General features: G+C 50.2%; 1 protein-coding gene and 1 long non-coding RNA gene across 2 annotated transcripts; one reads left to right on the top strand and one right to left on the bottom strand.

The window, feature by feature from the left end:
- Window positions 1-290: 290 nt before the first annotated feature.
- GRHL3 (grainyhead like transcription factor 3) lies at window positions 291-33,997 on the bottom strand. Its single transcript, XM_032863753.1, has 16 exons — window positions 33,940-33,997; window positions 21,819-22,005; window positions 18,746-18,807; window positions 16,959-17,304; window positions 16,628-16,701; window positions 16,006-16,159; window positions 15,690-15,801; window positions 14,154-14,248; window positions 11,856-12,014; window positions 11,211-11,289; window positions 10,962-11,095; window positions 9,488-9,522; window positions 8,261-8,349; window positions 7,029-7,114; window positions 4,504-4,568; window positions 291-522 (listed from the first exon to the last, which is right to left on the bottom strand). The coding sequence occupies exons 1-16, from the start codon at window positions 33,954-33,956 to the stop codon at window positions 408-410; spliced, it is 1,809 nt and encodes a 602-aa protein (XP_032719644.1). The 5' UTR covers window positions 33,957-33,997; the 3' UTR covers window positions 291-407.
- LOC116871201 lies at window positions 31,263-45,969 on the top strand. Its single transcript, XR_004383357.1, has 3 exons — window positions 31,263-31,564; window positions 33,979-34,136; window positions 45,730-45,969. It is a non-coding gene; the product is annotated as an uncharacterized LOC116871201 (long non-coding RNA).
- Window positions 45,970-60,948: the final 14,979 nt, after the last annotated feature.

Here is a 60,948-nt window from a genome sequence, read left to right as displayed (position 1 = left end):
CAAGAATGAAAGCTGGATAAGAGTCAAGGAAGCTCTGGGAAAGAGGGTCTGCTTCCACCATCTGAACAGCCAACCAGGAGATGGACTGAAAGGACAAGCTCTTCTGAGGAGGAGGCAGGCTGTGGGGATGTTAGCCAAGATGGCGCTGACTCTGGCTGGGCAGGAGCCGGCAGGAAATCCGGCGTAGATTCAAGCATGAGTTGGGGTTCAGGTCAGGACACTCCCCAGGTCCCTTTCTGACTTGGCATCCGTGGGTTTGCAATGTGAGGGCCTCTTCCCTCAGGGAGGGCATTCAAGTAACAGCACTGAGGCACGAAGACAGGTTGTGTGCGGTGTGGGGCCACTTCCCAGACGGCTCCTTGCCTGGGGCCCACCTCAGGGGTTCAGAGGGGGTGGGGGCTTGGACCTCACAGCTCCTTAAGGATGATCTGAATCTTGCCATCAAGCTCCCCCATGTCCAGCAGGAAGGCGACGTGGTTGCTATAGTGCTGAATGATGTTGTTGTCCATGTTGACCAAGATTCTGGAAGAGAAGAGGAGATGCATCTAGAATGTAGCAGGCCTCTTGTTTTCAGGGCCTCTGGAGGGTAAGGATGACAGTACTGGTTCCTACCTATTGGGTGCCCCCCAACATTTCAGGCACGTCATGAATGGTCTCCTGACCATCGTGACAACAAAGGTGGAGGGCATGATCCCCAAGCGGCCGGGCCACACCTCCAGTCATGGCCCCTATGGCACCAGACTGACTGGGGAAGACGCAGTGCTCCTTCGTCCCCGGGCCAGACAGGACTCAGACAGAGTGAGAGTTCAAGTGCAAGAGGCTTGGTGGGGCGACCAGCGTGGTTTGGCTGTGCTAAGAGGCTGCGATGTGTCACACAGGTAGTCCTGCCTGAGCCAGCGGCAGGTGCCACACGAGGCCCCTCTCGGTTCCACCCCCACAAAGCTGAAACCTCACTGGCAGAGCAAGAGACTCAAAGGGCTCAGCCCTCTCTCCCCACACTCTCTAGGCAGGGACTTGGGCCAACCTAAGAGGGATGGCCCTCTGCAGGGCGTCAAAGCCACTGTGTATGCTGAAGGGCACCCCACTGGCAGCCGCCTCCCTGACAAAGGGTCTCTCAGGCCCGACCCCATCAGCGTCCCCTTTGTCATGGAGGTGGGTGTCTTCATCCATCATCCCCCCCCCCACTAGCATTGACTGAGGCCTCTCCACCAGCAGGGCCCTGCTCCAAACAAAAACAAGGGCCACTCAGAGATCCTAGACCCTGCCCTCCAGGAGTTTAGAATCTAGTAGGTCCTGAGAAAAGGAATCCTTAGAACCTTATTACTCTGAGTGATAGATGGGGAAGCTGAGATTCAGAGAAGTCATTTGCCTGAGGTCACACCATTAACAGACGGCAGAGCTGGGACTTGCGTCTGGACTTTGTCTCTTTCCACCGTACCATTTTTTAGAAAGAAAAACAAAAAACCCTATACATAGAAGTTAGGAAGCGGCGTATATGAGAAAGGCAAAATCCAGGCCTGGGGAAGAGTTCAGATGAGAGTTCAGAGTTAAGTTTCAAGTGGGCCAGGAGTCGGGGGCTACGGGTCTCAGACTACTGCTCCTGACAGGTAGCTGTCTGTTTTCCAGGGGACTCCCCCATCCTACCCCCACAGGAGGCGGTACCCCTGTCCCTGACATCCCCCAGGTCCGGAGGAAGGAGACCTTGCTGAAGCAGTGAGCCTAAACTTCTGGCCTACATCCCGGCCTCTAAGCCGCTGCAGCCAGACACGGCTACTTTCTGGAAGCAGGGCTGGTCTCAGGCTCCCAGGCTGGGGTGCTGACTGCCGGGGTCTAATTACAGGTTCCCACTTCCTCAGATCCCATCAGCCATTCCTTCATCTCACAGAGGGATCTCTGTCTGGGGGCTGCAGGCTGGGCCAGAGGGGTGTGTGCTGGGTCAGCGGCCCAGGTGTGTGTGGGTTTCTGATAGTGATATTTCCAGGGTGCTTCTGGGTGCTGAGCACCGAGTGCCTTGCCTGCATGAACTTGAAGGCGCCTCCACCCACGCTCCAGCAGAACTCCCAGCGGGCCCAGAGGGCACACCTCCACACAAGGCACCCCAGACAAGACCCCAGACCCTTCCCCCTCGAGGGCAGTGACAACTGGGCCCTAGCTGTGGGCTTGCTGGGAACCGCTGCCCTAGAACAGGGGCCTCTTGTCCCTTGCCAACTTCTAGCTGTCTTCTGTCCTGGTTTGCCGGAAACCCTTGGCCGGCTACCAGCCAAACAATGTATTTGTTCATCTTTCAAGCATTCAGTGGTGCTTGTAAAGCTGATTATATCTACCTTTGTCCACAGGACTTTCAAGAGGGTTCTGTGAAAATAAACGAGGCCACTGATTGGAATAGAGTCTGATGCTGAGGGAGGCGGCAGATGACCTTGGCCTCTCCTTTCCCAAAAGGTTTTTTTTTTGCAGACTCTTCTCATTTAAGCATCTCAGATGACCCTAGGCCTGAGGTCTTCGTGGTTGGGGGTATATATGGGGTGTAGGGTGCCTCTGAAGGGTGGTTGAGCGACACCCTGGGCCATGGGGCCAAGCAAATGAAAGGCCTGACCACGGCCTTTATTTGCACATTGCTTAGCGGTTAGAGGAAAAAGCAGGAGGCAAGATAAAACAGTGGGTGCCTGCACAGGCTTTAGACAGGTTGCTAGCTACTCACTGGGACCCCGGGACTCCCTGAACGTCAGTTTCCTCATCTCTAGAAATACAGAACTTCATACTAAACTCAAAAGGTCAATGAGATGATGCTGGGGAGTTATTCAGCCCAGCGCCTAGCACACAGAAGGTGCTCCCCACAGGGGAGCTATTAAAATTTGGAATTAAGTAGCTGGCTGGGGCTTAAGGGAAAGATTCTGCCAGTGGGGCCCAGGCATCCTTGTAGGATTTCCCTGCCCCCAAATAACACACACACACACACACACACACACACATTTCCTAGCCCCTCGGCCCAGACTGCGGTGGGACCCGAGGGAGGCCGACTACAGGTGGGGCTGCAGCCAGGGGCGCGAGCACGGGCATCGAAGGGGAAGTGGGGCTGGGCTTGTCCGGGCAAAGCAGAGCCTGCCCTCTGCGAGGAGGATTCCGCTCCAGAGAGCGTGTGAGCCCCAGTTTGAAACCGAAACTTGGAAGGAAAAAACACACAAAACCTTAGATACTCATACAACCAAAACCTAACAGGTCCTTTCCCAGGGGCTGCAAGACAGCCCCCCTCCCCCCTGCCCTTCTGTGGGAGGCTGGGTAGGAACCAAGGAGGAGGGAGGGTGGGAGGCCAGCCCCTGGGCCTGCCTGGATGGGGCCGCCACCTGGGTACAAAGCCTGCCTGCCTGCTTCTGCAAAGCCTTCTGAGAAGGAAAGCCCACAGACAGCAGCCACGGGGCGGTGCCCAAGCACCTTCCTGGGGACACAGTAAGTGTAGCCAGAGTTACACTGTCGTGAGCAGGAGGACGGGGTCTGAGCTGCTGGCAGGGGCCTGGGAGTGCATCCTCTGGGCAGGGAATGGTGCAAACAATTCCTCACTGGCCTAGAGGCCCCATGCTGGGCTGGTGCAGAGACTCAGTTAGCAAGGGCTGTGAGGGTCCAGTTCACTGGCTCTGACCAGGGGACAAAAATCTGGGGGAGGAGAAGCAGTCACCACGTGACCCTCCATCTCCCCCTCCCCCACCAAGGGCTCTCCTGGACAGGTAGCCAAGGGTGTTGTGGTGGTGTTGAGCACTAATCCCCAGCGACCCACAGTAGGTGCTACATTGCCCCGCCCTCTGGAAGGTAAAGCTTTGCTCCTTCCTGCCTCATCCAGACCTGAAGGTGGAGGCCTGTGGAACATCCCCGGCGGGGAGGGGGGGTTCCCCTCAAAACCACACCTGGTCACCACACCGGTCACCTCTCCCTTTCCAGACTCATCCCCAGCCACTCCCTCCTTGGGCCCCTAACTCAAGCAGCGGCGGTGCTACTGGGCCCTTTGGTCTCCTTGCCTTTCCTCCGCTGTTCCTGCTCCCGAATATTGCTTAGCACCTCTGAGCCTCAGTTTCCCTATCTGTGAGGTGTGAGTCATGGTGTCTACCTCATAGCGCGGCTGTGAGAGTTAAGTGGGATATGCGTAGTCCCACATCTGCCACACGGTAGGCGGACGAGGGAATGGTAGTCACTATCGCCAGCATTATGATCAAATGACTTGGCTATCCCATGGCCTTGGACTTGGGTCTGGCTCTTCTGATGTCTGGGCCTGCACTGGCCTCCACCTGTGGTCTCTACAAAGACCCTTCCCTCTGTCTGCCTCTTCTTTCCTTCCCGGTGCTGGTCAGTGTCTGGTCTCTACAAGTGGCCTTGCCTGACTGGGGGCTTTCGGCCCAACTCCACAGCCCTTGAACTCTCCACAAAGCCAACGCATTGGGAGCTCCCTGAGCCAACATTTCAGAGGGAAAGGGTCCGCGAGGGGTCATGGGAGGGAGAGCTGTTCTGAGCACTTACCCCCGCTTACATTTCTTGTAGACTTTGTAAATGTTCTCTTCAGGAAAGCCATACTTCTCAGAGATCTGGAAGAGAGCAGTAGGGGATTTGTTATCTGCTGCCCAAACTGGATCCTTTCCAGCCTTTTATACTCTGACATCTATTTCCTGGTTATAAAAGTAATATACATCCCTACTGTGGAAAATTCGAAGAAGAAGGTTACAATTGTCCATAATCCTGTTTCTCAGAGATGAACATGTGGGTGCACCCTTTCCCATCTTTTGGCCACGGTGTAGATTTTTTATCTTCCACATGGATAGCTTTATAGAACCTTTTTACTTCCTGTCGTATGTTATAAGCCTTCCCGCATCACAGCAAACCCTTGACAGACTACACGTTTTGTGACTATACTATATCCCAAAGAGTGTCCCTTGGGTCCCCCAGCCCCTGCCCAAAGCCAGTGCCCAGGGCCCCCCACTCAGCAGCTGCTGACTCTGGGTGAGCTAGTGGCAAAGACGGTCATGCTAGAGGAAGGGACCAAACTGGCCCATTTGAAACCCTCAGGGCGGTTCCCAGAGTGAGGAAGACCTCCATAAATGGTCACTGTTGTTTTCGAAGGGGAGCCCTGGGGAGGCTCCTGTCCCGTCGTGAGGGGCATCGCCCAGGTAGTGTCCCCCTTGAGGCAGGCATGACGAACCCCATCGGATGGGTGAGGATGCCGGGCTCCACGAGGATAAACCACGCACCCTAGGCCCAGCCAGGTCCCAGGTTTCCTGCCCCATCACATCCCAGGACATTAGTGCTCATCCTGCGGATGGGGAGCCCGAGGCTCAGAGGCCTGTGAGTGGCCTGCCTGAGGTCACGCCGCCAGAGCCAGCTCACTTCTCCCCAGACAGCCGGAAGTTACCTCTCGGGCTGACAGGCTTGGTCTGGTCCCAGCTCTACCACCTGGAGCGCACACTCTGAGAGAGTCCCCTTACGTCGCTGAGCCCCAGCTTCCTCGATTATAAAACGGGAGCGAGCATGGGAGGTCCACACAGTGTGGTTCTGCTTGGCAACTGAGAAGATGATGCGAAGAGCCCAGCCCAAGGTCTCACCCTGGTGAGAGGCTTAGTCAGAGGTTGCTGTCTGCTGTTACTGCCTTGAAGTGGCAGCGAGCCCCAGACCAAGGGCTTCAGGCTGAGCTCCTCTCTGGGCCTTTTAGGAAGAGGATCAGATTCAGCTTCTCAGTTATTCTCTGTCCTGACAGAGATCCCTCTGAGCCAGAAAAATTCTTAGACTATTTACGTGGATGGCGATATGGCTGGAAGATACCAGGAGAAAGATCTCAATTCAGTCTAAAGAAGAACTCAGGAACTTCCTAACCATAAGCCTCACAAAGACAGCACAGGCTGCCCTATATGGTAGTGAGCTCTCCATCTCTGGGAGTATACAAGTCAAGAGTGAGTATCCACTTGGAAGAGCTACTGGGAACAGAGCTCAAATATGAAATGGGGACCCTTTTAGGTACGGTCCAACTCAGAGACTCTGAGTTAATGTTCAGGTAACATTAATGGACTTTCGTGAGGCCAGCTTCTGGGGCTACTGCCAACCAAGCAGGGAGGATGATCTGTAAAGGGACCAGAAGGGTAATGCAGAGTGGAGAGAGCCTGGGCTGGACTGCAGCTCTGTCACTTCTAGCCACTTGGGTAAGTCGCCTGACTGCTGAGAGGCTGTTTCCTCATGAAAATGAACAGATAATAACAGTACCCACTTTTGGGGGGTGTTAGGAGAATTTGGTGAGCTAGCAAACGCTTCATGCCTGACAAAATGCCTGGCACATAGTGATCTTCAGTAAAAGGTAGCTGGTGTTACTATCGGTTCACTCTCCCTTCCCTGGCCCGCCATCTTGGAACCCTCTGGCTGTCCTGTGTGGTTCAGCCTTCGAGCCCAGCTCAGCCTTCGAGCCCAGCTGGCCCTGGTGGAGTCTCATGTTTGCTCAGTTCTTCGCTGAGCCACAGAGCTGCTGTGGGTCTCATTCAAAGCTGTTTCACCCGCTCTCTGGTAGTTTGGGGGAGGGCTGGGGAAGGTCTCCTTGCCGAGATACCACCTTTAGCTGCCACCTCCCCACTCAGGGCCCCCCAGCCAACCACAAGCTGCAGGAATGAGGCCCCCCTGGAAGAGAAAGAAGAGTGTCTCTGGGGCCTGGCCTTTTTGGGTTTCATTCCCATTAAAACAGAAACAGGTTTGCAAAGCCAACAAAAAGCTCTGGCCTGTCAGACAGCAGCCATCAGATTAAGGAGGATTTATGGTGTGTGTGACTCCCAGGGTGGAGCCAGGGTTATGGCTGGGAGATAACATCACAGAGGCACGCCCCCACCAGCCAGGCCTGGAGGCCCCCCCTAAATGGGGTGGGACAGGTGGACCATCAGAAAGCCAGGGTTCCAGCTATTCCTCCTCAGAGCCTTCCTGTGCAAAATCAGAACTGTGGCATGAGGGGTGGGGGACAGGAACACAGATTGGGGGTCTTGCCAGAGCTGGGGGCAAGGAGTCCCAGAGCCTCTTACCGCATTCCTCAGTCCTTTCAGATCTGGGGTCTTCAACATGAGAGCATCAAATACTTCCTCAGTCTCCCTCCGCACATACAACAGAACTGAGAGGCAAAGAGGTGGGTTTTAGTGGTAAAGGGAGGACAAACAAACCTGGGAATATACCTCAGGGGATGGGAGAATCTTCAAAAATATTATTTTTTTAAGTTTTTTTTTTTTAATTTATTAGAGAAAGAGAGCACAGAGGGAGAGGGAGAAGCAGACTCCCCACTAAGCAGACAGCTCAATGTGGGACTCGATCCCAGGACCTTGAGATCGTGACCTGAGCAGAAGGCAGACGCTTAACAGACTGAGCCACCCAGGCACCCCCCAAAATATTATTTTTACCATAAGGCTGATGTCTGCAGAAAGGGTGAATTCCTGCTGAGGGTCTGTACCCTGATGGGAAATACCACCCAGCTCTGCAGGTCCCACTCTCAGACTGGGCTGATTTGGGCAGGCTGGAATCCCTCCCCCTGCTCTACCGCCTGCCAGCTAGGTGACCTTGAAGACATTTTCCCATCACTGAACCTACTTTATCCAAATGGGAAATGGAAGTGGCTCTGCCCTCTATTTCACAGAGTTGTTGGGCAATTAATGGCATGACATTTTAAATACCAAGTGCAAAAAAAAACCCCCAAAAAACACCAAAAACCAAAACAAAACAAAAAAGTGTAGTACAAGGCTCAATTCAAGGTTGCCAGAAGCTTTTGATCTTAGCTGCTGGTTGGTTTCTTCTTGATAATCAGCTTCAGCCTCCCAGAGGTTTGGGCATGTCCCCCTCTCCCATGAAGTCACAGATTTAGGCTGTCGAAGCCAGAAAGCCAGGCATGGAAACCCAACTCTTCTCCCCCCACCCTCGGCCCCAGCAGAGAAGGCGGGCACTTGCCCAACACAATGAGCTTGTTGCCTTTGCCAGCTGCCGCAGGATACCCATGTCCAACAAAGCCAGAGGAGGCAGAAGCCCTCCAGCTCCATGGACCTCTCTCCAAGCACTGTGGGCTTCCCCCTAACCTCCACCCCCCCCCCTCAAGCCTTGGCCCAACTCCAGCTATGAGGAGTAAGGCAGCCCCTTGCGCCTTCTCTGCTGGGATGGATGCTGCCTGGCTACCTGGGCCCCAGTAGGTGTTTGAGGCTTTGGGGTCTGTTTCATGGGGAGCTGGGGACTCTGTGGTGGGCTCCGACAACAGATGGGCCGGGAGTGAAGGTACCTCTCTGAAGATCGTCTTCCTTGGCCTTTTTGGAGGGCAGAGGCTCAAAGTCCTCAGCGAAGGGTGAGCAGGTTCGTTTCAGAGGCAACCTGAGGGGAAGGGGGGACAGAGGAGAAAGGGAGGGGCTTGTGAGAAACCCAGGGGGATCCCAGAGTCTGAAGGGACCCCAGAGGTGCGGAAGATCCCATGAGGGCAGACCCAAAGCAGTGGGATGGCGGTGAAAGCAGCAGGTTCTAGAATTGGGACAACCTGGGTTCAAATCCCACTCACTAGCTGGGTGACTCGGGGGCGTCCCTTAGTCCCTCAGAGTCCCCATCTATCCAATGGGGTGACAAAACAATGACAACAAGACTTCATAAAGTCGTGAGGCTGCAGGAGATCACGCAGACAGCTTCCAGAGCCACATGTGGGGTGCAGCGGGGCCTTGGGGAATGACGACTGTTTCACCATCAGTAGGATGGTTTTTTGAAAGAATCCACTGGGATGGGCAGTGGGGAGAGGGGGCAGGGCTACGGGATTTGGAGTAAGGCACACTGAGGTGCCAGCCTGACAGCGCTGTGTGAGCTTGGCCAAGTCACTTCACTTCTCTGAGACTTGGCTTCCTCATCCGTCAAGGAGAGCAAAAACCCCTGCTTGCCTGCCCCGTGGGGGTTGTGGTGGGGGGGCAGGTGACCTAATTTGGTATGGAAGCCCCTCCTGAAAGGTACCCCTTGTTTATGGGGGCAGGACACGGAGACCAACAACAAACGAGCTTTCCCTTTCACCCACCACCTTCTCATCCCTGCCTTGGGCCCGCGAGGCCATGCTCCCCCTCAGACAGACATCTAGGCTAGAGAGAAGGACGTCAGGAGGGGACAAGTCACCAGGCCCCTCCCTCGCCTCCTGGAGTCTTGGTGGGGTGTGGACCCCCCGGTCAGTCCTGAGGCACAGCGTCCCCTCCTTGCTCCCCGCATCTGCTCTACCATCTCGGAGGCTTCTTCTTTCGCTTTTTACAAGCATGTGTCTCGCCAGAGATTCGCCAACTTTTCACATAAAACAAACCCATAAAAACGTGGGCAGTTTCAGTGAGAAAGGAGTGTGAATCTAGCTTGGGGGCTGGGGGAAGAGTCTCTCAGCTGCTTCCTCGGTGCCCTGGCCCTGGCTTGGGTGGGGGGGCAGCGCAAGCAGTGGAAGGCCAGGCGGGGGCGGGGAGGGGGTGAGGAGGCCCCTCGCTATTTCTCTCCGTACCTGTTGGAGCTGCTCTGACCCGCCGAGGGCACTGCCTGCAATGAAGACGAAAGACATTTTCCATCACATGCAAGAAGATGAGAGGGGCCCTCCGCTGCTGGAGGCTTTCTGGGAGGAGGGGGCCCAATCTTTGATGGGGAGGAGGTGGGGGGAGGGGAGTTGCAGTTGGAATGCCTTTCCAGATCATTCTGCTCAGACTAAGTCCTCTTAAGTGAGCTGCGATCGTGAAACGAAAGGCAGCATCCACCCCAGGGAGAACCAGCCGGGGACTCGGTGGACACAGGAAGTGTTGAAGAAATATGGCAGACCCCGTGTGTCCCACCTGAGCCCCAGCTCGCCCAGAAGGACCAGGACTGCACACCACCCTGCAGCTGGGAACAGGGCCCCTCTCTTCCCCATGGAGCAGCCGTCAACCTGGCCACAGGGCCCTTAATCCCAAGAGAGTGGCCATCTCCTGACTTGGGGCCTCTGGCTAGGGAGAGGAACTGGGGTCAGGCAGCCATCAGACTATGGGGTCACAGAACTGCTTCCGGGGCGGGTGGGGGGGCAGTGATGGGAGGATGGTGGACACAGGAAGGGTTTTAAAGTATGTGCCACCGACCACATCAGTACTGGCTGCCCTTTCGGTTTCATAAACTCTTATAGTTTGAAGTCAGTGCACTGAACGCATCTTGGACAGCAAGAGCTATTTCTGCAAACGTTCTCACCTACATGGCGGTGGAGGAGGGATCCTTGATGGAAGGAAAATCAAATTGTTTAATATGGAAGCAAACCACTAGCCAGGCTCACCCATCCTGATTCCCCCACTGACATGCTGTGTGGCCTTCTCTGGAAAATGGAGGGGACAACAGTATCCACCTCAAAGGATGGCTCCCCGGCCTGAGAGGTGCTGTAGCTAGAGTTTGCAGGCTCGGCTTCTGAAGCCCAGGTGCCTGGGTCCAAACCCTGGCTCTGCCCGTGCTGTGGTGTTTGGTCTCTGGGCCTCAATGTCCACCCCACGAATCCAGGGAGAACGACAGCGTCTGGCCAATAGGGAGGCAGGGAGGGGGCGAGAAGGTGGTGCGTGGGGGGCCTTGAGAGCAGTGCCTGGCATATAGTGAGCGCTCACAAGCCTTGCCATGACCACCGTGGTCCGCTCCATGGGGAGCCGGCCACCATCTAATTTGGGGCTCAGAATCCAGAAACTTCCATGAGTGCTCCAAGCACGAACATTTCGACAGTTATGAAGTCCATTTCTTCAATTGACTTTCTCTTCAGTAGAAAAGGTCACTAACGTTGTACGAACAAGTGTCCATTCTTTAATCCCATGGGATTCAGTAAAAGCATCTCCATTTTGATGTAAAAAATATCCAGACCTACGCTCGTCTAAACTGGCCTGTTGAGCCACGTGGCAGGGGGCTCCACACCAATCTGAGACGATTGCCCCCCTCACCCCCGCCAGGGGCTGAAACCCTCTCTGGCCAGAGACCCTCACCCCTCCAGGACGCTGCAGGCCGGAGAAGTGCACGTTGGGGATGAACAGCACGGGCGGGGTCTCCAGGTCAGCCTCGGGCCGCAGGTATGTGGTCTCATTGCCCCTGAAGCCAGACAGCAGGCAGCCCTTGATGCCTGATGGGAAAAGGAAAGCACTGTGTCTGGGACCCCTCCATTCACACCCCCAGTCTCCAGTCTCCATCTCCCCTTTGCCCCAGGCCAGCCCAGCCCCTGGCCCGTCCCCACTGACCACTGCTGCTGGAGTCGGGGCACTTGACCTTCCTCCGGAACTGCTTCCGCTCATCATCCCTCATTTTCCTTTCTGCTCCCTGCAGGGAAGAGGGGAAGGGGGGGTCACCAAGGGTCTTGGGAGGGGCTGGCTGTCTTGCATCTTAACTATGGGCCAGCCTTCTGGGGCTGCCAGACTTCTAGAGCTGCTGTCTTCCCAGACTGAGACCAGGAAATGGGAAAGTAGCAGTGCCCAACCCGCCGGGCCCAGCCCAGCCCAGCTCTGTCTGAAGTCAGTCCAGGCCATGAGAGACAGACAGACGTGGAGAGAGAGGAACAGACAGAGAAACATGAGGAAAGTGGAGTGAAATAGGGACAAGGAGAAGAAAGAGAAACATGAGAGAGACAGACGCAGAAAGACACATGGAGAGATCTTCAGAGAGATCTAGAAAGAGATCTTCAGAAAGAGACAGAGAGGGGAGACAGCAGCACAGAGAAAGGGAGGAAAATATACTTCGAGGCCAGGACAGACAATGACAAGCCCACAGAGGAGGGAGACAGGCCGAGAGCAAGAAGCAGAGAGAGACAGACACACCCCACATGACTGCGGAGGGCACACTAGTGGGGGCTGGCCCTTCCCCCTCCCAGATCCCCCAACCCCGGCCACCTTGTCACAAAAGATCTTGATCTGGCAGATGGCTCGGTGCACCAGGCGCTCGGTGCCTGAGCCGCAGTCATAGGTGTCGATCTGCAGGTTCAGAGGGACACCCTTTACCCCCTTCTGCGAGGAGAAGTCTGTGCTGAGGCAGTTGACACCGATGAACACCTGGGGACAGACAGGGGAGCTGGAGAAACAGCGGGCCTGAGCCAGCCCTGCTGTCCCTCGAGCACTGCTCACTGAGCCTACTGTGCACCTGGGGAGTGGCACCCATGGAAGGCGCCCATCACCACCACCAACGGCCAGACTGGGGCTCGGGGTGGTGCGCCAGCCTTCCCCAGGGGACACGGGGGTGTGGGTGCGGCCCAGTTGGCGAGGCAGCTCCCACTAGACTGCCCAGGGTAGCCCAAAGGATCAAGGCCCTGAGAAGGAGATGAGGGGGCCCCTCAGGGGCTTTCATGAAAGTCCAGAGCCTCATTATTCTGCCACCCAGAGTGAGAAGGTATGGAAGGGCCATAGCCCGTTCCCCCTGGGTCCGGAAGACCACCTTCCTGCTGGCCTCGAGCCACAGGGGTGAGACCCTGCCCCTCTGTGCCCTTGCCTACCAGCTCCAGCCATCACTGGACCTAACCCCCGCCTTTTACAACCAAGGAAACAGGGGCTCTGAGCAGAGAGGGGAGCTGCAGATGTTTCCACATGCCAGCAGAATGAGCCTGGACGTGGGGCCACCCGGACTGGGGTTGGGAAGCTGGGCTCGGCCACTCACTGGCCATGTGGCTTTAGATGAGTGCGCTAACCTCACAGAGCCTCAGTTTTCTTACCTGCAAAATGGGGATAATTAAACCTACTTCATGTGGCTGTGAGGGCACGTGGAGCCCCTAGCGGGCTTGGCATGCAGTGACCTGTTGTGGTGAGTGGGACCACTGGAATCTCAACCCAAAGCCTAGGAGGCCAGCCTAGAGACTCCCTGGCAGGCTCGCCTGGTGACTGTCTACCTACCTGACTGACTCCTCCCTGGGGTGCCAGGGCCAGACCCCATTCCAGACTGGCCACTGTTCCTTGGGACGTTTCCCTTGGAAGTGATCCTGACCTGCCCAGGTAGGGGTGGGGTGTGGGGCCTTTGTGGACCCCCTTCCCTCCTTGGCTGTGGGGGCCAGGCCCCCAGACGCATACCAGACATACCTCTCCCTCAGCCAACTCAGCCCTAATGCAGCTCCCACCCAGCTCACACCTGAGAAAGACCCACGCCTGGGGGCTTCGGGGCCTGTGAGAAAATCCCAACCGAAACCCACCGCTCCCTTCCTACGAAACTCTTTCCCCGCCTCCCGGCCCTGGAGGCCCCAGCTCCTCCTCCAGCCCCTGGCATCTGTTTGAAAACTAATAATCCCTCACTTTTGTGCCTCCCTTTGTGTTTTCAGACCCCCCTTCAGCTCTGTTTTCTCCAGGCAGCCACGGTGGCCCAGGCCTGTGAGGCCAGCCCTCCAGCTTGTCCAGGCCAGAAATGCCCTTGCCATGAGCTGGACCCAACCTTGGTGTGAGAGGGTGGGCGTGGCCCAAGGAGACAAAGGACAGGCCCAAGATCACCCAGCCCCGGCTCTCAGACCAGTGCCCTTTCCACAATGCTGGCTCTCCAAACAGGAAACCAAGCATGGCACAGAGAGGCCCAGAGGCACACGGCAAGTTGGCCTTGGGCACTAAGCAGCTGGGATGAAAAAAATCACCAGAGGCTCCACTTTCAGGCCTCTCGGATGGGTCTGGCACTGGGCCTGTCTCTGAGACATGCATGATCCTAGAGAATCTTCATCACAACCCCCAGAGGCAGACTATTGTTCTCCTTCTATGGACATAAGAAGTGAAGTCACTGGGACTTCGGCCTCCTCTAGCAGAACCCAAAGCATTCTTCCTGCACCCAACTGGCCTGCAAGTCGGGAAACCTGGCGTCATGGGTGGCTGGCTGTGTCACCTCGCATGTGGCTCGGTTTTCCCATCTGGTGAATGGGTGGGTGCAATTCACCACAACAGCCCCTGTTGCTGAGCCAGGCTGGCCTCTACCCTTTACTTATCGCACGTGATCCTCATGTGAACCCCTCAGTTGGTGCTATCATTGGATCCCAGCTTTACAGGCAAGGCACTGGCCCAAGGTCACAGGGCTGGGACATAGGCCTAGCCTTTCTGGAAGCCTGCGCTTCTTTTCCACTCTGTATCCTGCCTCCTCCACAGGTGCTCTCATCAGAGCAGCTACCACAATTCTAGTTCCCTACCTGGGGACTTCTGAGGTACCCAGCCCTGCCACGGCCATGCACTGACCTTGGCTTCCTCGTTGACATTCCACACGAAGGACAGGGCGTTGTAGGCTACCTCCTCAATGTGCTGCACGGTGTTGAAGTTTTCTTTGCAGTCAGCTGGAACCACAGGAGACCAGAAGGAGAGTCAGGAGGAAAGGGATCTGGGGACATGCTGGGAAGGAGACTTTTAGGAATAGAGTCTAATTCCCAGCAGGGATTTTTACCCTCTCCCCACAGAACCATGCTTCAGTCTGGCAGGGGAGACTGATGGTCGTGCCCTGGGTTACAGATGGGAAAACTGAGGTCCAGCCTGGGAAGCAGATATGCCCAAACCCCACAGAGAATCCCTAAGTTAGCCAGCTAGGCCTGGGCCCTCATCACTTTTGGGTGGAGGTTTGCATTTTCAGCGGGATTGGGACTTAGAGGGTCTCCCAGACACAGTAGTAGCAGAAGGAGTAAGAGTGGTGCCAGTGATGGTAAGGGGACTAGTAAGTCCAGGACTCCTCATGCCAAGCTACTGGACAGACAGTGAGCAAACCGTGGGACGGCCACCACTCACTGAACAGTATGGCGAGCCCTCACTTAATCCTCACAAGGACACAATGAATCCTCAGTTTAAATGTGGAAAGAAAATGAAGCTCAGAGAAGTCTGATCACTTGGCCAGGGTCCCACGGCTTTCAAAAAAAGGCACAGCAAGGACTGGAGCTCAGCTTTGGCCCCTGGACACAGGCTCCTGCTCACTGGCTGTGTGGTCTCTCAGACAAGTCATGGGAGTGTCCCTAGTGATCCGTTCTCCAGCGCATGAGACTTCAAGGCAGAAGAAACAGGACTGGATGCAGGCAGGGCAGCTGGCCCTATTCCACTTGACAGCTGAAGAAACTGAGGCCCAGAAAGGGGAGGTGACACAGGTCACACAGTCAAGAAAAGAGTGATGGAGTCAGAACCTGGAGGCCGGAGGATGGGCGATGCCTCCCACACATCCCAGGGCCCAGGACAGGGATAAGGTAGCACCATAGTCCCTTCCCCATGTCCCTTCTCCGGGCCCCCTCGCAGCTGACAGAACCCCAGGGACCCAGCTCTCAAAGCAGAACTGCCTTGCACTGTCCTTCCAACTTTCCAAACGGGGCTCCTGTTGTCTTAGGCATTTGTATCTCAATGGGCTAAGGCCCGACCCCCCGGGGGACACAAAGGCCAGCCTCCCAGGGGTCTATTTATCAGACACTCCTGGGGTCTCTAGGGCACTGTTTACCCCAAAGCAAACAGAAAAGAGGCCCCTGCTTCCAGCCCACAGATGCAAATCCCTGCAAAACACCCCACCCCCACCCCCGGCAGTGCAGGACCTGCAGACCAGGGCCAGGCAGGCAGCTGGGGTGAGAACTCAGTCCTGCAGAGATCACAGGTGGCTGGGGAAGGGGGCAGGGCCAGAAAGGCCTGATTGGGCTGTGTGTATGTGTGTGTGTGTGTGTGAGAGAGAGAGAGAGAGAGAGAGAGAGAGAGAGAGAGACAGAAATAGGGAGAGACCGAGAGACTGGGAAGGAGGCCTGGGGGGGCTCTTACCTACGTCGATGACACGCTGCTTGGCAGTGGGTTGCCGGGAATGCCAGTGCTTCCAGAAACGCAGCTGCTCCACAGGCACCTTCTCGTTGTCGAAGACCACCATCACCACACTCTGCAAGCACAGCGGGCCGCCGTGACCTTCAGCCTCAGGAGAGGCCCAGGCAGTCCCAGTCCCCTCCCAGAGCCCTGGTGCAGCACTCCTGCCCTTTCGCCTCTGTGTCCCCCACTCCATGGCAGTGGCACCTTCTCCCTAGGGTCCTTGTCAGTCCGGGCCGGGCCCAACCATCCTAGCCTAGCTGCTCCGGGGACAAGATACCTTGACTTTGTTGGAGGACAAGGCAAGGCCCTTGCCTCCTGCCGGGGTCCGCAGTGTGATGGGGTAGAACTGGCCCTTGTTGAGGTAGGCCATCGGCGACTCCCCTGACTTGATGTGGATGGCTTTGGGGGAGCCCAGGGTATATTCAAAGTCACTGCAGGGAGGAGAGGGGGAGGACAATGAGGCTTGAGCAATCAGGCAGGAGGATCCCAGAAGGCAGTGAGGTAGGAGGCAGAGGGTGTGCTGTAGATTTGCTGTAGGACTTCAGGAAACCATTCTACCTCCCTTGGCCTCAGTCTCCTCATTTTTGGAGTTTCTATTTAATGGTTTCATTGAGCCACAATCCTGCTGAATAACAAATAATGGAAACTGGAGAGAGCCCTGAGGGGAGACAGAGCCTCAGGGGAGATGAAGGGCAACAGAACCTCAATTTTTTAACAGGGCTCTGAGCTCCCTGTCACAGCCCAAGAAAGAAGCATGGAAATCTGCCTCTCTCCTTTCACGTGCCTTCACTCCCATCTTTTCATTCACTGATGATGCCTGCTCTGGGGATAGCGTGAGGCTCTGTCTGTAGCCTCTGCCTACAGTCCAAGTGGCCAAGATTCCAGAGGGGCTGAGTTACCTCTTGGGGCTGGGATAGTCCTCTGGACACGGGGGTTCTGGGGACGTTTTCAGGATATCTGGGAAGAGCAGCGACTGCAGAGAAACACAATTCAGAGAGAATAAATGGCCACGTTCAGGCTGCTGGAGCCTCATCCCAGAGCTGTCCCATATAGCTGTGCAGGTTATGCAGTGTACAACTGGGACAACAGTACATGGCAGAACTACCTCGGCTCTAGGACTTTTTATTCCCAGGATTCCAAACCTCTGATCTCCCCACTGTCTTCTCTCCTTCTACACAGGCATGCACATATCCAGGGATGCTGTGAGGGGTATGGGGGGGGGACCCTCACCTCCTGTGGGTCATCTTTGAAGGTGCTGTCAGGCTGCCAGCGCTGTGTGGATGGCACCCCAGGAATGCTCTCAAACAAGGAGTTGAGGGAGCTGTTATCGTACATATCACTGGTGGGCAGCAGGTAGCTGTCCACAGAGCCAGCTTCCAGCTTGCTGGGGCCAGCGGGGAGGGGAGCTGCCTTGCCCGGAGTGGGCACGGCCCCCTCCAAGCTCATCAGGTTATTCTTCTTGAGCACATCTGGGTACTCTGGGGTTCCAGACACATTCTCTGTCAGGAATTTCATGAGATGCGTGGGGCTTTCAAGGGGAGCGAGGTCCATCTCATAATCCATGCCATGGTAGTACCTGGGGAGAGAGGAGGGCTGGGTGAGTGCACCTCTTCTCTCTGAGGGGCGAGGGAACCCTCATCTGGACCGGAGGGTGACCATCATGCAGACCCACTGACCTTTAATCCCATGTAATGTTAGATCTTCCCAACATGCATGAAGCAAGACGCGGTAATAAGCCAATTTGTCACAGGGATGAGCAGGGAGGAGGGCTCAGGGTAGAGGGGAACAAACATCTGCTTTATCTTTTACAGTACTTGGTCATTTTAAAAACTGAAAGGTCATTTATTTCTTATCCAGAATCAAATGTCCCCACCTTAAAACAACTGCATTGAGTTATCTACACAGTATGTGTGTATGTGTGGGAGGGGGGGACATGGATATTACAGCTAACGTGGTACAGTTAATATATGTTGAGAAAAAGGTCTAGAAGGATACACTCCAAACTGTTAAGGTGGGCAGGGTGTAGGATTACAGGAAACTTTTACTTTCTACTTTATACATTTCTATAGAGTTTGAATACTTTGTAACCAACGGGTATTACTTTTGTAATCAGAAAAGCTAACAACATTTAAAAAAATTGGTTTTCAGAAAAGGCCCATGCATAACTCTACGGTTCCTATCCCGGAGGGGCCCTGAGCCGGCTGTGTGAGCGGTAATGCCTGCCTTAGCAGCTCGGATTTTCCGGAAGGCAGAGAGGAGCCTAGATGTTTTCCCAGCAGAGGTAGGCCGGGGAGGGGCGGGGGGGGGTGCGGTGGTGGTGGTGGTGGTGGTGGTGGTGGTGGTGGGAGGAAGAGTAGAGAAAGGGCAGTCTAGTGCCGATCTAGCAGTAAGCCTGGCCTGGGCTGCCTTCTAAGAGAAGGGAAACATTAGTGCCCTGAGGCACTCAGGATATCTGGGAAGAGGCCCAAGAGAGCCAGAGGAAAGAAGTACCAGAATCCAGGTGCCCCTCCCCCAGGCACCTCTACAGGGAGGTGGGTTTTGGAGTTAGGATAGAAAAGCTGCCTTCAGGGCTGATTCCTGGACCTTGGCTTTGAAGTTTGTTTTCTGTAAACTCTAGCCCACAGGGGCTGCTTCCTGTAAGTGTGTGTGTGTGTGTATATGTGTGTGTGTGTGTGTGTGTGTGTGTGTGTGTGTGTGTGTGTGTGCAAGCCTCTCACAAGGACCAGGGTCTCATCATCACTTGGTGGGCCCTAGGCTCTTGCCTTCACAGACTCCTTCCTCCATAAAAAATGTTTTAAAATACGTTTTACAACTGCACTGGCATAAAGACAGATGTAGTCCAGGTTGGATTATATTCATTGTTTTCTTCTGATTTTAAAATAAATTCTAACACGTCCATGGGCCCTAAGAGTCCCGTGGGCCCTAGGCACTGAGCCTTCTGTGCCTGATGGTTAAGAGCCCAGAGGTGGAGGGGGGCATGAGAAAAGGGCCGATATGGGGGGTTGGGCAAACCTCACCTCTTTCCCTGGTCGTTCCGGCCCCCAGTGCTAGAGGACAGGATCCGCTTCTCCTTGGGGCCCTGAGTGGAGAGGAAAGAGGGATTTATACATTTATGGCAACATAACCCCTGTCCGGTGGACTTGGCCAGACAGAGGAGCTACCTTGGTCGCTGGGGGAAAATCTGCTGGTCTTTGGAGTGGGCAAGCCATCATTTAGCCTGAGTCCCAAGTTAGAGAGTGAGAAGTAATCCAAGATCGGCAGCTGGGCCTCAAGGAACTTGAAGTCAGGCCGATCTGGCTTAAGTTCTAACTTTACCAATTAAAAATACTATGAATTCATTCTGAATGAATGACTCTACCTTTCTGAGACTCAGTTTCTTCATATTTCAAGTGGGGGATTATAATACTTACTTCAAGGGTATTTGGAGATTTAGTAGTAAAAATAATGCTCACCTTTTTTTTTTTTTTTTAAGATTTATATATTTATTTGAGAGAGAGAGAGAGAGAGAAAGGGAGGGGGGTACGGAGAGACAGAAGGAAAGGGAGAGACAGAATCTCTAGCAGACTTCCCACTGAGTGAGGAACCCGACATGTGGCTTGATTCCACAACCTTGAGATCATGAACTGAGCTGAAATCAAGAGCTGACTGCTTAATGACTGAGCTATCCAGGTGCCCCTTGCTGGTTTTTATTTTGGAGATTTTATTTGTAAGTACTCTCTACACCCAATGTGGGACTCAAACACATAACCCCAAAATTAAGAGTTGCATTTTCTACAGACTGAGCTGGTGAGGTGACCCTTGCTTGCTGTTTTTCAGTCCAGTACTTCTTGTGTACTTGACCCTACATTAAGTGCCTTCTGTGTAGTCTCTAATTTAACCCCTACACCACTCTGTGATAGCTACTAATGTCATTTCCATTATATAGATGAGGAAACTGAGGCCCGGAGAGGCTCTGTTGTCTCAGTGGTTAGGAGCATGGACTCTAGATCCAGATTTCTTGGATTTCTTGGATTTCTTGGTTCAATTCCCAGATATGCCACATACTGGCTATGTAACCCGGGGGGGGGGGGCAAGTCCCTTAACCTCTCTCTGCTTCCTTGTTCTCATCTGTATAAGGATAATAACAGTAAAACCCACTCCAGAGATCACTGTGCATACTTAGCCAGCACCTAGCACATGGAGAACTCTATCTAAATGTGAATTTCATAATTATAATGTTGTCATATCTTAGAGCACTCAGGTCATTTCGACCTCTGGCTAATAAAGCCAGAACCAGGTCTCCAAACCAGCCTAGGGACTCCAATGCCTGGGCTCTTACTCACTCCCCGTGGGAGAGCATGCAGGAGGGCACCTGGCACAAAGCCTGGCTTAGAGGAAGAAACCAAACACTGTTACGTTTAGAAGTATATTACCCAAAACCACATTGCCTGTTTGTGGCCAGATCAGGTCTTAAACTCCCAACTCAGTGCTCTCTGTACATCATGAGACCCTGTCCTTATTACCCACAGGGCTGTTCTGAACCCAGAGTCCTCTTGAAATGGAGAGGTGGGACAGGTGTTTTCACTACAACCATGACCTCCAGAACCTGTCCCCACCATTCTGGCTCTAGGAATGGCCCAGGAAGATGGTACTGGATTTTACATTATGGTCCAACCTGTAAATCCCAGGCTAGGGGTTAAATCCAGGCCAAGGATTCAGGCTCCCACCATGTCTCCAGTCTGAGAAAGTCAATTCAAATTTCTTTTCCATCGGCCTGGGCCGAACACTATCAGCACGCTGCTGGTCTACTGCAGAGGAAGTAAGCTAGCATAACCATACTGCTCCAGAGTGAGAACCAAAGCCAGAAAGAAAATTTGGGGCCTTCTTGTATCCAAGACCACACTTCCTATCCTTGGCCTGTGAGTTTACACGGACAGGGTTCATTCCCCCTTGGGGTAAGGTAGATAAAATATTTCTTGGGTCAGTAAATTTGAGGGCTTATTTACAAGGTGGCTTTAAATCTTCAAGTTCAAAGCCAGCTATCTCAATAATTGGCTGTTTATGTTTCCCATTCTCAAATCTGGGAAAGTCTCTTGGAGCAATCACCCGGCTCAGGGAGAATGAGAAAGTTTGCTATCGTGAGACAATTCAGATGGATGGGTAGGGGCTGCGTGTAGTACTAGCTTGAGAAAGATTCTTCAGTCTCCTATGGCCCAGCGAGAAGGCAGGCTGGAATCCATGGGCAGTGTCTGGCACAGGAACGGGAAGAAGGGCTCTGGGACTGTGTTATGCACCTGTGATTGCCCACTGCTCAGATAGAGGAGGGCCTCAATCCTGTTCTCAGGTGCTGACAGTCTCCCAGAGTCAAGGCCAAGGCCCTGGAAACAATTAGAGAACCATAACAACGGTCTGTCAGGAGGGGTTACATTACATAGAATGGCAGCAAGGATAGGGAGGAGAATCAGACACTCCAGAGAGGGACAGGTGATGTGGCAGCCCAGCTTCCAAAGGAAAGTGGCCTTGGGAAGAAAAGGAAAGGAGTCAGGAGCAGAAGGCATGTTCTAGGTGGTGGGGTGGGGATGGCAGGGCAACTGGGATGATCTAAGGGACAGGGGCAGAAAGAAGATGGCAGGCTGGGCGTGCTACTGTGAGGGTCTATGTGTGGCCGAGGCATCGAGCCCTTCCATCAATACACACTGGGTGCTGCGCGTGTGGCAAGCAGGATGGGGTGCTGAGGACTGAGTAACGATCACCGCGTGCTTTCTGTCCTCCAAGAGCTCAGTCATGGGGGAGATGAAGGAAAAAATGCATGGTCAGCAACTTTCTAAAGACAGAGTCAAGGACAATGATGGGAGTTGCTGAGGGTCCCCAGAGAAACAGAATGGGAAACTCAAGTCTTCCCTCTTCTCAGTGAAGGAATGGGGTGACCTTGAAACTGAAACCCAGAGTGGAGAGGAAGGTTTAGTCAGGGGAAAGGGGAGGAGGTCAGGCCTAGGGAAGAGCCTGTGGGAAGACCCAGAGGAGAGAAAAAGCATGGTGTGGGGCCAGGAGGCCTGAAAGCAAGGGTGTGTGTTCAGTCGGCGGGGGGGAACACAGTGGGGGCAAATGTACCATGTAGTAGTCATAGAGGAAGCTCAGGGCCGCAACGCTGTCATCATCCCCATTGACTCTCATCATGGCCTTCGTGGCGGCTGTCAGTGGGTTTTCCAGGTAGGTCTTCCAGGCCTCATCCTCACTCGTGTAAGGGAACTTCTGGAAGTTGACTGGGTCGTTCTTCAGCAGTCGCACAGACCTGAAGCTGGAAGGCAAGCAGGGAAGGTCAGATTTAGGCTATCCCAGAGGAAGGTCCATGGACGGTCAGCCTCCAGCCAATGCCCAGGATTTCAAAGAGTTACCAGTCTTGCAAACTTGAAAATCCTTCTTCTGCCCCATTTGGACAGCTTGGGGCAGAAGAACATACCCGAAGTTGGGAGCTAGATGCTTTCAGTCTATAACAAATGTGGTCATGTAAAAGCTGTCGACCTGAGGCCCGAGTCCCCTCATCTAGGACACCAAGACCCTAATCCCAACCTTGCAAAGCTTCACAGAGGATTCAATAAAATGCTTCTGTGTAGATACTTATTCAAAGTGATTTAGCATAAGGAGGATAGGAAATCATGACAAGCTGCAAAGAACAAAGTTTCTAGATAATCCAGTGTGAGAAGTTCCCCTCCAGACTGTGAAAGACACAGAAAGCTGGCCATCGTTGCAAGTTAGGGAGTGTGGTGAGGAAGCCGGTGGGCAGAACCTGGTCTTGGGAAGTGGCATTTCAGACCAACATGGACTGCGGAGGGCCCGGCCAGCTGCCCAGATGCCAGGAATTTGTTGGGGAAGGGAAGGGGATGCTGCAGGGCACCAGAGGAGGCAGAACCCAGCCCTGTGCTGAAAACTCAGATACATACAAGGCAGGTGGCCCAAGAGACAAGCCACATGGGCTCAAAGGAAAGAGATCAATGAGAGGGTCTTCAGAGGAAACAGACATTTTACTTGGGGGTCCTCGGCACTGGGAATGATATCATGCAGACATGTGAAGGGGGGGGCCATCGGGATAGCGACATGATTCAGAATAATGATGATGTCATTATTAAAAGTCATACCTAACCTTTATCAAGCATCAGCCATGTTTTAGGTGCTGAGCTAAGCACTTTCCATGAATTCTCTCCCTGAATTCTCACAACAACCAAGTAAGGCAGGTGCTCTTCTTGTCCCTATTTTATAGACAAGGAAGCCGAAGCCCGCAGAAGTTAGGGGGCTCGCTCAAGCTCCTAGTTCGTGAGTAGCCCCCAGGGCACTCAAGCTCCAGCAGAATGAGGCTGTGACTGGGGATGGGGTTCTCAAACCTGAAGGGCATCACAATGACATGGAAGGCTTGTTTTTAAAAACAGATTTCTGGGCTCCACCCCTGGTGTTTCTGATCTGATAAGTCTGGGGTAGCTGGAATTTGCATTTCTAACAAGCTCCCCAGTATGGTGCCGCTGATGCTGGTAGTCTGGGGACCACCCTTTGAGAACCACTGCTGTAAAACGTGCTCTTGATGGTGAGCAGAGGCCAGAGGTGGGAAAGTTCCAGTGTGTTCACTTTAGAGTAAAGAGTGTATGGGGGCGGGGGTGGCATCTGAGAAGATGGGAGTGGCTAGACTGGGACAAGAGAACCCCAGTGATGAAATGGGCACTTCATGGCCTGATGCCCCTTCCTAAATGAGCCTCTTAGACTCTCTCATGTTAGGGACACAGGAACAATGGCACCTGACATTTACCAGAATATGTTAGAATGCTCTCCATCCCTGAACTCTGCTCCTTCTAGAACACTACGACATAAGGATCATTGGCTTTGTTTTACAAATGAGGGAGCCTGAGACTTGGAGAGGGTAAGAAAATGCCCAATATCACCCAGTTGGTCCACAGCACAACCAGAATTTAAGCCCAGGCTTGTCTAGTACCAAAGCTGTGTGCTTTCCACTGAGCCGCACTATTTTACCATAATGCAAGAAAGGGAGACATTTCAGGCACCGTGGCAGAGTTGTGGGTGAGCAAGGAAGTGTCCCCATGCTGGCCTGCAGCTTGGGCCTACATTCCCAGACACAGAGTGGGAACAGCTAGCCAGACCTGGCTTCACCCAGGGCCCAGAGCACCGCCCCACCCCGTCCCCATCTCCCTGGGTCCCAGGGTGCAGGACACTGGATCTGGGAGGGAGGGAGAGAGAGCTGTCACACAGGAAAGAGAAATGATAGAAACCTTCCTGCTTCAGAGGTGCGGAAAGGGAGGCACACCCCGAGTTTCTGCTGCAATAAATCAGGGGCATTAAGACGGAGAAGTAAGAGGGAGGCCCTTCCTCCCTGCCTCCTGGGCCCGGGGATAGAAGAACTTACAGAGCAGACCCAGGGTAGCTGGCCCCAGCCCCTCCCAGCCCCAGGCTAAAGGAAACTCCCCAACCAAGGTGTCATGGAAGAAGCGGGGAAAGGTGGTAGACCCCTCCCCCACCCCACCGTGTCCGCTGGGATCCCCAATGCGGAGCACTATTCCTCACTTGTAAAATGAGTCTCATAAAAGCATCCAACATGTAGGATTATGAGATTATGAGGACTGGGGGTATCACCACATGAGAAATTAGAACCGACCCTGCCAAGTAATAACTACTCCATACACGAAAGCCATTTTGGTCTCTGGACCCAGCTTGGAGCCAGACATCAAGGGGCTGTGAAGTGGTTTCAGACATGGTCACCCCACAAGTCAGTGGTAGATCAGGGCCTAGAGCTGCAGTCTGCTGACTTCTGCTGGAATGGCCATTATCAGCTTTGATGAGCTATTAGTTATCTCTTACCCTATTTAAAAATTAAAGTTCGAAGACAATGATGCAGTCCCATCAGGAAGAAAAGGTCAGACTTTACTGTTCATCTGGGAGGTTTTTCCGGCTGATGAGGGTCTCCAATCCATCCTGCTGGGATCCCTGAGTCGAGTCCCAGCTACATAGTGGCTGTAGGACCTGCCGTGTTTACCATAGGCAGACATGGTGCCAACAGTTTTTCTGTACTATTTCATCATCTCTGGGCCATAGCCCTGAGAAATAGGTCTTGGGGAAATTGAGACTTGAACAGGTAATATCACCTGCTCAAGATCACTCAGCTGGTAGGTAGTGGAAACTCAGCCTAAACCTGGACTGGTTGGACTCAAAGACATGTCCCCCCCTATGCTAGTCTCCTTTCAGGATGCCTTTCTTATTCTGGAAATTCCCCTCCTCTAGACTACATTGAACCAATGGTCCACTGACAGAGAGACAGAGATTTTCCATCCACACAAGGCAGGAGGGACTGAGTAAGAAAGTAAGAGGATGGAAGTTTCTGGACAGGAGCTGGAAGCCCCAGCATCCTGATCCCCATGCCTGCTCATGCTACTGATCAACTTCATGTTCCAAGGCTAAGCATTTGGCTTCCAGAAAGTCTTGACTATGGATAAGATTAGCATGGTCTTGTGTGCCAAAGAAATCCAAGAACTTCTGGTACCCTGTTCTCTTAATGCTGGAATTGAGGATTGAGGGCCCGGTGGGTGAGAGATGTGAAGAGTTCTAAGGACTGAGCCCTTCTTAAGGGTGACAAAGCCAGAACAAAGAGGGGAGGCCAAGAGACTTCTTCCCAAGGGCCTCCACAAACTGTCTGTTGATGCCCCTGTCCAAGGCAGAACTCCTCAGCTACCAGAGGGAGGAAGAGAAATGGGGGAGGAGGGGATAGCAAGAGGACTTAGCTATTTCCTCATCTGTTAAATGGGTCTATTGAATGTCTTCTCTGTGCCCAGTCAAGAACTCTTCTAGGCCCTGGGGAATCAGCCAAGAACAAGACAGATAAGGCTCTGCTCCCATGGAACTTACAGTTTAATTGGGGAAGACAGACCATAAACAAGGAGGTAAATGAGTTAATTTTAGTCAGTGATAAGTGCTGTGAAGAAAATTAAAACGCAGTCAGGTGATGGAGTCACCAGGGCAGGCTACTTTAGAGTGGGGCTAATCTCATGGGCTGTTAGAAGAATTAAGTACATTAACGTAGGAAATGTGCTTAGCCTTGAGCCTGCCAGAGAATAATCACTCAGTAAATAATAGCCATCATCATCACCATCATCATGACCACCATCATCTCAGAAGCCCCAAATGACAGTCAAGGGGAGACTCTGCCCGAGGTTCTTAAATTAACATCCTCCCTAAGCCTCCGGGCTGTGAACAAAGTTCTATGTCAAAAACAAAAAAGAGACAGTGTAATAACCCCTTGCCTTGACTTTCACGTTCATTATCTCGTGGGGCCTCCCCACGTACATCATGTGTTATTATCTCTACTTTACAGACCAGGAAATAGACAACAGAGATGTACGGGGACCTGTTCTAGGTGACTGGCCAAGTGAGTTACAAAGTCAGGCTTCCTGGTATCTAACTCCACAACTAATCACTTTTCCACCAACCACTAAGTTCCAAAAAGGGAAGTAGAAGACAAGAAAAACCCAATAAATAGGGGTGGCATCCCTCCCTCATTTTAACAATTATTTGTCAAGTAACTACTATATGCCAGGCCTTGTCCTGGGCCAACAAGACAAGAAGGTCAGCCCCAATGTCATGCTGTTTGCATTTTTAATAACAGCAAGACAGACGTGACCACAAAAACAAACAAACAGCTAAGGTCAGATAGGTGAAGAAAGCTATGAAGGAAAGGAAGCAGAAGGCTGACCTGCCTGAACTTTGGGGAGTGACGGGGTGTGGTCAAGAAGAGGACTGCAGGGGGAAAGAGAGCAGAGAGGTAGGTGGGGAGGACCTTGGATCTTCCAGAGGAGAGGAGCAGCAGGATCCAAAGCATAAGCCTGGGACAGCTCCCAGAGCTTGCCTACCTACTGTGTGCCAGGGTTTTTGCATACATTGTTTGTTTCGAGGAAGGCCAGCCCCCTAAGGAGGAAACTCAAGTCAGAGATTTGATAATCCCTCACATTTGCATGGCGTGTTGTATTTTTCAACATGCTTCTCATACGTTTGTCATCACCTCTGATCCTGCAACGCCCCTGTAAAGTAGGGAGGGATCGTATGACTCTCCCCCATGTGATAGCAGGAAAAATTGAGCCACAGAGAGGGCCACTGGCTTGCCTAAGGCCAACCAGCTACTATCTCATGACATCAAGCTTAGAACAAAGGTCTCTGGTTTCTAGCATCAAGAACCTTCTCCAGACTGTGCCCTCAGAGCCTCTCTGGCCCAGCTTCTCCTCTATTTGGGAGAGAGTTAAATCCAAGATCATGAGAGAGGAGCTGGAACATTGAGCTGATAAGCCTCCCTTCCTGAGGTCTCTGTCTCAAGCCTGTGGGGATGTGCAAACCGCCTATGCAGGGGCTCTCATGTGGGTGGGGCCTTGCTCCAGCAGCTCACTGGGCCCACAGCACGGGAGGGGTGTGGTAACAGCTGTTCCACACCCAGCCAGACTCTTGGCCTCCTGACTCTACCATGTATCATTCTGGGCACCAGGATGGAGGAAGCCCAGGGTGGTGAAGTGGGTTTCATCTCAAGTCCTGTTGGACTCTCGATGCCCACAGCTTTCTGGCTGAGCGCCACTTGAAACTCCCAGTGAGACGAAGTAAATGTGTCTCATCCATCATTTGAGGACTTTTGGGTTCCATGTAGGGTGCAAAGGGACTTTCAAACTCTTGTTTCTCAGAGAAGGTGTGACTTTGCCTAAGGACACAGCATAGAGCAGGATTGAGATTTGAGTCTTTTAGCTTCCTATCTGGTACCAAGTTGAATCACTGCCCTATCCCAAAGGCATGTCAAAAATTCAGAGATGTAAAAGGAAGGACTCTTTCTCAGTGTTGCTGAAGGGAGAAGGAAACTTACCAAGGAGGGGTTGGGGGGGGCTCAAGTCCCGCCAAACAAAGTGCCTGGCACAGGACAGATCTAGTGAGCTGGGTCTCACTTCCCTCCAGCCTGAGGAGGAAGAGTTCCAGGGGCCACCCGAACTGGGTGTTGACACCCAGATACACCCAATAACTTGCCATACCCTGTCATGAGCCACCCAGCCTCCTCAGCAGTGATCAATCACACTCACTAATTACCCACGGGAGGCCCTGCCACAGCCGCTCCCGGAAGAATCATTTTTCAGTCAGCCCCATGCAAGGTGTTCCCTAGGCATGACGGGAGCGCTCCGGGGTTCTCGTGCTTGCCAGTGACCCATCTGGTTTCTGGACGCCCAGGTTGTGAAATGTGCTTAGTCGCAGGCTGGGGGCCCTTTGGGGGCCTCGGCAGAAACATGGTGGAGTCCATTCTAGGTCCTGGCTCTGTAGCACCTCCACTTTGAATGAGGTAGTGGGAGCTCCTGGCTACCTGGTGGGCCCCAGAGCTTCACAGACCTGGTTCCAGTTTCAGCTCTGCTTGTTACGAGCTGTGTGACTTTATGCAACTTGACCTCTCTGTGCCCTGGCTTTCTTCCCTGTAAGAGAGGGAAAGATGGGAGTACTAAACTCACAGAATTCTTACAAGAGCTGCTATTCACTTGAGGGCTTACCAAGTACTGGGTGCTGGCCCAACAATGTCTAGTCATTGTTTCACTCCATCTTTACAGCTTTGTGAGGTATTACTGTTGGAAAATGCAGTGAGATAATACAAGTAATCAGCAGAGTGCCCGTGATAATGTGAATTATTATTATTATTACTAAAACTCACTTTGGAGGGTAGCCCCCAGCAAATTGCATGACAACTCACAGCCTCACCTTCTCCCACCTGTAAATGGGTGGGAGAAGCTTTTCCTAGCAGCAGCAGGAGAACTGAAGCTTGGAGATTCCCAGAGAAGAGGGGCAAACATTCATCATCTGGCTTTTGGTGGGCAGGGTGAGGGCAGTCAGGCCCTAGCCAACACTTCTAGTTGCATGTAAATTAATTATGTGCTATTTTCTAATTATACCAGAAACTCACTTTCTCCTCTTTGAAAAACTCAGTTCTCTATGAGAATTCTTCTTTCATGCTCTGCTCTTCTTTTGGTTTCCTGTCCAATTTTCCTGTGTTTATTTTTCCCCTCTCTTTCAAGTGAGATGTGAAAGAAATTGAAATCCACCTATAAACCCAGGGTGCCACATCCCTTCATTCATTCACTCACTGATTCATTCAACAAACATTCACTGAGGATTACTCTGTAATAGGCCCTGTGCTGGGTACTAGGACAGAAATGTAAATACCATGCTGTCCCTGCCCTGGAGAGTTTCCAATTCTTGCCACCCAGGCGCTCCACCCACCAGGGAAATAACACCAAACATTGCTGAGATAATTTCCCTTCAGGACATTCACTAGGTCAGTTGCTCTGACTTTTTAGAAGATGAAAGGAATGGAGGGAGACAGCTAGCCAGGATTATGATGCTCCATTTTGCAAACACTGAGCTCTTGAGAGGGGAAGGAAGACAGGGGAAGAAGGGAAGGGAACTATTATTTAAAAGCAGCAGGCCCAAGGCGGCCTGGGGCTCAGTCAGTTAAGTGTCTACCTTAGGCTCAAGTCATGATCTCAGGGTCCTGGGATTAGCCCCACATTGGGGGGGGGGGGTGCCCAAGCAGTAAGGCTCCTTGCTCAGCAGAGAGTCTGCTTCTTCCTCTCCCTCTGCCCCTCCCCACTCCTCATGCGCTCTCGCTATCTCTCCTACTCATATAAATAAATAATTAAAAATAAATAAATAAAAGCATCAGGCCTCTTCATTCTCATATTTGCCCTGTGTGGGGGGTAGGTATTAGCTCCAATTTACACACAGCACTGACACCTTGAGAGGTTAAGGAGCTTATCCAAAAGTCCTGGTCCACATGTGGCAGAGCTAGGCTCAAACACAAGGGTGACCCCCACAGCCTGCTGACCCAGCAACTACGTGGTGGGTCAGAAGAGGATCTGGGAACCTCCTGCTTCCCAATCCTCTGCCAGGTCTTCTAGGCCAATGGTTCTTAAACTTGAACATGCATCAGAATCGCCTGGAGGGCCTGTTAAAACACATATTGCTGAGCCCCACCCCCAGAATTTCTGATTCAGTAGGTCTAGGGTGAGGCTGAGAATTTGCATTTCTAACAAGTTCCCAGGTGGTGAAGATGATGCTGTTGGTCCAGGAACCACATTTGGAGAACACCATTTTTAGATGAACTTTAGATGAATTTTAGATAATTCTCTCTTTGAAAAATAGTAACTCCCTCTCCTCATCCTCCCCATTTCAAAAGTAACATAGGTATGGAAAACACAATATATAAAGTGTAAAACAGAGAGAAAAACTGGAAGCAGAGCTAGATTCACCTGCTTTCCTCTACTCGGATAACCACTGTTAACAGCTGGCATATCTCATCTTTTTTCAGTATCTGTACAGATAGGAGGTAGGATGACATATTGGTGTAGAGCATCTTTTTAGCTCCTCGGTTAAGACCCAGTTAAGATCTCAGCTCTTTCCTGAGATCGTGAGCAAGCCTGGGGCAAGTCTCTGTTAGCCCTCCTTGGCAAAACTGAATTTATACTCCCATCCTCACTGGATCTTCGGGAAGGTTAAAGGAGATAATGTATTTATCAAGCACTGCACACTGAGTCAGCTCTCAATCAATGCTTGGTTGTTATTTCTTTCAACCAAAGGAAAAGCTTCCAGTATATGCTATTTGTGTTTCAGACCCGTTGCCTTTCCTCCGGCTGGCCTTCCTCTGTGTTGATCACAACGCCCCCCCCCCCCCGACCCCCATCAAACTCTGTGTGGCTCCAGGTACCTGACCAGGACTTCACTGGCCAGAGCAGCCAGTGCAGTGGCAGGAACCTCAGCAGTGTCCTGCACCCCAAGTCTCCGCCGTTAGGGTTGTCTCAGCCCCAGTCCGCCTGTTTTACAGGCGGAGCTTAATGAGGGCTTTTAACTTTTCATTCACCAGCAGCGTAACTCCGACTTTTAATAACACACCTTGTGCACGACAAAAATTTGCTCCTGGCAATCATGGTTTCGACCACAAAACCACAGCGGGGAGGCGTTCCTGGTTAACTCTTTCAGCGCTCCAGGCAGTCTGGAGCCTGGCACTCCTGGAGATCAGATGAAGCAGCGACAAAGGCCTGTGGTCACCCACTGGGACGTTCCTTGTACCCCCTCCCAGCCTCAGTCCTGTCTCTCCAAGGCTTTGGGGAAGGAGATTCCAGGCGGCGGGTAGGCTCCCAGTCTGCAGACTGAGCCACACTGTAGAGGGGAATCCTGGCGTGCCTCACTCACTTCTCTCTCTTCCACTCGATAGACCTACTGTGTGCGGATCACTTACTCTCTCAGCCCCTCATTTCCTCCCAGGAGGAGCTAGCCAGCGCTGCTGCGCCTAGCACACAGTAGGTCCTGGAGCACCACTCTATTTGTAACTCCAGAGGTGCCGGGAAGACCCACAGAAACTGTTCTAAGACCCCAGCGTGCCGGCACGTCGCCCCAAGAGACCCTTGTAGGCAGCGCGCAGGCGCGGGCTGTTTTCCCGCGAGAAGACAGCCACACGGGACTAGAGCGACTTCCGGCGCCCCCCCAGGATCCCTTGCGGGCGTCTCTAGCCCCGGGGCAGCCGACGGTGCTGGCTGGCGGCAGCCAAGGCGTGCTGCGTTGGCCCAGAGGCTGGCAGACGCACCCGGCAGGCGCTGGGCCCAGCCACATGAAAGGCAGAGCGCTCCACCCGCCAGCTGCCTTTAGCTGGGTTCTGACGCCGCCGCCATGCACCCTAGGACCGGGCCATCTTGATGAAGGGCCGCCTTCCTCCTCAGGCATAGGGATCGGGCTGTCCTTAAGGAGCTCCAGCCCCGGGGCCGGGTGGCCCACGAGTGGGAGCACACTGTTTCCCCTGCCAGGTAGGTGTGCATATCCCCTATTGGACAGAGGAAGAAAGTGAGGGCCAGGGAGGAGAAATAAATTCACCAGACCCTGGGGTTGCTAAATGGCAGAATTTAGCCCTATGCAAGCCTGGCATTTCCCACCACACCAAGGCCTAGCAAGATTTCATCATTCTGTCGGAGCTCTATATGGACGCGGGGACCAACCCACTTCACTCGGCACTCTGGGGGGAATTCGACAGCCAAGACAGCGGCAACAGCAACACCAACAGGAGCAGCTCAAAACTTGCAAGCCAAGCACTTGTTCCCCCCACCCCCCACTTATCCGTAAGGGTAGCTGAGCCCCCAGGCCCTGAGGCTCTGTCCTTGTAATCTCAAATGGTGGCTTCAGAGTCTGTCTGCAATTACTCTGCGGGGATAGGTTCCCCTCACCCCACCACAAACGGCGAAGCCTCAGCTGTCAGCGGATCTGACTTCAAAACCCAAATCATTAAGGAGGAGAAAATCAGGAAGCTTTCTGTTGGAGTAACCCAGCTTCAGGAGGCTTACCCCTTGAGGGCCACCAAAGAAAACATTCTGTCTGTAGCCTCTGCAGTTTTAACCAGGGAATCGAAGTGGGATGAAGACACATCCTAAGATTTTTGCCTGTTTTCAGAGTGTGGAGAAATAGAAAGCAAGAGGTTCAGAAATGCTCACTGGTTATTTCTGTATGAAGTAACAAGGGTATTATTAGCTTGCTCCCTACCGGGCTTTAAACCAATCACTTTTCTAAAGTGGTCGTTGGATCCCCCAACGACTCCATGAGGTGGGTAGCACTATGGCCCACAGCCTACAAGTGAGGAAACTGAGACTTGGGTGAAGTGACTTCCCCAAGGTCACACAGCTCATTAGTGGCAGAGTCGGGGCTTCAACCTACTTGTTGCCTCCAGTGCCCCTGCTCTTATTCTAGTTGTCAACACGTTGTCAACCCCAGGGAATTTGTTCAAGAGAAATCTAATGCCCAGTGACTGTACTATGAACATAGTCGGCTAACCTAGACTCAAGAACTAGCTGGTATCATGGAACACTGTCTGCAGTTAGGACCCACCAACAGCCCCCTCTGGTCTCACGATTTTGTTGTTGTTGTTGTTGTTTGTTTGTTTTTAAAGATTTTATTCATTTTATTTGTCAGAGCACAAACGGGGAGCAGCAGGCAGAAGGAGAAGCAGGCTCCCCGCCGAGCAAGGAGCCTGATGTGGGACTCCATCCCAGGACCCTGGGATCATGACCTGAGCCAAAGGCAGATGCTTAACCCACTGAGCTACCCAGGCGTCCTAGGTCTCATGTTCTTAAAACAACCTATTGAAGAATAGCTAGAAAAAAAGATCGTTTAACCCTTATCTCTGCCCACACACCTCTGAGCATGGCAAGAGGAGAAGAGTCTGTGTTTTAGTAGTTTGGCTTCTCCCAACTCCCTGAGCCCAAGCTAAAGCAGCCCAGAATCCCAACCTCATACCACCTTCTCTGAGGTCTGGATCCAAACCAGGGGGTCTGTGGTGAAAGTCAGCATCAGCCAGTGGAGAGTCTAAATCCCAGATACGGGAATGAAGGCACCTGCATCCTGCCAGGCAATAAAGATGACCTCACTGAAAACCACATCTCAGCTTCTCCAGCCTTAGAACTGCCTCTGAATAAAATCAACCTCATTTTATCAATGTATCTTCAGACCTTGGCTCTGTGCCTAGCATTTTACAGCTTTTATCACACTTAACTCTCCCAGGATTCCTCCAAAGCATTCTTATACCCATTTTCTGGATGAGGAAGGTGAAGCTCCAGTAAGTTGAGTGACTTGTCCAAGATCACATGCCCCAAAAGGAGCAGAGTCTTGGTTTGGACTTAGGTCAGGCTTACTACAGAGGGCATATGTTTAAACACCACTCTAACCTTCCCACTTGGGACTGTTCCAACCCAACAAACAAGTCACTTTAGAGAAACCCAACTCTCTGCCTAAGACAGTTCTTAGAACGCCCTCAAAGAAGTTCCTTTTGGCAAGAAGATAGAAAGCCTAGATGGGATTGGGGCGGTCTCTGATTTCCAAGTCCCTTCATGGTATCAGAAAGAGGTGCCGAAAGCCTTCACAGTTTCAGTCCCGTGTTTCCCTACCTGGCTCGAAACTGCTCAGCAGACAGGGGCGGGGGGGGGGGGAACCAACCTATTTTCCCAGGGAAACATTCACCTCTAGCTTGAGATAGGGCTTGCCTCAGCACGCCAAAGTGAAATCGTCAGCCCATTCATTTACCCTTACAAATTGCTCTGTGAATCCTGGCGCCGGCCTCCCTGCGCTTCCCCCTTTTGGAAACCCCATCGAGCCTCCACGCTCAGAGAGCACCAGGCATCCACCAATGTTTACTCACTCAAGTTCATTCGACATCTTCTTGCTCCCAGGCTCCCAGGCTCCCAGGCTCCCAGGCTCCCAGACGAAGACGCGCACCAGCACCGAGGCTCTGCTGACTGACCGCTTGTCTCTTAATTCTTGCCTGACATAGACATTCCCTGCCCAGGGAAGTGTTTGATTTATGTTGAGGTTTGAGTGTCCGGATTTTGCTGACAGGTAGGTTCCCGGCAGTGCTGGTGCTGATTGGCTGTGGGTACAGGTGCCGGCGACAGCAGGTATGCCTCAACAGGTGCAGCTGTTAACTCTTGGCCTGCCGCGTTGGGGGTGGAGCCAAGGGGGCTGGCTGGGTGGAGCTGGCCAATTCCTTCCTAGGTGAGGGGGTGGGAGGAGGAGATCAGGGAGCGGGGAGGGCGGAAAAAAATGTTGGAGAGATGATAGCTAGAGGAAAAGTACAGAGACAGATAGTTGGCTAAAGGAAATCTCGATTTCTGTTTCTAGTTAGTATCCCGGATACTCAGGAATACCACCCCCACCCCGCCAAATTTGTTGCCCCATTTTCTATCCACCATCAACTACTTCACAGCCACTGGGGAATCGTCAAAGGAGAGAAGAGATCCCCCAACCCTTCCCCACACCCCCCAGGCCCCTGGCTGGGGAAGAGTTGTCTCTGTGTAAGCGTCCATTCTCTTTTTCAGAGCTTTCCCCTTAAAATATTAATAGCTTCTTTCTGAATAATGTTTTACAGTTATTCAGGTGAGTTCTTGGATTCTCACAGTAACCCATTGTGGTAGATAGTACTGCACCCCTTCCTTCCCCACACACCTTACAGGTGAGGAAATGGAGGCTGGAGAGGTCAATTTACTTGCCCAAGGGCAAAGCTAGTGAGTTCGGAGCCCAGATCTGAATCTTCAGTCATCTCGTCTGGCTGTTCGTTCGGTCATCTCCACTGACTGGCTGTGAGCGGCCTCAGTTCAGCACATTTATGGGGCACCTGTTGTGTGCCAGGCCTTTTTCTGGGTTTGGAGGAGACAGAGGCCGAGAAGACAAGGATCACTGGTTTTTGTTTGATTGTTTGTTTGTTTAATTTATTTATCTGACAGAGATCACAAGTAGGCAGAGAGGCAGGCAGAGAGAGAGAAAGAAGCAGGCTTCCCGCTGAGCAGAGAGCCCGATGCGGGGCTGGATCCCAGGACCCTGGGATCATGACCTGAGCCACCCAGACGCCCCAAGGATCACTGTTCTGGAAGAGTCTATAATTTGGAGTGTGCGTGCATGTGTGTGTGTGTGTGTGTTGGTGGCAGGGGGGCGGCTGGGGGTAGGGTGGGAAGCAGCCCTTTATTTGGTGTGATACAGATCTGAATGAGATATGAGCAAACCAAATGCCTCTGGTCAACACAGAAGGAATGGAAGGGTTGAAGCCGGCCACCTCCAAAGCCTTAGCTAACTGGTCCTTTCACCCTCTAATAAGTGCTTTCTTCCTCATTGGAAACACAGGAGAATCAGATACCTGTCAGACTAAGAAATTATAGAATAATTGCTGTGAGCTGCCTGTGTAAAGAACAAGGTTGGTAAACCCAAAAGATCCACAAATACAAGTAGGAGAATGCTAGAGCTGTTTTTAGAGCTTCCACCAGGATTAATTTGAAATTAAATCTAAGCCAGAGATCTTGGTATCTGTTTTTGCCCTCTCTCTTTCTGTTCTCTGCCCACCCCCTCTTCCCTTTTAGCAAATTATCTCTTTGCTCTGTCTTCCTGGGAGCCTCACCTTGGCCCACTCCTTTCTCTCTCAGGGAAGGGTGAGGTTTCAGCTACTCCTGCCAATATGATGGAGGTTTTCAGGGTAAAGTCAGAATCCACAGGAGAGCCCTCTTGGCGGGCGGGGTGGGGGTGGGTAGGCCTATGGAGAAGTGTTTGAGAACTGTCAGAGGTTGGCTTCTCACTGGAGGCTCTGTGTGTGTGGCAGCCAAGGGGGCCCTGACAAGTAACAGTAAATAGTAGTAGTAATTGCTAATAAAGCCACCAGCTCAGAGCAGGGCTTCCCAGAGGCCCTTGTTAAAGTAAACACTCAGTCACTGTATCACACCACTTCACTGGGTTCCTTGCAAAGCTCTTAAAACTTTCTGATATTTTTCTAATTGTTCATTGTCTGTCTCCCCTTCTCTTGGAATGTGAACTCCATAAGAGTAAAGACCTTGTCTGTCCTGCCCGCTGGTGAACCTCCAGTGCCGACTACAGTGTCTGGCAGACAGCCGGTGCTCAGCGCACCGGGTAGCATGCATCGTGCCGCGCCTTGACTCGCAGTGTCTCATGTACTCCTCCCAGCGACCCTATGAGATGGGCACTGTGGTGATCCTTGTTTTAGAGCCAAGAAAACTGGGGTACAAAGTGAGTAAGTGAGTCATTCAAGCCGCAGAGCTTAGAAGTGGTAGAGCTAGGGCTGGGATTTGATCCAAGAGCAGAGCCTGGTGTCCAACCACTTCACAGATGTTATTGGTGGCAGGAGAGCCACTGGGTGCCAGCTGTAACTGCAGAGCTCACTGTAGCCCCATGGATGGCACACGTGTCTGCCCGCCTCCTGGGAGGCTGGGAGTTTCTGTCAGCTGTGTTGCAACTCACAGGTAAAGGGCTATGGAGGTGACTCATGTTGGCTGGGCTCAGATGGAGGCTGGGATTCCAGGCGACGTGTCTGTGCTCGCTGGACTTTTTTAAATGGGTCTTCTCTCTCTCTCTCTCTGCTTCTGGGTTTTGCCTCTTTAATCACCCGCACCCATCTGCAGAGATTAGCAGAGGCCCAGATCACGGGGCAGAAGGGTCCCATGTCTCCAAACACAGGAAGGCACCCTGGATGGGATGGAGGGATTAGTGCTCTTGGATAAATAGGGATACCAGGGGACTGTTTACAAGGTTGCCAGACCCCTAAGCAGGAGCTATGGCTCCCAGTTGTGAAGCATGGACTGTCCCAGCCCTTCCTTAAATGAATGAGAGATGCCAGGGTTTGAGAGAGACACTACCCCAGCATTGCACCCACCCCCTTTGTCTTCCTATGTAGTATGGGTATGGCCCAGGGCTAGGCTGGGCTGCCATCTCTTCCTCTCTTTGGATCGGCCCAATTCTTGGAAATTTTGGCTGAGGAGGGTGAAAACAGAGACCAGCTGATCACATGTGACATAACAATTATATATGCACGATAGCAATTGTAAACAATGGTGGCTGTTATTTTGCTCTTTGTATGTGGGAAACACTGCTGAGAGTTATCTGTGTTAGCTGGTAGTGTTGGTTTATTTGGTGTGAGTCTGGCAGATCCGGGTTCACATCCCAGCCCCAGATGTCATGTTGGGCAAATGACTTAGACTTTCTGCGCCTCCGTTTCCTCAACTGAAGAGTGAGGGTCATGCGAGGATGAAATGAGATGGTGTGTGTGAGGTGCACTGGGCTGTGCCTGGCACGTAGCATTCCATCGTTGTTTGGAAAGACCTTTTTTTTCTCATTTAATTTTCACATAAACCTCATGAGGAAGTTATTCCCTCATTTTACAGGTGTAGAAACTGACTCAGAGATGACATCTCAAAAGTGAAAAGCTAGTAAGTAAAAGAGCTGAGATCTAAACCTACATCTTTCTGCTTCCATTCTCGTAGAGCTAGATGAAGTCAGGGATTGTCCTAGGTTCAAGTTCTGCCTGACACCAACTACTTTCTAGCTGTATGACTGGGTAAATTTCTCTCAGTTTCCCTCCATCTGGGACAAGATTAATGAATCACTGTAAGGGGGGAGTTGCATATCAGATCATCTAGGTTTCCTTTTCTAGATTACTTCTGGAAAAGAAATGCTCCTCTTCCCAACACATGATCTGCTCCCTCTGGAAGATGGCATGGTCCTTCATCTCTCCTTTTCTTTCCAGGATTATCTCCAAAAAGAGTGTTACACTCTTGACATGTTAAGGAGGAGTAAAGGTTAGGACTACTGAATTAACCATGTGCTAAGAGCAAGGGCTGTTTTGTTTGTCTGCATAGGTTGTGCACTGCACAATCACACTGCCATTGTACAGTACAGGACTTGTGCTATTGGACATGATGGCACTGCTAACAATCTTTTTTTTTCCTAACCCATAAGACTTCATGGATACCCAAAACTTAATGAAAATCTGTTGACCTACGTAAAAATATTGAAAGGGCAAATTCCCAGATGTTAACAGTACCTCTCTGTAGGTGCTGAAATGACAGAATTTTAATTTTTTACCTCTCCCCTACCGAGTTTCTGCACTGATCTTGCATTGCTAATTAGAAATGCTATACAAAACTCCAGTTTTGTTTTGTTTTTAATATTTTTATTTTTTAAAGTAATCGCTACACCCAACGTGGAGCTTGAACTCACGACCCTGAGATCAAGGGTCACAGACCGTACTGACTGAGCCCACCAGGCATCCAACAAAACCCCAGTTTTGTTATTTTTTTAAGATTTTATTTTATTTTTTTAAAAGATTTTATTTATTTATTTGACAGAGATCACAAGCAGGCAGAGAGGCAGAGAGGAGGCACAACGAGAGAGAGGGAGAAGCAGGCTCCCCGCTGAGCAGAGAGCCCAATGTGGGGCTTGATCCCAGGACCCTGGGATCACGACCTGAGCCGAAGGCAGATGCTTAACCCACTGAGCCACCCAGGTGCCCCTACAAAACCCCAGTTTTAATGCCCAATAGGTGGTCCTTGTGTCCCCACTCTTTCAGGAGCAAAGGTGGAAATGGAGCCTAGTAGACATTCAGAGTCCTTGCTTGGAGCTTCCCTGTGACGTGCATGAATGGAGAATGGGGGCTGCCCAAGTCACAGCTCCTAGCAGGGAGCTCAGGAATCAGCCCTAATCTTGCCTTCATTCAATTTATTATCACTTATCAAATTATCATCATTTATTGAGCACTCATCCCATGATACTTGCTTAAGATGCTTTATCCCATTCCTGCCTGCCAAATTCGGTGACCTAATCTACCCCAGACAGACTTGGCTCCTGGAGTATTGCCAAGTTGCTAAAGGATATCAGCTCCGCAGTCAACACCCCAGACCTTGGATGAGCAGCTCTCTTCCTTGTTACCTGAATTTCCTCCTCACTGAAGTGATCACTGTGAGGACTGAAGGAGATAAGGTCCTTAGTGTGTGCTGTTGTCGCTGTCTGGGTCAGGAGCACCTCAAGGTGCTTTCTGTGCATATCCTGTCATTTTCCTGAGCTCCCCATTTTCCAGAAGAAGAACCAGCTCTGAAAGGTGAGGTAACTCAGCTAAGGTCACCTGGCTGTCTCCTTAGTGACAGAATCAGACCAAGGTCTGCCGGACCGTAAAGCCTCGGAAATGGATCTTTCAGCCTCCTAAGGGCCTTTTTGGAAAAAAAGCTTTGTATGGAGGGTGGGGGGGAGGAGAAAGGGAAGGAGGGAAGAAAGGAAGGAAAGCAGATAGATTGGCTGATAGGATTTGTAAGGTAGGAAGGATTTAAAATCTTCTGGACTGTGGAAACCACACGGGAAAAAATAAACTTTACAGGGCATCTGTTCCAGGTCTCAGCATGAGTGTTCAATAAATATTTGTTGAATAAATGAAAAGTGGATGAACATGTATAATTTACACAAGATCGTTGATATTGTGGCCATATCACCTGTTGCCTTCTGTCCCCACTCCCCAGAGACTTCCAAAGTTGGAATTGCTGTGCTCCTCCCTAGTAGCATATACCTTTGGACCAGTTACTCCCTTCTGGAAGTTTCAGTTTTCCCATCATCCCTCGACGGGGTTGACTTGAGGATTAAGTTAAATAAGATTTCAGGGAAAAGCCAATGGCAAGTAAACCATAGGTACCCAATAAAGCCATGTTTATAGGTGAGCACCCAGCTTAGAAAGGGGTCCTCCTCACTCACTTCCTCTTTCTAGCCTCAACACACAACTTAGTTCCCAGCACTCGGCACTCCACCTCTGTTAACAACCTGTTTGATGAGTGAAGCTCTTCTCAGTTGAGAACATGTTTTCCTATGCTTTACCTCCTCTGGTGAGCCACAGTGCATGGGGGTAGTCAGAGGGTGATGTGTTTTTGGCCCCATTTATACTCAATGTTTGAGAAAGCATTCCTACTTAAGCAAAGGAGTTCAGATTGGAACCTCAGATTTTGGATAAAGCATCACCCTAGATACCAATCCTAAGGGGTCCCAAAAGCATGACTAGGCCTGCACCTAAAGCTCCATGAACATTCCATCCCAATATTCCTCGCTATCCCATCACTGGGCTTAAGTAGAGGGATAGGCCCCACACCCTACGCAGAGAATATAGCCCAAATTTAAAAGCCTGGAAGGACCTAGAAGTTGTGCTTGTGGAGGATCTGGGTAGGCAGCATCCAGATCTTTTGTGTTCTGTACTTGAGATTTTTATCACAATTCTGCCATTAACATGACCTATATGCCTTCCTAGAAGTGTTTTGGACAGGAAGAGTCATTATAGGGCCTGGAGTTGTCCTCAAAGCAACTCTTAAAAAAACCAAGAGAAAGCCTCTGATTACCTGGATACAAACAAGCAAGGGTTTTTGTTTTTTTTTCCCCCCACTTATCAAGTTGATAAAGATGAAAGAAAATGCCAAACCCCGGTGTTGGCAAGGGTGAGGGAAGACGGACTCCCTTCTTGCTGGAGGGAGGGTGAATCAGTCCAAACGTGGGCTTTAGATTTTAGCTCATCTTTGATCCAGCAATTTCACTCATAGGAATTTAGCCTAAGCAAGCAATCTCTGTGTAAAGAGTTATCTGCGAGGATATGCATCAGAGCATTGTTTATAATCCTGAAAAATGAGAATTAATATAAATGCTCTTCGACAGAAGCTCGGTGAAATAAGTAAGATAACCCCATTGGAGTGGCACACTGAGCCGCGGTTTTTGCGGTGCTGCAGAGGGCCCCTTAGTGCATTGCAAGTTATTTACTGAGTTTACAGCACAGTTGTTAGCATTTATGAGTCCTTAGAGTATGCCCTGGGCTTAACTGTTTAATCTCATTTAATCATCACACCAACCCTATGAGGTAGCTACTGTTATCCTTTTACAAATGAGAGGAGGGAGGCCCATTCATGATACAGCTTACCCAGGGTCATTTCAGGGAGCTTCTGGGTCTTGAAGCTGGGTCTGAGTTCCTCATTTTGAGTTTTGAGTCTCAAACTCTACTTTTACTAAATTAATCCGTTCCCCCCCCCCTTTTTTAATACAGGGCCCACAACCAACATGGAACCTTAAACTCACGACCCCAACACAGACCTGAGCTGAGATCAAGTGTTGGATGTTAAGCTGACAGAGCCACCCAGGCACCCCTAATCCATTCTTGTTTTTAAAATCCATTTATAAGGGGGCGCGTGGGTGGCTCAGTGGGTTAAGCCTCTGCCTTTGGCTCAGGTCATGATCTCAGGGTCCTGGGATTGAGCCCTGCATCCGGCTCTGCTCAGCAGGGAGCCTGCTTCCCCCCGCCCCCCTACCCCACCGCCTGCCTCTCTGCCTACTTGTGATCTGTCTGTAAATTAAAATCTTTTTTAAAAAATCCATTTATATGAATAGAAAGAATAGGAAAGCTACACAACAGAGAGAATCATGGGTAATGGGATCAGGGGTCATTTATATTTTATTCTTTTGGTGTATCTGTGGGCATTATTTCTTCCGTTAATAAAAGAAAGAAAGAAACTACAGTTATTAAAAAGTAACAAATCAGAGAGGGCTTGCCCCTAAGCTGGGAAGGAGGAAGTAGCCAAAGCACTATCTGGAGACTCTGTGTTGCCAGGAACTGGTCAGAGCAGAAGGCAGTCAGGGAAAGCAGCCTCCACCCTAGAAGGAGAGGGCCCCCTGGAAAGAACATGGACCATGGACCTGGACCTGGACCCACCCCCATTGCAGGCCATCCCCAGCCTGCACCCTAAAAAGGCCATTAAATAAGATACTGCACACTTCCAAATTTAAAGAGCTTTTCTGAGAAACACCTGTTAATCCCCACTAACCCCATGGCTAAAACGTACTCCCCCCTCTCATCTATCTGCAGGGGTCAGAGTGGGGGCTTGGAGGGTTCAGGTGAGGGTCTCCTTGTGGAATGACAAGGAAAATGTCCAAGGCCTGGCTTGGGCACAGCCCCATGATGAACAGGAGTATCTGGGGTCAGTGATGCATTCCTAGGTCAGAGTGGGGTGGGGTGGGGTGCGATGGGGCCTGCTCCAGCTCCCAGAGGTTCAAGTAGGCAGGATAAACCAACCCATAATGTCCGTTGTTGCTATGTCTTTACAGGTTCTCTTCAAGTTCTGCCCCTGGTGTTTGCGGAGATCTGATCTCACTGGAGAAGGGGTTGGGGAGGGATATGTTGGGGTCTCCTGGGCCGTGTAGTCCCAGGTTAAGTGCTCGACCTTGGACCTCAGACATTGAGGTTTGGATTTTGCTGAATCCGTGACTGGTCTGCCCCGAAAGATTTTTAAGGCCCTCAGTTTGGTGGCAGGTGGTCAACATTGGGGAGTGGGAAGGGGAAGAGGTTCTGTGGCCTACTGTGTGCCCTCAGGAAGGCCGCTACTCAGAGGCCATCATCGTTCGCCACTCCCTCATGCCCCTGCTCACTATTCCTGCCTGTGCTCAGGACAGTCTGCGCGCCCTGCCGGGGCCCCTGCCGCACGGTGGCTGGCTTTCCCTCCAGACTCCGTCCATCGATTTGGTTCTGTCACCCCCTCCTTCCATTTTCCAATTGTTCTGGGAGCTCCTCCACCTCAGGACCCGCCGTCTAGATGTGTGCATTATTCATTTAAGGAATATGAAGGTGTATTTAATAATTAAAAATTATCACGGAAGCTCTTCGTTTTTGAGCACTTAAGTATATGCCGGACTGTGATAAACACTTTTCCTGCCCTATTTCACTCAATCCTTACAACTGCCCAAAGATTTAGATCCAATCACCACCTCTAGCTTATAGATGTGGAATCGAGGCATGAAGAGGTCAGGGAACTTGACAGGGTCCTACAACCCTAGGGTGAGGGGAGCTGGGATTCTCAACTGAAAAGAGCTTCACTCATCAAAGCACCTGCACCTCCAATCTTCCCCTCCCCCCTCCCCCTCCCCTCCCCCTTCCCTCCCCCTCAGCGTGATGTAGAATCCACACCCAGAGCACGGGCCCCGAACACGTGCATGCCCACACATGGTAGGGCCCCTCTAGCTGAGATCTTGTATTCTGGAACCAAACTACTTGAGTTCAAATCGTGACTCTGCCATTTCCTACTTGTGTGACCTTGGGCAATTTCTTTGATCCCGCGAAGCCTCAATTTCTTCATCTTGGAAGTAGGCACAGCTCCTGCCTGGGAGGGAGTTAAATGATTTCACGCATGTGAAGCATTCTGCACCGCTCTCGTGCACCAAGTCCTGGTAATGTCAGCTGTTGTTGCTGTCATTATGGATGGCTCATCTTGCCTCCCAGGGAAACAGTGAGTTCCTTGTCTTGTCTCTTCTTCTGCTCTGGCCCCCACGGCTCTCAGCCCAGGGCAGATTCGCCCAGGGATGGACGTTAGTCACCAGGCTCCTCCTCCTCAGAGGGGATGTGAGCGTGAGTGTTCTCTCTGGCCAGACTCTGCCAAAATCTGAGTCATGACTTGATGGCTGTCCCTGAAGAGATGCCACAGCCTCAGCCCCTTCCCCTTTCACAATGAGCTCTGTCATTGACACCCTCCTCAGGCATGAGCAGACACCCCCGGGGATTACCCATTAATGGGGCCCGAGGACACCTCCAGGAGGAAGAGACTCGGTAGGCAGATGACAGGGACCTGACTCTCCAGCCAGTGCCTTTGGCTGTTTGACTGTATTCAGAACCATCAGTGGCCTCCGAATTGATTGATGACCAGTATAGGGCCGCAGTATTTCATTGCGCTGCCCTTGGATAACCGACAACTTTCGCTTGGCCCCATCTGGACAGAACACGTTTGGGACCCTTTTGTTTGCCTCTTGTCCACTCTCCAGGCCCCCGGAAGTGCGAGGAGGTCTGGGGGAAGTTAAGGTCCTCAACTTAAAGACTTACTGTGCCTTAGATAGTTTAGTGTTAATGATTCCAAGCTCCCGGTCTCTAGCCAGGCCTAGCTTCAAAACCTGACTCCACTTTTGCTGGCTGTGGCTCTGAGCTTCCTAACTTGTTTCTCTGCGTCTGCTTTTCCATCTGTAAAATGGCAACAGTAGTAGTATTGACTCCATAGGATGATTGTGGGGATTAAATGCATGTGAAGCACTTAATACAGTGCCTGGCATGTGGCTGTCACCAATACTGTTGTTAAGCAGTGGAGAGAGAGCACTGGACCAGGAGTCAAGAGGTCAAGTCAGAGGTCTGCTGCTCATTGGCTATGTTGACCTTAGGCAAGTTAAATCCCTTCTCTGAACCAGTTTCTTCAACTGTGACATGAAAAGTTTGGGTTTGGTCATTCAAGTTCTTTTTATTTATTTATTTTTTAAGGTTTTATTTATTTATTTGACAGAGAGAGACCCAGTGAGAGAGGGAACACAGCAGAGGGAGTGGGAGAGGGAGAAGCAGGCTTCCCGCCAAGCAGGGAGCCTGATGGGGGGCTCCATCCCAAGACGCTGGAATCAAGACCTGAGCCGAAAGCAGACGCGTAATGACTGAGCCACCCAGGCACCCCAATAAATACAATAAATAAAATCTTCTTAAAAAATGATGAATTAAATGTGCCTGACAGGAATGTGTTTATAATTTCTTAAATAAAGGAACAGGTTATAAAACAGACTATAATCTTATTTTTACAAAATAAACTTAATGCCTGAGCCACCCAGGCACCCCTATTCATTCAAGTTCTTTTTAGCTAAGATTTGTGATCTGTGATTTTGAAGGTGCCCCCCCAAAAGAAAACAGAGTGGTAGAAAGAATTAGTACCAGATGTCTTTATCTGCCAGAATCACATTTCACAAACCCCAACAACTTGGCACCATCTTCAGATGTCCCCCATTCCCCACCTCCCCATCCAGCAGCCAGTAGGCTGAAACTTCTCAACCCAGAAACTGTTTGCAAGACCCCAAGAGGTTTTCTGGAGCCACCATGAGACCCCAGGGAAGGCATGGGGTTAGAAAGCGAAGCCTGCATTACAATGAAGGGCCAACCTCAAACATCACACCCCAGAATGTTACCCTCCATGCCTCTGGCTACAGGGCTACTGTCACTCTTCACTTCCTCAGAATGGATTAGTTTATGACAAGGGAGGGATGCTTCCCCTGGAGCCTGGGGGTATAGTGATCTGTTATAAAATAGGCCCCTCCAGGGAAATGGAAGGTTTGGGTTTTTTTTTCTTTTTTCTTTCTCTCTCTCTCTCTCTCTCTCTCTCTTTTTTGGTGTAGTGACCTCTGACATCACCCCGTACCCCACCCCCTGGCCTCTCTAGCAGTCTGAGTCACCCCCAGCAGGGGGACAAATCTGGCATCCCCAGGAATGAGAGCCCTTCCCCACAGGAGTGTCCGTTAGTGCAGAGTCCCACTGAGTTATTCTTATGCCCTGTGTGACCCCAGGGGGATGAGATTGGTGGGATTTACAGAAAATAAAAAGCATTTGGTTTCAACTAGTTCTACCAGTTCTCCCCCCTACAGTAAAACATCACTTAACCATTTTAACGTAACAAATTTCCTTTTACAGAGACAATGGGCTTTGGAGGAATTTATGGGTGGTGACAAACAGAGGCGCTTTTTACGAAGCCCTTGGCTCTCAACACATGCCAAATCTTTTATACCCATTATCTTACTATTTTTTAAAAAATTACTGATTTCACCATGAGGAAAAAATATGACGATTTTCATTTTTCAGGTGGGGAAACTGCAGCGCAGAGAAGGAAAGTGATTTGCTCAAGGTGAACGGTGGAGCTGGGACTTGAACCTGGGTCGGAATTACTCCAGAACATCTGGCAGCCACAATCTGGTGTACAAACGTGCTGGAAGCCTTGTTGGTGAAGCCGTGCCTCGACGGTGATGAGACCCAGGTCTGCCCATCTGTCATGACATCTCAGACTCTTGTGGAAGGCCCACCTGATCATCTTCTAGTCGGACAGCTAGGACCGCTGCCTCGCAGGGAGTATAAGTAACTTGTCTGAGCCAGTCCTGGGAAGGGCAGAGCTCAGCCTCTCGCTCTTTGTCTGTGGGAAAGAGGCCAGTTCTAGCAGTAGAGCTTGTGATGGGGGACTCAGTTTCCCAATCATTGTCATGTTAATGGCCGGTAACCATGAACTCTTTCTCCTTTTCCTTCTGTCCAGCAAATGCAGCATCCCAATGCAGCCAGTCATGAAGAGAACATTTCCGTAGGAATTCTGCAATATGGATTTCCTCTCCAGGCCCCAGTCCAGTCCAAGCCAGTTCCTCTTCTGGCTGGGAAGTTTCTTTCCTCTTCCCACTTCCATGAAACTGTTAGGCTCAGCTCAAGCCCACTCCTTTCCCCCTTTTCCTCCTACCTTCCTCAGGCAGTAGCTCCCTCTTCTTCACAGCTCCTGGCCCTACCGCCGCATCCCCACCTCCACTGGGCAGTTTGCTCCACACCCCTGCTGGACCCCAGTCCCTCAGGAATTCTCTAAAGTCACATCAGGGAATCCCACAGACGCATCCTGGACAACACAGGAATGCCAAAGACGTCCCAGGCAGAAAAGGTTCTGGGATCAAACCATTTGGGCAAAAGCTGCACACCAGACCTTCTTCTTAAAAATTAATGTGCAGTCAAGTCCTTGGAAGGGCTAACAGTCAGGAAACTGTTTTGTTTGCTTTTTCAACCCAGGGTTTCTGGAACTGTGGTAACCACATAATCATCTTCCCTGTCCCTACCACATACCTGTGACAACAGGAAAACCAGTGATCTACTGGAGAACACACTTCCGAAAATTCTACCCCAGTCTTCCACCAGAGTTTGCAGTTAATCTCGCTTTCATTGATTTCAGCCTTTCCTTTTTCTTGGGGCTAATCTCACAAAATAATCTAAGGCAATGTCAGCCCAGTAGGGTCTTCAAGAAACATATACTTGATGGGGATGAAGATTTTCTTAAGACTTGATGATGATGCCCAGAATACATCAAGGATTTTCTAGAATGTGGGAGGAAGGGGAGTAGAATTTGAAATAACAGCAGATCGTGTTTACCCAATTTTTATTAGTTTCCTAGTCAGAGGACCAAAGCCAGGGATGGAAAGTAATGGAGAATAATCAAACCAGACCTTGGTCACAGATTGTTTTTGAGTGAATGAGTGAACAGACTTTCTGACTGGTCAGAAGGTTGGGAGGCTGTGAATGAATGCCTGCACGTACGTGTGAATGAATGAAGGAAGATTGAAAAACTGGTCCCCAGATTAGAACCTGCCACCCATGTTCAATGGGAGAAGCCAGACATAAACAGAGGACACTGTGAATGTTTCCACTTATATGAAGGTCAAGAACAGATCAAGCTACTCTACTATGGAAAACACAGAGCTGTGGCTGCCTTTGTAGAGTAGGCATTGACTGGAAGGGGCACAAAAGGGCTTTTGGGAGGATAGAAATAGTTTCTCTCTTGATTCCGGGGATGGTTACACGAGTGTATACTTTTGTCGAAATTCACCAAATTGTACATTTAAGATCTGTGCACTTACCTGTATTGTACATTTCATCTAAAAATAAAAATCTTACCACTTAGGTCTCCCTGGCTATAATTTACTCCCTTGTCCATTATTTTCTCAAAGCACTTTGTCTACACAGGCAGCACGTCACTTTTTTTTTCTTTGAAGATGATATTTATTTATTAGAGCAAGCGAGAGAGTACACAAGCAGGCGGAGGGGCGGGAGAGGGAGAGGGAGAAGCAGGCTGCCCACTGACCAGGGAGCCTGATGCAGGACTTGGTCCTAGGACCCTGGGACCATGACCTGAGCCAAGGGCAGAGGCTTTAACCAACTGAGCCCCCCAGGCGCCCCAGCACATCACTTTAATATAGACTGCCTTTTAGGAGAATTCTTCATGAGCGTGTCTTTTTGCTTCCCCCACGGCATGTGAGCTTCCCCCTAGAGCAATGAACAGAGCACACAGCGAGCAATGAACTAACATTGGTGAGACTGAGTTGAGGCCAGATTCATAAAAATCAAGGAAAACAACAATAGCTATCATATATTAAGCAACTTCGTGTCAGGCTGTATGCTAAGTTCCTCACATATTTCATTATATAGACATTATTTATACATCTATATTTATATGTATACATACATAGAATACATATATATATATATATATATATATATATATATATATAATACCCCCACAAGATACAGAGTAGCCATTAAGTCTGAAAACAGGCCAAGAATAACAAATGCAAATGGTTTAGCTATATTGTATTATATTATAGGCAAAAGCGTAGTATATTTCCAACTTTCTGGTCAGTGTGTGATTGTGTGCAGATGTGTCTGTGTCCATTTTACACGGAGACAGACCCAAGGTCACAGAAATATGTAGGACAATAGCAGACAAACCCAGGATGCCTGAGCCCCGAGGAGTCAAGCTTGACTATTTCCAAAGTGGCATCACATAAATCCAGAAGAGATGTTGTGAGATCTTCCTGGCCAAGGGACGTGAAAATAGTTTCCTCGAAATGGAAAATGTGTGTGTGCGTGTGTGTTCTGCGAGGCATAAAGGCTGTAGGGGTTCCCATGGCTACCGGAAGGGGCTGCTTAGCAAGAGGAGTACTTGGGTTTAGAATCCTAACCACCTGCACCATTTATTGGCTGCATGACATGACCTTGGGCAAATTATTCACTACCACTCAGCCTGGGTTCTCCCGCCATCAAGAGAGGCGTGGTAATAGTGCCCATCTCCTGGTGTTTTGAGGGAGGATTCAATGAGATAAAACACGTAAACCTCTCAGCATGGGTGAGTTCTCAGTAAATGTTTGTTGAGTTTATTACTATCATTTTGCTGTTTTCAGCAGGATTACAACTCTCTGCCCTCCCACCCGCCTCAAACAACTCTTTGGCCTGCTCCCAGCCTCCCGCTTTCCTCAGAGGGTGGAAGCTCAGGATGGCACCCTCCAACAGCAGTTGTGACAGACAGTTTGAATAGGGAACAGTTATCACAGCGGCTGGTCAGCTCAGGGAGTAGAAAGAACTAAGTTCCTGGTGGGGGTGGGAAGGGTCACTAGGGGATCCCTAGCTGATTTGGGAAAAACATAAATCCTTGTGTTTTTTTTTTTTTTGTTTTTTTTTTTTAAAGAATCCTTGCCACCTGCTTTGGGCTTCTCCTTTCCTAGTTCATTCTGAAATGAGGAATGGGACCACAGTGACCCGAGGGCCCTCTTTTGAATTGCATGTGAGTCCCAGGCCTTGCAGGTCCAGGGCTGGTGGGAAGACTGGACCCCTTTGGCTGGAACCTTACTCTTTGGGATCTTGTGTGAGAGGTGCTGGCTGGGGATAAGATTCCCCTCATTGTAGTTCTGAAGACCAGACCTTAGGGTTTCCTGCTTCTTAGTCTGAAACACCCCCTGGCAGGTGGAAGGCGTGGCAGGGAAAAAAAAAAAACACTCTGAACATTTCAAGCGTTTGGTTTTTTTGATTTGTAGATTCAATAAGCCAGTGTTATTTGAAATAAAGTAGCAACCCATGCTTGCTGAGAAAGTGGGGGGAAGCAATGAAAATGCAGATAAATATAATGAAGAATATGGGGTGCCTGGGTGGCTTAGAGGGTTAAGCCTCTGCCTTCAGCTCAGGTCATGATTCCATCGTCGTGGGATCCAGCCCCCACATCGGGCTCTCTGCTCAGCAGGGAGCCTGCTTCCTCCTCTCTCTGCCTGCCTCTCTGCCTATTTGTGATCTCTCTCGCTCTGTTAAATAAATAAATAAAATATTTTTTAAAAAATTAAAAAAATTTTAAAAATATAATGAAGAATAAAATAATAATACATTTAATAAATAGCTGATTAATTTTTCATCTGAAAAGAAGCACCGTGCTCTTCCCTACCTCTTTCTCTGCTTACAGGAAGACCTCAGCCCTGGGGTTAAATGCACAGGCTGTCTGAGGTGCACTTTAATCCTAGCTGTACAGGTGTGGGCTAGTCTAAATGGTCCAAACCTCATTTCCCTAACTGTAAAATAAAATTAAAAACAGCATCTATGATATCAAAACGTTTATTTAAAAAAAATTTAAAGAAATTATCTATGTTGGGGCACCTGGGTGGCTGAGTGGGTTAAGCCTCTGCCTTCAGCTCAGGTCATGATCTCAGGGTCTTGGGATCGAGACCCGCATCGGGCTCTCTGCTCAGCGGGGAGCCTGCTTCCTCCTCTCTCTCTCTCTGCCTGCCTCTCTGCCTACTTGCGATCTCTTTCTGTCAAATAAATAAATAAAATCTTTAAAAAAAAAGAAATTGTCTATGATATAGGGTTTAAATAATGCTGTGCTCGTATCATAGCAAATACAGTCTGTCCAGAAAAACGACATCCCTCCATGGTCACTGTTCCCTGTCTTTTTTCTCCCATTAGGCAACAATGTGAATCTCTTTCCAGTATTAACTACTCTGTGAAGACCTTTGTGTGGGAAGACCTGGTCTCATTTACCAGTCTCCCAAGGACGGATAGTCCTGTTACATCCAGTATTTCATTATTATAACCAATGCTGCATTAACATAACTATAGCTAAGTCTTTGCAGCCAGCCACAATTATTTCCTTGGGGCCAATCTCAAGAAACAGAATTGCAGGATTTTAAGTGTAGGCACAATTTGGGGACTTTTGATACCTGTTACCAAAACCGTCCTCCCGAAAGACTGTACCAAGTTCCTTTCCCACCAGCAGGGAATAAGAGTGACTGTTTCTCTGCACCATCACCAACAGTGGCTTTTATCATTTTTGTCCATCTTTAAGCAATTATTCTTGAGCAAGGGTTTTCTTTTATCTGTCTGATTCAACTGGGAACTCCCAGAGGGCAGGGCAGGGAGGTAGCTCCTTCATCTCTGTGTAGCTCCTGTGCCTGGTACATGATCTACCCACAGCAAATACTCCAGAGATACTCGAACTGAGTCTCAGAAGCCAAGAGTGATTTTTGAAGTGCCCCGGGCAGATAATTCTTATTAAATGCAAGACCTAACCACCAGGATTCTACCTAGATGTAATTCAGGGACTATACACGGAGGAAGACAAATGCATTTCCAGAAGCACTGGCCTGATATTCAGATGTTAATCAGCCAAGTGATAAATTCTGAGATCAGCCTGGGTTGGGGCCACTGATCTGCCAGCAGATTTGCATGTGTAACTTGAGATCCACTCCAGTTTCAAATACTTAGAGGAGCTCTGAGCCAGGATACTTGGGTTTCGCACTGTCACCATTCTGGCAGTGGCCCAGGACACGTCACTTCATCCTTTTGGGCTTGGTGTCCCTATCTGTTCAGTGGGGAACACAATAATGTTTCCACTAAAGTGTATCAACAGTCATGGAATGCTGTCTCCCTCTCCCTTCTAGCACCTACTGAGGATTTATTATGCCTCCTATCTGTGCTAGGGGCTGGTTAGTGTGATGCAAAAGGCACTTCGGACAGCCTGGGTTCGAAACCCTTGCTCCGACACTATTGCTGCATGCACTTGGCAATGGAACTAATAAAACCTGCCTTGGAGGGTTTCGTGGAGAGATTAAATACCCTCATCTGTGCAAAGCATTTAGATAGAACAGTCCTTGGTACCTAGTAAGCACTAAGTGTCAGCACCATTATCTGATTTAAACCTCACAGTAACTTTGTGAGAGAACTATTTCCTATTGACTCCGTTTTTAAAGATGGAGGAACCCGGAGGAGAGAAGTTACACAAAGGGTAAGGAGAAAGCCAGGACTGATCTCACATCTGTTTGACTCAGGACTTTTCCATTTACAATATGAAAGATTCATATTTAATATAATATTAAATTTATATTAAGTATTTTAAATTATATTAAATATTAAATAATATTAAAGTTATATTAAATATCAAAGCTGGAAAATAGTCCAGATCATCTAATCCAATCCCCTCACCTGACAAGGCCCAGAGTGGAAGGGACTTGCCCAGGGACACCCAGTAGGGTAGTGACAGTATGGAGCCATCAGCCTCCCAATGGCGTCTCATGAGCCAAGTGACTGGTGCCAGGAGCAAGGAGGCCTCTCCTGTCGCTGCCCTTGTTTCTGGGCTAGTGAGTGGAGCCCCAGAGCTTGTGGGGACATGAGCAACTCTGTAGCCCAGCCCAGGCAAGGTGCCAGGAGAAGCCATTGTTGCCATTGGCCACTGCAATTACTCCTTTTGTCCATAATTCTAGGTCCGGGTTCCCTCCCAGGGGGGAATTAATCTACCATCTCCTGCCTGGACTTGCCCTCTCTGCAGCTGCCCCCAGGGCCAAGGCAGGGTGACCCAAAGTGGCTGCTGGGGTGGCCCAGCCAACCCCTCTCCTCACTTCCTGTCCGCCACTGCACCTGGCTAGCGGGGGATGGGAAGCTGCCCCCCTCCTCTGCAGCTCCCACCTCCCCTGCCTTGTTTGCCCAATTTCTTTTTAAGAATATATTTTATTTAACCCAACAGATTAAAAAAATATGACTTCAACATACAGTCAGTTTAATAAAGTGTTAACGAGGTATTTTATATTCTTTTTTTGCCCAAGTCTTCGAAATCTGGAATATATTTTACACTTACCACACATCTCAACTTGGATGCTACCTTTTTTAAAAATATATTTATTTATTTGACAGGCAGGGGTGGGGGGCAGGAAGCACAAGCAGGGGAAGTGGCTGGCAGAAGGGGAAGCAAGCTCCCTGCTGAGCAGAGAGCAGACCTGGGGCTCCATCCCAGGACCCCAAGATCATGGCCTGAGCCAAAGGCAGACGCTTAACTGACTGAGTCACCCAGGTGCCCCTGGATCCAACGTTCCAAGGTGGAAACAACCCAAATATCCATGAACTGAGGAATAGATAAACAAAAGGTGGTATATCCATTCAAAGGAATATTACATATTCAGCCATAAAAATGGAAAAATGCAACAATGGAGGAAACCTTAAAAAAATACGCTCAGTGAAAGAAACCAGACACAGAAGAGTGTATACTAAAGGATTCCATTTACATGAACTGTCCAGAAGAGGCAAATTCATAGAGACAGAAAGTAGATTATGGTCTCCAGGGGCTGGGGGCAGGGGGAATGTGGAATGATCGCTAATAGGTATGAGTTTTCTTTTTGGGGTGACAAAATATTCTGGAATTAGTGGTGACCGTTGTATAACCTTGTGAAGATACTAACAGCCACTGCATTGTATACTTTACAATGGTGAATTGAGTGGTATTGAATTACATCTCAATAGAAAAGTTCATGATAAAAATATATTAAAACTATGGAAAGAACCTAGATGTCCATCAACAGATGAGTGGATAAAGAAGATGTGGTATATATATATATATATATATATATATATATACTATGCAGCCATCAAAAGAAATGAAATCTTGCCATTTGCAATGACGTGGATGGAACTAGAGGGCATTATGCTTAGTGAAATAAGTCAATCAGAGAAAGACAATTACCATATGATCTCCCTGATATGAGGAAGTTGAGAGGTAACATGGGGGTTTGGGGATAGGAAAAGAATAAATCGGGGGGTCTGGGTGGCTCAGTGGGTTAAAGCCTCTGCCTTCGGCTCAGGTCATGATCCCAGGGTTCTGGGATGGAGCCCCGCATAGGGCTCTCTGCTCAGCAGGGAGCTTGCTTCCTCCTCTCTCTCTGCCTGCCTCTCTGCTTACTTGTGATATCTGTCTATCAAATAAATAAATAAAATCTTTTTAAAAAAAGAATAAATGAAACAAGATGGGATTGGGAGCAAGACAAACCATAAGAGACTCTTAATCTCCCAAAACAAACTGAGGGTTGCCGGGGGTGGGGGGAGGGGAGTAGGGAAAGGGTGGTTGGGTTATGGACATTGGGGAAGGTATGTGCTATGGTGAGTGCTGTGAAGTGTGTAAGCCTGATGATTCACAGATCTGTACCCCTGGGGCTAATAATACATTATATGTTAATTAAAAAAATAAAATAAAGTATATATAAAAATATAAGGTAGTCCTACCAAAACAATAAAGTAATTCTTAACAGGAAAATATTTTGCATTGATCCACTTTCCAAATATAAATAGAAATTAATTAAAATTAAATAAAATTGAAAATTTGGGTCCTCCGTGGCACCAGCTTCCAGTCGAGTCTTGGTAGCCGCACGTGACCAGTGGCTACCATATTGGATACTATAGCTCTGTGGTATTGGTGCTTCTGGTGATGGAAAGAGGTTCTTACTGACCATCCTCGGCCACTCCTAGGTGAATCCTGAAGGGATGGGAGGCAGCCTGGTATAAGGACCAGGTGATGGATGAATGATGCATTAAGAGAATAGAGACCCTTTTCTTCCCACCATGAGCAAAATCATATCAATTTTATTCTTCCTTTCCAACAACTCTGTCTTACAGTTGAGGAAATCCATAGCATGACAGAACCAAGAGAAATCCTCAAGACGGCCAATTTTTTTAAATTTACACAGGGGCACCTGGGTGGCTCAGCCAGTTAAACGTCTGCCTTCAGCTCAGGTCATGATCTCGGGGTCATGAGACCCAGCCCCATGTCAGGGTCCTCACTCAGTGGGGAGCCTGCTTGCTGCTCTGCCTACTTGTGCTCTTTATACCAAATAAATAAAATCTTAAAAAAAAAAAAAAAAGGCAAAGTTGTTTGAAAAAAAAACTTAACAGAGTACCATTCATTCTGTGGTGTATAATTCTGTGGGTTTCAACAAAAACATAATATCTTGTGTCCTCTACTACATTTAAAATACACAACTTCTCTTTCACTCCCCAAGTCCTGGTGTACAGGGCCCGTCTCTATACTGCACGTGAACTGTCTTACCTAATTCCCCTCAAAAATCCTGCGCAGTGGTCTTTCAGTGGAACGTGAACCCAGATCCAGCAGCTCTGAAAGTCCACATTCTTAACCACTGCTTTATGGGATTGGTTTACTGAGTGCCCATTGTGGATCTGGTCTTCATTCGAGTCCCCCATTTCACCTAGCACTCTGCCTCACGTGAGCCTTGCTGAGGAGCGGGGTACATAATGTCCTGGGAGGTGGTCCCCCTCTGAAGCTAGAAGCCTCCTATCCAGTAGCAGCTTCGGAGGGGGGCAGGCCCAGGGGAGCCCAGGGCCGCCCGGAGAGCCCTCCTCGACCACCACGCCTGGCGGAAGGGAGGCTCAGGTGGACATCCCAGGAGACTTGCCCAGCAACCAGCCGACACCTGGGGTGGGGGGAGGCTAGGGTGTTTCTCCGCATCCCTGGGAAACCACCACCAGGGTGTTCACACTCAGTTCTCAGGTTTCGTCAGCCAAAAATGTTCTTTTATTCTCAAATGGCCCCTTGTCACCTTCCTGATCTTCCAGATCATTTTTTAAAAATTTTAAAATGTGTTTATTTATTTATTTGTCAGAGAGAGAGAGAGCACACAAGCAGGCAGAGCGGCAGGCAGAGGCAGAGAGAGAAAAGCAGGCTCCCTGCCAAGCAAGAAGCCTGTTGCAGGACTTGATCCCAGGACCCTGGGATCATGACCTGAGCCAAAGGCAGCAGCTTAACCGACTGAGCCACCCAGGCATTCCTTCCAGATCATTTTTGTACACCCCTCTCTTTCCTCCAAGTAGGGGAATGTTAAGACTTTCTGGGCTTAAGTGCAGGTCTGGAAGGAATCAGGCTGCTTTTGAGGAAGCTGAAGAAAGTACCAAAAGCCTCTCTCTGAGGCCTTGCTCATCCTAGTTCCTGCTGACAACACTGTCCCCCCACCCCCCCAAAAAAAGGCTGAGAAAGAAGCTAGCTCCACACTTGAGGCTCCCGTCGCTGCAACCCAGGTTGAAACAGCAAATTTCTATAAACACCCGCACCCCCTCACCTCAGAGAACCATACAGTCGTTCTAAGCCCCGGCCTTGAAGACAGAACAGAGGCCAGGAGAAACCGCACATTTGAGGTCTGTGGAAAGGTCTGCATATTCTATGACAGCTCTCATTATGGGAAGAAGCCAGGACTAGGGGGAAGATGTCCCATGGAGGCAAACACAGACTATGAATGATAATTTCTCATTAGCTTCAACTCCTGGGCTGAACTGAGGAAGGGGGTATAAAAGCAGAAATTAGCTATGACATCTAGATTTTGTGTCTGAATCAGAGACCGTTTGAGCCAAGCTTGAGTTGGATTTATCAAGGTTCTCCTGGGGATTACTTTTTTCTCGAGTCTCAAGTGTAATGGATGTTTGTTGAAGGAATTTATCAAACTCTCCAAAGACAATTAAATAAAAATTTTAAAATCACATTGCCCCGCCATTCGATGTTAACATTTTCAACCCTCCTCACAATTTTCCTGTCCGTAAGTGGACTCTTTCCCACAAAACCAGGATCCCACGCAAGGTGCTATGTTTTATAAACTTGCTTTTTTCATAGAACCAGGTCAACGGTTCTTCTTTGTTGTTGTTTTTCTAAAGGACCTTCTCAATAGGGGAATTATTAGTATAACCAGAAAGGAAGCCCCCCCCCAGCCTCCCCGGAGATGAACATGATTAAGCACAGCGACTGGAGGGTGCCTTATTAAGGAGATAAATTCCATTTCTTCTTGTTAAGCGTGGCTGTTAAACACTCCTGGGCCCAAGATGAAAGGAAAGGGATGTGGCTGAATCAGCACCTTGGGTTCACTGTGCCGGCCACCTGTTTTATTAAGCATGCCCATGTGTCAAACCCCGCAGAAGGAAGAGAAAGGTGTTTTTGTTGACTGGGACTGTATCTCCTCACTCTGGCCCCTCCCCTGCCCACCTCAGCCTGAGAGAGCTTGAGGCTACTGGTGAAAGCCCCTCACAGATCTACCTCAGAAGCCCGAAGCTCAAGAAAGCAGTGACTACAACTTCGCTATCTTGGAGACCAGTTTCTAGCCCTCCGAATTTTATTTTATTATTTTATTTTATTTTATAGATTTTATTTATTTGAGAGAGACCACAAACGGGGGTGGAGAGGCAGAAGGAGAGGGAGAGGGAGAAGCAGGCCCAGTGAGGGCTCGATCCCAGGATCCTGAGATCATGACCTGAGCCCAGGGTAGACACTTAACCAACTGCACCACTAGCCCTCTGAATTTTAAAAGAATGTATGTACAGTGTATCTCCCCAGTTCCATGCTAGCCATAGGTGTTGGCTTTGCCCCCCCAGTGATGGGAAATGGTGAGCCTCTGGCCCTTGGGGACTAAGAGCCACCCCAACGGGAGCTGAAGTAACTCCCATCCGCCCACTGGAATGTGCCAGCCATTTTTGTTCCTCGACCTGTCCCTGGTCCTTCCAGTGAAGAAACTGAGTTGCCTGGGACAATGTCAAACTTTGCAAGGCCATAAACGACCTATAAAAATCCCAAGACAGAATGCTCACGAAGGAGGAAACACTAATGGAGGAAATTCTGAATGTCCTTAGCCTGCTCATTAATATGAGGGACATAATAAGAGGCAAAACATAGAAGCTTATAAATTAAGATGAAGCTTCAGCCTTGTCGCAGGTGGGACCTGGCAGATGGGAACCCGGGGTTCGTTTCTGGGGTTAATGGAATCGTGCCTGGTCCTTGGGATTGCCTCATGCCAGGCACCGTGTTTCCTTCCTGCCTCCCCGGGAGAGGTGAGTAAGTCTGAGAGAAGGGATCAGAGCACAGTCACCGCAACTCGGAGTGATACTTGCTCTGGGCCACAGAAGGAAGTGGGTCACCAGGGACGATTAGAATTGCAAGCTTTGTCTTAGAGAGGTGCTCCCAGATCAGTAAATGACATTCCCCACCCTCTCCCCCTCCCTATTGCACATCTCCCCTCCCAGTCATTTATCACCGGAAACGGGAGACAGGAAACAGGAAACAAGGACAGGGCTACCTAGGGCTTCTAAAACCTCTTTCCCTCCCAGAGCTCCAGGCTCTACACTGTGGTCCCTATGAGCCTCCTGGCAAAAGATCAGCACATTCAGCTGGAGAAAAACGCGTGGATCAGAGAAGTTCATCGATCGGGATCCACTCACACAGCAAACTGGGGGATCTGTTTCATTGGCTTTCCACTGAAGATTCTGTGGCTTCTTAGAGATCCCACAACCTGATGGTTTAATATAAGCAAAATGGAAACCCCATGACTCAGGCCACACTTTCATGAGTCAGAATCTGGAGAAAATTGGAAATGTCGCATTTGGCACGTCCAAGACCAAGAGCTTTCCTCACACCCTGATGACTGTATCTAGGTAGAAAGTGATCTGGGGACACTTTTATGGTATCTGACCCTTACTGGACCTTCTCTATCCCAGGCACTTGCAGATACTTCCGTATCTGTGTGTTTTCTCTCATCGTCCTCACACCAAATCCGGGGACAGGGGGAATCCATACTCGGTGAAGTGGTGTGACGGCCCAGGATCACACGATGTTAGAGCCTAGCATCAAACCCAGGGTTTGGGTTCTAGAGCCCAGTCTCCCAGTTGTTCAGTGACAACCAGATTTTGGTGCTGTTTGGGATATAAGCTGGGGTAGAGGTTAATTAAAATCATGGGTCGTGAGCCAGAAAGACCTGGCGGCAGGTCTTGCCCACTGACTTTGGGGTATGTCACTTTGCCTCCTTGAGACTCAGTTTCCTCATCTGTAAAATGGGGGAAGTAACAGCCTTTGTGAAGATTAAATGAGATACTTCAAACCAAGTGTTTAGCTCACCAGCCTGGGAGTGCTGGCTTCTGGCAGCACCCAGGTGGGAGGGGCTGGGAGGGCCCCAGCAGGGCTCTTAGAGGAGCCGTGGAAAGCGGTGTTCATCACATCCACAATTTTGATGAAACCCGTAATTATAACCCCTCCTGCCAGCCCTGGCCCTGGGGCAGTGATAGGATCTTTGCCGCTCTCCAGGGTCAGGTCTGATCACCACATGGACGGGCAGACACAGGGTGCCGCGGGAGACGGGTGGGGAACAGGTGGGAGGGGGCTCTTTTCTCTGAGTCAGGCGGTGGGCCACACCCAGAACCGCACCATGCGGCACCCACCCAGACAGTGAAGCTGCTGCTGCCCCTTTTCACAAGAGACTGCAGGGCGAGATTCAAAGACCTGGAGTTTCTGCCCGTCTTCTGTTTTTTGTTTTATTTTTTTCCCCCAAAGCTTGTATGCAATATGCTGAGTTTGAGCTGAATTCGTATTAAATATCAGCTCCTGTCCAATGAACTTTGAACATATCCCAGGCTCTGGGCTAGGCACATTTTTTTAAAAGATATTATTTATTTATTTGACACAGAGAGACAGAGATGACAAGTAGACGCGGGGAGGGGCTGGTAGAGGGTGGGAAGTAGGTTCCCTGCTGAGCAGAGAGCCCGTGGCGGGGCTTGAACCCAGGACCCTGAGATCACGACTTGAGCTGAAGGCAGAGGCTTAACCCACTGAACCACCCAGGTGTCCCTGGGCTAAGCACATTTTAAGTATGAATTAATTTAATCCCCTCAACAGCCCCATGGCTGTGGGGAGGATATCCATTACTCACATGTATAGAGTAGTTACTATGTGCCAGACACTGTTCTAAGCATTTCATGTTAAGTAATTTATCCAATCCTATGAAGTGAGTACTCTTATTACCCCCTTTGTACAGATGGAGAAACTGAGGCTCGCACAGGCTAAGTAACCTAACTCGCTCAAAGTCACAGGGCTAGCAAGTGAGGGAGCCAGACCTCAAAGTAGAGCATTCTGGACCTGGACACATACTTACTGCTACCCTAGGAACTACTATTATTATGCCCATTTGGCAGATGAGCAAACTGAGGCTCAGCATGCTAGTCAGTATCAGAACCAGGATCTGGAGCCAAAGCCGATGCTCGACGTTTTCTACCAGACTGTCCTACATCCTGAGTCCAGCTGGTCTTGTTTCAGTGGACATGAATGATGTGGGGGTGGAGTTGGGGGGACTGTGATGTAGACAGCCCTGCCCCTAGGAATAATCACAAACACAGAGACCCACTGAGATGCTATCATTCTCATTTTATGGGTGAGAAAAACAAGGTCCAGAGAGGTGAGGTCCGTGCCCAGCCAGACAACAAGGGAGTTCAGACTTGAACTGACCTCTGCTTCCTGACCCAGAGCCTAAGAGCACCCTGCTTTGCCGTCAAGGTGTCTGAAATTCTCCTCTAAGGAATTCATTCTTTGGGTCATGAAGGTTTGGTCTTCAAATCATTTAAAAGACATTTGTTGAGCAGTGACCTTATTCCCCATGTTGTGCTTAGTCAAGGGCTTTCGGACGTTTGTAGAGACTCAGGAGCTCCAAGGGAGGGTCCCAGGCAAGTTCTGAGGCGGCCACACAGGCAGGGGTAACTGCCCACCCCCAACTTCAAGAACTGTTTTCCTCATATCTGTTTTATCTCAAGATGCTCATAGATTTTCTTTTAGAGCAAGAGGTCCAACCCTAAAATTGCTTGAAAATTACTATGCTTAATCCTGAGGACACAGAGATGGTATGACATGTCCCTGGCCTCCAAAAGCTGTCAGGGGATGGACACAGAGACAAATCCACTGCAGGCTTAGCAACCCCCGAGGTAGGTGTGAAGTGTGTAGGCAACTCAGATGAAGTGGTTAGCTCTGGGGCAAACGTGGTTGCTGAGTGGTCAGGGAAGGCTTCTCTGAGAAAGGGACATTAAATCAAGTTTGCAGGGGTTGGATTATCTGAGCAAATATGATGGGGAAAAGCATTCCAGATAGAGGGAACAGCATGGCGAAGGCACAGAGGTGCCGTGAGAAATGGTATATATTTAGGGAGCCCTACGGAGCCCTGGAACTGAAGATTTGGGGACACCATCATGTTATTATTATCTGCCTAATGGAGCAGATAATTCCTGAAACAGATAACTTTTAAATTGTCACTACCTTTTAATGTCAAGATATTATTATCTGCAGGGTCAGAAGTGTTTTTGTTTACTATGGTAAGTAACTGGGTTAGGCTGTGGGGACAAAGACATGAACTTCATAAAGCCCCTCGCTGCATCCTGCCCTCCAGCACCCCTACATCTGCA

The sequence above is a fragment of the Lontra canadensis genome, unplaced genomic scaffold, assembly GCF_010015895.1.
Source record: "Lontra canadensis isolate GAN:19392208 unplaced genomic scaffold, GSC_riverotter_1.0 scaffold25, whole genome shotgun sequence".
In the NCBI taxonomy this organism is placed as follows: Eukaryota; Metazoa; Chordata; class Mammalia; order Carnivora; family Mustelidae; genus Lontra; species Lontra canadensis.
The sequence above is the reverse complement of the archived record's forward strand: the minus strand, read 5'-3'. Positions and strand labels throughout refer to the sequence as shown.

What these genes read in the sequence shown, in the direction of transcription:
- GRHL3 (XM_032863753.1), bottom strand. An exon ending in GCAGCGTGTCATCGACGTAG is followed by an intron (nt 14,249 to 15,689) that starts GTAAGAGCCCCC and finishes CTGTGGTTCCAG; the next exon opens with CTGACTGCAAAGAAAACTTC. An exon ending in TACAAGAAATGTAAGCGGGG is followed by an intron (nt 523 to 4,503) that starts GTAAGTGCTCAG and finishes CTTCTCTTCCAG; the next exon opens with AATCTTGGTCAACATGGACA.